This window comes from Symphodus melops (genome assembly GCF_947650265.1).
Source record: "Symphodus melops genome assembly, chromosome: 10".
Classification (NCBI taxonomy): domain Eukaryota; kingdom Metazoa; phylum Chordata; class Actinopteri; order Labriformes; family Labridae; genus Symphodus; species Symphodus melops.
In genome coordinates, this window is record NC_136700.1 from 16,085,171 (window position 1) to 16,157,259 (window position 72,089).

At 40.7% G+C, this 72,089-nt stretch overlaps 1 protein-coding gene and 1 long non-coding RNA gene across 4 annotated transcripts in view; both read right to left on the reverse strand.

Annotated features, from left to right (window-relative positions):
- Nucleotides 1-13,928: 13,928 nt before the first annotated feature.
- On the reverse strand, nucleotides 13,929-59,153 carry LOC306830830. Of its 3 annotated transcripts, none has more exons than XR_013780018.1 (4): nucleotides 59,068-59,140; nucleotides 56,888-56,943; nucleotides 56,167-56,294; nucleotides 13,929-15,667 (listed from the first exon to the last, which is right to left on the reverse strand). It is a non-coding gene; the product is annotated as an uncharacterized lncRNA (long non-coding RNA). The 3 variants fall into 3 exon arrangements; XR_013780019.1 differs by having other exon boundaries at nucleotides 56,167-56,304; XR_013780017.1 differs by lacking the exon at nucleotides 56,888-56,943 and having other exon boundaries at nucleotides 59,068-59,153.
- Nucleotides 59,154-61,991: 2,838 nt separating this feature from the next.
- zbbx (zinc finger, B-box domain containing) overlaps nucleotides 61,992-72,089 on the reverse strand; it is a 47,479-nt gene continuing 37,381 nt past the window's right edge. Inside the window, exons 19-22 of the mRNA XM_079353222.1 lie at nucleotides 68,864-69,028; nucleotides 66,614-66,772; nucleotides 66,455-66,527; nucleotides 61,992-62,177 (exon numbers count right to left, since the gene is read on the reverse strand). Coding sequence (XP_079209348.1) covers nucleotides 62,099-62,177; nucleotides 66,455-66,527; nucleotides 66,614-66,772; nucleotides 68,864-69,028 — 476 coding nt within the window. The 3' untranslated portion in view covers nucleotides 61,992-62,098. The remainder of the gene's footprint in view (nucleotides 62,178-66,454; nucleotides 66,528-66,613; nucleotides 66,773-68,863; nucleotides 69,029-72,089) is intronic.

Genomic DNA, 72,089 nt, shown 5'->3' on the forward strand with positions numbered 1-72,089 from the left:
ACGGGTGAAGGAGGTTGGCAGAGTAAAAGGGAAAATGGCTGACCAGAGCAGAGGAGGGGTGTGAGCGTGGCAGATGAGTGGCCAGGAATCCAGAGAGCAGGTTGAGGCAGATGTGTGAGCCAAGACTAGCACATGAAACTTTTTTTCAAAATCTTAGGAAGCCTGAGATGTCGTCTACCACAGTCACTGAAACAACAATCGGGCAATGAGAGGATGGAGAGCCAGGGTCTATATACTCCTGAGTTGATAAGCTGATGGAGATAGGTATACAGGTCTAAGCAGGTGGATGGCACAAGCAGCAATCAGGAGGGAGCCATGACATAAAAACCTATATTATACTTTTTTTTTTTTTTTATGTATGTATGTATCTTACATGTGCAAAGAACATGAGATCATCATGGGTGTTACTGGTAAAAAACAACAAATTATCCTTTTACACATACATCATGGTATAATGTCCTACTATTCATGGTGCATACTCAATCGATTTTCCCAACTTTCAAGTCATTTCTCCAACTGAAGTCTTAAACAAAAGTAAGTCTCTCCATACAGTACATTTCTTCAACGGTCCTGGTCCAGCGTGGGAGGGTCTGGTTGCAACCATTTCCTAGTTATAGCTTTCCTACTACATGCTAAGAGTATTCTCAATAGGTATCTATCATTCTGTCAGTCTGTTTCTGGTATTTTACTAAGATATAAAGTAACAAAAGAGAAATCTAAATCAACCCCAATTATTTTATTGATCGCTGATATTTGCATTTCAGATTCCCTCTCCCATACTCACAAGACCAACTTCTGATCGTCTTTCTTTGGTATGCATCTTGAAATTTAAAAATGCAATTTTATTACTTCTCCTGTTTGACCTGTATTTATTTTTTTATTTTTTTTACAATAGTCTCTGGCTTGCAGGTATCAATAGAACTCCGGCTTTGACCCATATTATACTTTGAGTATCAGTCGCAACCATCGACTGAAATGTCGAGCTGAACTTAAAGACAAGTCCTTCCTGACATGTGTAGTTTGAACATACTAATTTACTGATAAGGGCATTCTGATGTGGTATGAAGTTCAAACACGTCTTCATCTTTGATTACACAAAGACACAGCAGATGTTTCCTTGTTCCCGAAATGCCTTTCACAAATTGTTTCAATATACCTCTCTCTTTTTCCATTGTTATAATTCATGTTTCTACCCCTTTAGCCCTGGCTCTCTACATCAACAAATTGTCAATCCTGCTACTTACAACAACCTGACATTGCTTATACACTGTAATCCAAGCAGAGAAAATCTAGCTGCTTCCTCAAGCGTTTGTCCCACAGCGCTCCAAACTGTAGATACAGGCAGACACAGATAGTGGCAATCTGCTGAAAGCCTGGCTTCCCTCTCTACCTCTCTAATCCACAATCTGTCAATAATAGCTTGATGTCTGACAAGATGTGCTGGAGAGAAATAGGAAGCCCATTGAAATGTTACAAAGGTTTGATGTGCCATGTCAGGTACTCCCCTCCTTAAACATGACACCCTCTTCAAGCTCGGACTGCTGAGCGGAGAAATGCAATCTCTTATCTTGTCACTCTTATTGCAACAGGGATGGGGGGGGGGGGGGGGGGGAAAGAGGGAAAAAAAATTCAAAAAAAGGTATATCGTGAGAGGAGAACGATTGGAAGGGAAGGAGGATGGTAATAGCAGCTATGGAGAGATGGAGTAGAGTAGAAGCAGGAGTTTTTTAGTAACGTGTCAGTTGCCATAATCTCATTCTACACAGTTCAGAGTGAAAATCTGGAATACTGGAGCAGAGGGAGAGGGAAAGAGTGAGATATGATATGTGAAATAGAAGATGGAGAGGACGAGAGGTTTAAAAAAAAAGAAGGGAGGTGAAAATATTGAATGAAGGGTGAGATGGACTCAGACCCGGGAGGAAAGGAGAGAGAGAAAGCGAGAACTCCATAATACACAGATTTTTCTCTGTGGCCAACTTGTAGCGAGAGCTCCTCATCACAGGCGAGACCGAGCCTGCATCGTGTTAAAAAAAGATAACACAGCAAATTTAATCCCAAACTGTACTGCATCTCATAACTCATAATGTGCTTCCCATTCAGCCAGTATCTGAGCAGGGTCTGGCTGCCGCTGCTGCTGCTCCAGGTCTCGATCCAAAATGGGAAACTGACAAGAAAAGCAATATGTTTTAATGAGCCCAGGTACCTCAGAGAGAGACTAAATTTCTCCAAGTCCCAGGCTGAAAATATACACGAAGCCCTGCTAACAGCCCTCGCCTGACACTTGTATTACACCGAGGCCTCAGAATTAACATGCAAAGCAAAGACACACATGCACATACACGCACACGCCATTTCACTTCCTGCTCAGTATTTCTACTGTGGGAAGCTGAGCTAACTGCAGCGTGAACATAAAGCCCTTGGCAGGCAGCTTAGAGTGATGTAGGGCCTTGTAATGAATTTGATTTCATCCTGCCATTCCATGCAATAAACATACAGGCTTAAGACACACAGGGTTGTAAATTTTACCACGGCACTCTTTTCAGCTGGGAGCGTGAATATTGGTTAGTCAGTGGTGTGACATACAGACAGCAAGAAAGGATGGACAAGTGGATTGTATGGAGTGTGTTTATGTGTCAGATGGAGGACTAATTTGGTTTTGCTGCAGCATATGTCGATAAAGAACACATTTCACTTGATATCTATAAGGCAGTACATATTTAGTAACTGAATGTTGCTAACATTGGTAAGCAAAACAAAATATGTACATGTTCTGAAACTTATTTCACAAAGGGGTGAACGGCATTGAAAACAGAAAAAAAAGATGGTATTTGAGCTTGTAGTATAGCGCTTTTCTTCGTCTTCTAAATACTCAAAGCGCATTTACACCACATTTCCCATCTACCCATTCACACACTGAGGCTGCTATATAAAGTTACCATCAGGAGTAACTAATACCATTCATACACATTTATAGTATATGCCACCAATGAAGGAGTAGAAGCTTAAAGTTAAGTGTCTTGCCCAAGGACATCAACTCTACCAACTGAGCCACAGCCGCCCCGCAAAGGCATTTAATTTAATTTAATTTGATAAAAACAATTACAGCCATCATAACTCCGGAAACAGTGCCAGCCACGACATGGGTTTTTAAACAGGTCGTTGATGCGAGGATGATCTTAGCACATTTGCTTGGTGAGGCTCTCATAACGACATGTCTTCCTTATACGATGATTCATGACTTTGGAATGGATAAGAAGAGAGAAGAGTGATGAAGTGAAGTTGAAGAGATAGAATGTGTGAAGAAAATTTGAATAACCAGAGATGATTTTAACAGCAGAGGAATAGGAGGTATGTTATAATCTAAGGCAGGATAACATGAGCTATCAATTTACACAATAATCCAAGCTTGTCTTGGCATTCAAACTGTTAATGGTTTTCCAATCATATCCAAGCTGCTTAGTCAAATAAAAATAAATAGGTTTTTTTTCTTCATGCAGCATTTTAAAGCACCTGTGGAATATTGGCATCCATAAATAATTCACATGCAGCAGTTACACAAAGCCAGACTGTTATGACTCCAATTCAAAAGAACTGGCTATTAGTCCCACTGCTGTGCACACATTTCTGTCTATTGTGGTGAAACACCAGAACACAAAAGCTTAACCTAAATTGCCGCTGAGCTGTGGTCTTGTTTTACTATAGAGAATTTTAAATCACTTAACAGACCTATTATAGTCAGTGTTACATAAAAGGCCAGATGCTGCATTGTGTTTCTGAATCAGATAAGAGGAAACCTGAAGTTACCCGCACAAAAACAATGCATGATGCTGTTGTATGTTTGGGTCCAAAGTCATAATCAAAAGTCAGAATTTGCAAGTTTCCCATGCCAAACAGTACTTTTAAAACACACATTACGAGTAGTGTATGTATGTGCATTTACAGAACAAAAAACGTACACACAAAGTGAAGCCGCATTAGTTACGGCTATGGCATTTTATTTAAGATTTAAAAAAGTATCACTGTAAGCTTCTCTATTGCCTTGAACTATCTAGAACACTGAGTTCAATGAAGCGGGGGGTAATGTGAAGCGGGCTGTGTACAAGTTGTGTGTTTATCGTCTTGTAATTGTCAATAGGAAGAAATGTGTTCTCTCTGCATTGTGTGTTCTTCTGTGTTTCTCCTCTCTCTGTCATCTCTAATAAGTTTTAATGTGTCGCAGCTTAAGGGTCCTTTCTGTCTGCATTAAATGGCTGTCCTTTATGTCTCTTTATGCCTCGCTTTTGTGTCCTTTTAAACAAACACACTTAAACGCAATCCCAGACACAAGACAAACAAGGGTAGCAGGCACGGACCGCACAATCAAATCTGTACAAAAACATAAACAAATTGGCTATCACGTATCAGTATGCAAGCTCATTTGGGCACATTCCCCTGCACAAATGCACCAGCAAACACACACACAGACGCTTCTTCATCCCAAATAACAAATCACCCACCCAGACAGAGCAAGCTAAACCCAAAGGAACTTGACTATGTAATTTTGTCTGAATAGCAGCAAGCCTCAGTGGTATAATGGCCACAATTCGGCTGAAGGCTGTTTCATTTCAGTATCAAAGTGGCTGTAATGAAGGCTGAATGACACTGGGGAAGGGCACAATAGCTCAGATATTGCTTCTAATTAATGTAGCTGATGTTAGAAACATGAATTAGATCTTTCTGAGCGCAGCGATAGATGTAATTAAGTCGACTCTCTTTCTCCCCTTTCTTTTTTTGACCTTTCTCCTCTGCACATTTCGTTTTGTGTCATCTCTAATATTACAGTGTCATCCGTGCTCACCTTTCTCTCTACCTTTATACTCCAATATAACTATCTGTCCATCTTGTTTTGAGGATTTCAATTTGAACACACTCTCTCTCTTTAGTACACTCGGACGTTCTGCATGCCTCTTTAACGATGAGCCTAACTGTCCTCTCTCCCCCTCTCCCTCTCTCTCCCTCTCTCTCCCTCCTTGTTTTCTTCACAAAATAAAAGCTGATCTGGTCTGACACCAGCAGGATTACCTGAGCAGACGTGATTCTCTCACCTTTGTTCTCCACAGTGTCAGACACTCCACATTAACATTCAAAAGGATGTGCAGGGAGCCCTCTGATTGGTGAACTGGGGTTTGCATAAACCAATTGAAGGGCCAACACAAATTAATCAAGCCCAGCTGGACCAGAATCCAATTCAAAGAGTGATTGTGGTCAGGAGGTCTTCAGCATGGCTGCATGTGCAGAGTGTGAGTCTTTGTGTGCGCATTGATAGGAACATTAAAAAGAATCTATAGGTCTACTGTATGTAAAATACATAACTTCCCCCATGCCAATCACTCTTCTTTATCACAGGCAGGTAATTGATATTGAAAAAACGCTCAATACATTTTCTAGTAGTCTTTACTCTGAGCATGACAGAGAACTTGCATTGACAAAGGTAACAGGTGCTCCATTGCTCATTGAGAGTGGGTTTTAATGTCCAAGGACACTTGTACCTGTGGTTCAAACTTCAGTATCGACTCTACAAGTCACAGCATGCGTCACAACTGCACCAAATAATCACATTCAATCTATTGCTGCTCTTTTTTATGTTCACTAATTCTCACGTTTCTACTTATCATGCAATCAGTGAAATAAGTGTCTGCTCTAAATTAAACCGGGCTTAGGCAGATGGATACAAATAGTCCCAGTGTACTCTACAGCACTCATGGAATGCTTCCTATCGAATCAGATTGCTTGGTCAGAACTAACTTTTTCTGCAACAATCTTTTTTAGCTTTAAAGTTATATTTAAAGCTAAAAAGTTATAATTTAAAAAATGATTTTTATCTTTTATTAAATGTTGTTCAGATGTTCTCAACACTGCATCTGTATATCAGTTTTAACATACAGTACTAACTCCAAAGAAAATGAACATTTTACGAGGACTACTACAGATATTCTCGTGACCTGGTTGTTCATATATGCATCTCATAGTGGGAGACTATCTCTGTGAGACATTAAGGGAGTCTCCTAAGGTAAGACATGTAAAAAACAACATGGAAGTAGCAGAAGAAGCAACACGATGATATACAGTATGATGCTCTATTGAGAATATATGACTTCATACCAATGCTATGCAATATTAACAAAAGAGTCAAGAAGAACGTACTGGTAACAGAAAAGGTAATGCAACCATTTAATTACAAGCAGACAGAGATAGCAGTAGCATGCATACACTTTATGCACCATGTAGCCAGAAAGATATTTGAATCTCACTCCCCCCTCCCAATGACAGGAGCTGAATTCTCCGGAGAATACCTGCTCACCTCAGCTCACTAGGACTTACTGCAAAAAAAACCAAAAAACTGTGGGGCTGGCAGGAGAATATCTGGGTGAATTTTGAGTGAAAAATGGCTGTTGCGTTTACACATATAGCTCCTCTTATAAATAAAATCTTTCTCGACAAATGTATTTAAAGCACACAGCAGTTTTCTGTCCTATGCCACTGATGTTGGAGGTTGCTATGTGCAGCAAAATTAACTACTTAATACCATTCATACACATAACATTTGTCAAACAAAGCAGCCAGAGCCTATTGGGGTTAAGTGTCTGGCCCAAGGCATGGGGATCAAACTCTGGACACTTCTGTTTGAGAGTAGACCAACTCTACCAACTGAGCCACAGCAAGGCCCACCAGGACATGAGACAGAACTCAGCTTAAATTATCAATGTTCATGTAATAATTTTAAGATTTAAAAAGCTTTTGTAAAGATTTTTCAATAAGTTAACAACTTTTAGAAAATTATATGGTTATGTCATAATTCATACATTGCACATCAAACAACTGTTTCTTGTTGATTTCATCTCCTTTATTGACATGACCTTGCTGTATTAGGTTTGCAATCTTTTATTTCTCTTAATCGGATCATTTCCAGCCTCCATGTAAGTTCTCCAATCTGTGGTTATTGAAAACAGAATGTATTGTATCATAAGAGCAAACATTCATCTGAGTCTTTTGCATGATTAGTGGGATGAATGAACAGTATACATATTAGTTTGGTAATGAGAACTTTTCTCATCATAGACAAATGTAATGAAGTGAATATTAAACCCATAGAGGCAAAGAAGGAAGTGATTTTGTGTTTTGGATTCACACACTTCCCTATTTTAATTAGATCATTAATACAGTTTACACCTTTAATTACTTGTCTACTTCCATGGATGTTTGTTTCCAGGCACAGGATATGTCTGCAGGGCTAAAATAAAAAAAAAATCATATACTCCAGTGAAAAGCAATTCAATATTTTATGAAGCAATTGTTTGTGTTGCTGGTGATTTATGCATGAGCAGAGCTTGTTCTGAAATCACAGCCTGCTTAGTAAAAGAGCCCGTGGTTCCCAGGTGTCCACCATCTTCAGTTCCAATCTAAAAAAAGACGCCAGGTGAGGTCATTCTGATACAAATGATTGCCTTGATTAAAATGTTCAGTTTTTATTTTTTCACTTGGCCAGATCAAACACAATAACAACAACATTAACTTGTTTAAATCACATCATAAGATATGACAGTCTTACAGCCCAGAATGTAGACAATACAAATCAGTGAGTCATCACTAGACTATAAAGCTGATATAGTACTTGTAAATCACATTTACAATACTGTTTGTAGGACCAATCATTTCACCAAATACAGTATTTACCAAACAAGATAAACACATTTGTTTATAAAAGGTTAACCAGACAACTGTGTTAAAAAAAAAAGGTTTGTAGAAACTAATTTTAATTTTTAATGTAATATTTATACACAAATGACATCTGGTGTCTTTAAAGGCAGGAACAATTATTTGGTACTATGTTTTCTTTAAAGCTTCAGTTTTCCTTAATACTGCGGCTTCTTTCTGTCTGAAGTCTGTTTTTGCCCTGCAGGAAACACATGCACCCATTACTTGATGGGGGACAATGAGATTGGACTCGTGTTTTGGGGTCAGACACAAAATCATAATTTTAAGCTTTGTATTTTTCTGAAACAACTACCGTGCCTATGACCAAATTCAACATGTGAAAGGAAAATGTTAGCTTTTGTTATCATCACATTGCTTCTAAGTTAATACAAAATGATTAATGAAAATTTAAGCAAAGTAATAAGATTACCCTTAAAGAGACAGTGGGAACCCAAATCCAAGACAGCTTTTGTCATATCTAGGCTTAGTAAGCAGCTAAAAAGTATAATTTTTTTTTTTTTTTTTTTTTAAACCGGTATACTGTCAACTAAATGATTGTGATCTTTTTCACCATTGATGAGTTTTGAGTTTAAATTCAACATTCAAATCAATGCAAAAGTCATACCATGGCTGTTTGACTCCAAACAGCTCATGATTTTTTTTTTTTTATTCGTCGTTTTTTTTTTTTTAAATGTGACAAAACAAAAACACAATACAAAATATACTATGAAATCAAAAACAAAACTGTCAAGCAAACCAGTAGCATCCAGATTTAAGTCAAGTGATGTACAGGGGCAAGTTCGGGCCATGCTTTAACTTTGGCCAGCAAATTCTGAGTGTTAAGCGTGGATGTTTAACTCAGGGGTTAACAATACAGAGCTCATTTAGCATTTGAATCTTTGTGAACAAATACAGACGAGCAGCATGTGTCTGTGGGAGAAGGGTGGACTGAAGACAAGACTGAAATGTGATAAGAGTAGTCCTTAAGGATGAAAATGCAATGTTTGCCTCCTCAATAAAATGGGAGGGATTCATATGTTATGTTGGGAAGGCCTTTGCCTCTGATAATGGCTAATAAGAGCCAAACATTGTGTTTAGGGCTTCATTAAGATGGTTGTCACATGCACCATTGTTGTGTGAGGACAGGGGCTGCTGCCAATCAAAAAGATAGAGATGTCAATCAAACCCTGATATTCTATGCTGCTACAGTTTTAACAGTAAAATGTTCTTGCTTTTCAAATGGGCTTTCCAATAGTTAAACTTCATTAAACATAGATTTTAGTGATGCTTAATGAGCCTTTCAACTTTGATATCATAGTTGTCTTTTTACTTTTTCAAGCCACATTTCTAAAGTCTAAACTATAACCAGCTAAAACCGTTAACATCTATAGATCTAATCCAGATTTAAACACTGACAGCAGTGTTCCTGCAGTATTTCAGAATATTGTGATATATGATATATTCTTTAATTCAAATGCTAACTGCAAATGCAATGCAGAGATGATGAAACTGTGCTGTCAGACATCTGAAGGTGATATCAGACCCCATCCCACATTTGAGAAATGAAAGAAAAGAGGGGGCTATTGCATGAGGAAAACAGAGTGTGCCTAATGAATATGAAAGGGGAAGGAATGTAAATTAAGGCAGTGTTAAAGGGTACTTACTTTTGTATAATTTAAAAGAATGGAATACTATCAAAACAGCAGGGTAATTACATGTTTTTTTTTTGGTCTCATTTCCCCCCATTTTTGACAGATGAAGAGTATTGCCTGCCTCAAACCTTGAAGATCCAAGTTAAGACAAATTGAGTTAAGTTTTCCATAGGGGAAGGCCAATTTGTAATAAGTACAATGCAAATACGGGCAACTATATGTATAAATAGTTGCCCTTGGGAGGTGGCAGGCTGGTGTGGGCTTGCTTATAGCCGTACAGCTCAGCTGCCATGAGTTGGAGTTCACACCGGTGAACGTGAGGTTCGGGTCCCTACGCTTTCAGATTGGGGAGAGGTCTCTGACTGTATGGTGTCAGGACACCATAGGCCAGAGGTCAATGATAGACTTTGTGGTTGTGTTATCTGACCTCCGGAACTGTGTCTCGGACACTCCGGTGAAGAGAGAGGCTGAGCTGTCAACTGATCACCACCTTCTGTGCCACAGCTCGAGCTGTTGTGAAGACAACAACTGGGGCCTGGGAGGAGTTTGGCAAGGCCATGGAGGAGGACTTTCAGGGGGCCTTGAGGAAAATCTGGCAAACCATCCGTCACCTCAGTGCTATGCAGTGGGGAGCTGCTGACCTCAACTGGAGATGTAGTTGAGCGGTGGAAAGATAACTTTGAGGATCTCCTCAATCCCACCGTCACTTATTCCACTGAGGAAGCAGAGGCTGAGTTCTCAAAGGTAGACTCGTCCATCAGCCAAGCCGAAGTAACTGAGGTGCTCCGCAAGGTCAGTGGCAAGGCACCGGGGGTGGATGAGATTCGCCGGGAGTATATTAAGTCTCTGGCTGTGGAGGAGCTGTTTTGGTTGACACGTCTCTATTCCATCGCGTGGAGGTCGGGGACAGTGTCTTTGGACTGGCAGACTGGGGTGGTGGTCCCTCTTTTCAAGAAGGGGGATTGGAGGGTGTGTTCCAACTACCGGGGAATCACACTCCTCAGCCTCCCTGGGAAAGTCTATTCAAGGGTACTGGAGAGGAGGATCCGGCCGTTCGTCGAACGTCAGACCCAAGGGGAACAATGAGGTTTTTTTCATGGCCGCGGAACACTGGACCAGCTCCACACTCTCTATCAGGTACTCAAGGGTTCATGGTAGTTCGCCCTACCAGTCTACATGTATTTTGTGGATCTGGAAAAGGCGTTTGAATGTGACAGAGAGTATGGGTGGGTAAGAGTAAGCGAGGCTCTAGATTTACCGGTCAATCTTCATTCCTACCCTCACCTATGGTCATAAGCTTTGGGTCATGACCAAAAGAGCGAGATTCCGGATACAAGAAGCTGAAATGGGCTTCATTCATGACGAGCTCGGCCACCAGGGCGGAGCCCGGAGTGGAGCCACTACTTCTCCACATCAAAAAGAGTCAGCTGAGGTGGCTCAGGCATCTGTTCCGAATGCCCCCTGGACGCCTCCCTAGGAAGGTATTCTGGGCATGTTCCTCTGGGAGGAGGCCTCGGGGTAGACCAAGGACACGCTGGAGAGACTATGTCTCTCTGCTGGCCTGGGAACGTCTTGGGTCCCACCGGAAGAGCTGGAGAAAGTGCCTGGGGCAAGGTAAGTACTGCTGCTTTGACTGCTGCCCCGCGACCCAGCCCCGGATAAGCAGTAGAAAATGGATGGATGGACAACGCAAATACACCCAGTGTCAGCGAATTCTCCTCGTCTTCTTCCAAGGACTTTATTTATGTAGCCTTAAACAGCCTCAACAACTCATTTAATGTTTATACTGAACATGTAGTATGTTGTTCTCCCCAACTTTGAAGCAACGATGTATGTTGTCATGTTATGCAGTGTTAAACACAAAAAGAGTAAGCTATATAGGGTGTACATCCATTCACTCTATATCAGTGAATAAAGGGAGGTTAACTCAAAACAGTGGTGAACTCAGAAAAGTTGATGTCACATCCCAGACATACAGCAAAGAACTGGCTATCAGCACGGTGCCAAAGCAAAGAATTGTGGGATAGAAATGCTGGCCCTTAAGGGAGGTATGCTATGCTTATGGATAGAGAAAGAGATAAGAGAGAGGATAGAGGAGAGGGAGAGAGAGAGAAAGAGAGAGAGAGAGAGAAGGAGAAACAGGTGGACTAGCAGCAGAGTCGTCAGTAAAGTGACAGCAGACAGCTGTGAAGAACCAGATAAGAAAAAAAGTGAAGGTATGAGAATGGATGGAAACTGAGAGAGAGGAAGAATCAGACCGGGTATCATAAAGAAGGTGGAGACCGATGAGAATGTACAGTAAGAGACAGAAGAAGACAATCGGACAGTAAAGGTGATTGTGTATGATTGTGTGTACTAAAAGCTATCTTCATAAGTAAAGACAAAAGAAGACGGCACTTACTGCTCTCAGGGTCTATGTTGGGGACTCGCGTTAAGTTTAAGCAATTAAATCAAAGTTCAGAGGTGTTTTGAGAAGTACTTACGCACAGAGTTGGGATGTTTTGTTTTTGTTGATGGGTCATATTATAACAGGGGCATCAGTTTAAATCCCCCATTTGCGTAAAAAGAAAAAGCAAACATTTACAAAACATGTAGAATTGTTGTAGACTTGTAAAAAAGATACAGTTCATTTAGCATTCATTACTGTGCTATTACAATCTCAAACAAAAATCACGTTATCTATTTTATTTGGTGCACAATATTTGCATTCATTTAATTCCAACCTTTTTTCTTTAAGAAATTTTCATTTTTAAAGTCAGTAAAAAGAAAAAAAGAACTTTTACATTTGATTTGAACCAATATAATCTTCACCATGTTTCAATTTTATAATTACTCAAAACAATAACTCACTTTCTGTGAGCTTAATATAAAGAGGAACATTTTCTGTGTCTTCTCATGCAGGCAGAAGGCTAAGCTATCAGCAGTAAGAGAGGAGTGATGAAAGAAAGAATAGTGGAGAGATAAGCTAAGAGAGATCGAGGTTACCCTCTTGAAATTGTGTTTCCTCATTTCATGGTGTTGGCTCTCCCTCTGTCTATTAACTTTGAATACAAAGGTTTCCCTCATCAAGCTTTTCCAAATAGTCAAATATGAGATAATTCATTCTTAAAATCTATACCAAAACAGTTTCAACTAACTCACTATTTTTTCTTATTCAAAACAGTGAAGGGCATCGATGGAAGGCCCCCACGAGCACGTTTGCAAATCCCCTTTCATTTTTAACACTTTATGAATGACAGTGAAATTATTTGTTCACTCTTTTAAGAAACATTTGAAAAATCACTTGTGTATTTCTCCTGTCGATATTCTACATAAATGCAGTGAGAAACCTACGACGAGGCAGCGAGATAAGTCAGACAGAGCAACAGGTATGTGTATGAAGGAGCAGGTGTTTTTGAGAGCTAGAGAGGGGCGTGAGTAATAACCACACTGGTGGACAAACCTAGTTCATTTTCCTGGGGCAAGCTATACTCTTTAACGCAAAAATCCATGTGATCTATGACTAATGCATTTGTCATGGTTATATGTCCTGCTTACACACAGTGTAAAGATGAATCAGAGAAATTCTAGAGCGTGTATTTGTGTGTGGGTGTAAGCGTGTGTGCATGTGTGTGCATCTTGACAGCTGAAGCAGCTTCTGGCCTTTTGGCTGACCACTGCAATCTGACCTCAGTAGCAGTTAATCAAAGTCATATGTAAGCTACCATTTATCATGGCCAAGACACACACACACACACACACACACACACACACACACACACTCTCTCTCTTTGATGACATCATAAGTGTTATTTTGTATACAAGGCTTGGCAGTATTCGTTGCAGTGGCTAATCTGAACCCTCCATAAATACAGTTGTGATGAAGTGTGGGGTTTTTTTTTTAGAAAGAAAAAACACAATAGGTGAGAAATTTGTGTTGCTGCATGCTTAAATGTGTGTCTAATGTCCTTCCAGCATAGCATTTCTTAACACAGACTGAGCTTGCACATCAGCTGTGTGGTTGTTACATCCCATGCTTCTAGTGTCATCACATACTTGAGCATTGAGTAAGTTGTCAAAACGAGCAGGAAAAGAAAAACCCACTTACACACATATTTACTTGCTCTCTGTGTTCAGTGCTCAGATATATTTGTAGAGTGCCAGCCTTTTTTACCTTAAGGCACACTCTTTATATTGACTGGCCCTAATTTAGACAGAAACCCCCTGTGTCTTTTAAACAACTTGAGGTAAAAGAGAGTTTGAAGTGAAGAGAAAGAGACAAGTGAACAAGAAAGAACAAGCTGCAGAGAAATAAAGAGACCAGAAAGAAACAGCTAAAAAAGAAAAAGATCGGGAAGTTAATGACGCTATCATTTTTCTTAAACGTTATTATGGGATAGAATAATTAGCAGCTAAATATAGCAATATGAAGTGTTAAGTTTTTCAACTGCTTAACTGCGTTCGCAGAATTTCGAAGCATGAAAAAGGTCATGAGAGATACAAGAAATTAAACAATGAACCATTCAGAGTTTAATTCAATTAAATATGTTGACATTGTATTTGTTAATGTTATTACTAACTTTTTGGGGAAAAACCAGAGAAACAGCCCACCAGGAAAAATGGCCTTCATTGCATTTCTGCTCCTCATGCAATCTTCCGTGCTGTACAGCACAGAGAATGAAGCCACACAGTGCAGATATCACCTGAGGAAAACACATTTATACAGGACAATTTCTAGGACAAGACAAAGAGTTTCAATTTTTGAGTCGTAGAAAAAAAATCGAAAAGCATGATATGAAAACTGAATAGCTTTTAACGCTAGTGGTGCTACATCAACCTAGTAAGGCTGCTGCAAAGAAATTGACTAACAGTCTTATATTCAGCCCAGGCAGTGCTGGGCTGAACGCCCAGAGCAGTTTCCTATAGACTGTAAAACATTTACTGTCTTTACAGAGGGCTTTTCCCATTTTTATGTCTCATATTTTCCCCTACCCCCTCCTCTTCATTGTTTTACCCACCCTTTTCTCACTCCTTATGCATCCTCGACAAGAGCTTTCTGTCTTCACCATTTCCTTAGTTTCGCTATATAAATGTTTTGGATTTGTCTGCTTACAAATGTGTTCGATATTGCCTATCCCGATCTTTTCCTCTATCTTCTTCTCTGTCTCTTTCTCTCTCTCCCTCTCTCTCACTCTATCAGCGGGGGAAGAGGCTATACTCTTCTTAATCAAAGTGACTGCCCCAGAGCTAACCCGGAACACTACAAAGTCTCATCATCATCCATGGGAACTGATCAATAATTCAGCATGCTGCCCAATGCATCACCACGCAGGGATATTTCTACTGTGTCCTGTACAGTGGGAGAGCTCTCATACATGGGAAATGGAGCTATTCACTGAAGACCAATAATAAGGAGAAAATGGCAAATATGAGCCTATAATCCCCAGTTAGTGTGCAATAGTTCTAGCCCTCAGGCTTTAGGGCTTGCAGAAGTAGTGTACTTTGTAGAGCAGCATTTGAAATGCAGAATCAGTAATCGAGGGGATTTAAAAGAGCAATGGAACAATCACAAAGGTTCTCCCCCCTGGGGCTCTAAGGATAATATGAGGGCATATCAAAATGCTGTGAAGCAAATTCTTCCATTTCTTGTTTTCCTCACCTTTGTACCTGTTTTTATTCTTGCCAGTGAACGCCTCCTATCTCCAAAATACAATTTATGTTACACTTTTGTACAGGCTTTGCTCCCTTACAAAGCATTTAAGTGTTGATTATTCAACTTTGAACCTCCAGCCAGCCAATCAGGATGAGCCCACTTATCTCATATGGACACACCTAAAGGATGTGTTAATCCTAACCTTCATCCATTTTCCCTCACCAGAGAAACACAAACAGAGAGAGAGCTTTAACTTAGGACTTGATTGGACTCTACTTCTCTAGCAGCCGCTTTATGCCAACTCTATGGACGTACTGCCATTACCTCTATTGATAAGGAGGAAGACATGTTGATGGGCATGGACCTTTGAAACTTTTGAGCACTGTCGGCTTTGTCTTCTACTGTATACACTGTCTTGCTGTTGGATCTACGCTTTGTTTATGCAACCTTGACTTCTATCTTTTAAATGGAGCAACTTTTCAACCGTGTCAAGGCCTGCAGCAAAAACAGTGTTGAGCCCAAAGAGTCTCGGCAACTGAAAAAAAGCAATTGATACTCGACGGCTAAGAAGAACAGGGGTTGACATCATGGCCGGAGGGATGTTACCAAACGACATGAAGCATCCAGTCATGAAGAGTCAAATCTGGACCTCAAAAAAAAGAAAAAAAACAATAGTTCAGTTTGCCTTTAGCCTGGACACCAACTGTTGCTGTTTCTATCACCCAACAGCGAGTTAAAGCATTTTTTCCCATCCTCAGGCAATATCACCTAGGTATAAAATGGAAGAAAAGTTGGCTTGTAGCGTAGCGTAACATCAAGAATATGATAATGTTACCCGCTGCAAAGAGATACACCTGCCCATTGTATAAACCCAAAAGAGATATATTATTTTGTTGCAAACACAAAGGGATATTCAAAGGAAAGTCTAACACACCAGATAAATATTCAAAGCTACATCACTTGGTGGACATTATTCTTTGAAGATGAAGCTCTTTAACCTCGAATTGCCCTGTTTTTGAGTGTCCTAACATGTGGCACTTATGAAACATGGTCTTCTTTGTCAACCATTCAATAACTTCTTATTTTACACCATTTCAATGCAATTTCATAAAGTTCAATTAATCATTAGTCTTACTATATTTATTTTATGTCTTTAATTCTCAGGCGCCATTTGGATTACTGGAGTCACACTGCCCCCTACAGGTTAGGGACAAAGCTGCAAGTAACAGACTAAGGAAAGAAAAATACTTAAGAGTTGTGTATGATACAGAGGTATATTTTCAAGAGCATGGACTGTCCTTCAACTCTCTCTTTGCTTTGTCTCTGACTGCTTCCATTTCAAACACATGGCCGTGAGATCCATACACAGAGCGTGCACAGACACACACACGTCAGATTGCAACACACACTGTCAAGCTAAAAAATAAAAAAATAATAGAAAAAAGAAGACACAAACATACTTAGACTCTGAAGTCAGTTGGGACACATTGCTCTGATATGATAAATGGAAAATTTGTTCATCATCAACGTCACAAGCATAAAAATACACACCCTCACAGCTGGACAGTGAGGATAATGCCATGGGACCTAATTACGAACAGGAATGAAGGAGAGTTTGAATAGCAAAAGGGGGGTTAGGGAAGGGACAAAAGAGAAGTTGATTAAGTCAAGGAAGAGTATGAAGAAAGTGCTTCCAAAAGAAATGTCCAAAATTTTAGTAAATAGTAAAAACTTACAAAAATCAACTCCCCATTTCCAATGGTATGTCTGAACATGATGTTGGAAGTGTGAGTTTGTGTCTGTGCCCCTGTTGAATTGTGACTGTCTGAGCTCTCCACCCAAGAATTCAATGGGCAATGGGATGGTTTCTTATGAGATCATTTAAGTTTCCTAGTTAGGGTAATTCAAGCTATGACTTTAAACCCCATCAGGTTCAAGACCCCTGAGTTTGATTGACAAAAAACATATATAGACACTGTTCATAGGAATGAGTATTCCTGAAAAACTAAACATGCCATCAGTTCAAATCTCCCCAGAGACACGTGCCAAAGGTATGTGTGCTAATGAATATTACAGTCTGTTCGTCAAAGAAACAATAGCTAAAGGTCGAGATTCCTTTAAATAACTGTGACTGTTTCTACCACTGCCTATGGGTAGTAAAACTTACAAGTGTCTGTTCCCAAAATCGGGGAAATGCATGCAACTGATGCCTAAAGCCTTAGGTATTCGCTTATCATTGTTTTCCAAACATTTTCTTATGACACTCATTTCGACCTCGCGTGAATATCATATCAATAGTGTTTTGTTGTTTCTGGTCCTGCAATACAACCTTGTCTAGGTCATGTGACTATTGATCAAGTGTCAGCCTGTGTCCAAGTGGCACTTTACAGACCCCACTATTCAGCCCTTTTTAGCCAGAGCCAGTTGGATGCCATATCAGCAGCATCCACAGTGCTGATAGTTGTGACTTTCCTTATTGGTTCCATGATGTCTATGATCCATAGGCCTTAATGCACAAGTTAATGGTATTTTGTCCTTGTCTTTTAATGTTCATCCTTCATCATATCCTCTCAGGGCATAACTTACTTCCACTAGGATGAGCTGTCTTGTCAAATCAAAGTCCTTGCTGAGGCCATGTCTGGTCTCAGCAAGGACTTGTTTGTATGAGTTTGATTTTAGCAGCCTCTCAAGATCCACTCGTAGTACCTTGTCTTGTTTCTGCAAACGCAGACCAACGGAGCTCCCCTTGGGCTGCTCCCCCTCCTTTGAGTTCCTTGTGCAAGGCTGTTGATGATGCTCTTGTTAAAATCCTCAGCAATTGATTTTACAATGTGGGGATTTCTCCAGTTTCTATTGTCCATCATCCAGCACCATGAAACAGCTTCTTGGATTGTGTTAGGGTCGTTCTGTGTTGTCTTACATACAAGTGGCATGTGGGTGTATGCATTTCCCCAAATGGAACATGTTTGGAGGGCCCAATAGCATTGTCATACCAGGCTTGTGTTACACTCCTGAGTCTGCTGTAGGGCAAGCCCTAGGCCAGATTCCCACAAAGGATATTGTGCTTCTGGTGAGCTACTCTGTGCTTAACAGCCTTGTTCATACTACTTCCTCCAAGCCCTGTCCTCTCTGGTGTACCACTCAAATAATTTCAATTTATAGTGACTGTGAAGGTGTCCACAAGTGTTTCCTTATATCAGTCATGCCAAAGGGACACCTGCACTCTTTTTATTTTATGTTTTTCCCAGCACGTTCATTTCTGGCATAAGAAAGAGTCAGCAACATGATACAGCCAGTGATTTCAGGATGTAAAATTTGGAGGGGAATCCCTTGAGCTCATTGTGCTGCAATGGTCTTGGTTGAACAACACGCTACTTCCTTTATAACTAGAAGTGAAAAAACTGTGCGCTATAGTACAAATGTTTGAAACAGAATATGAGACATAATGGCTTAACCAAGTGCCAAATTACAAATCTAAAAGCATTTGATAACCATATCTTGCTTAATGTTCGTCCAACTGACACACAGAACAAACAACTTCACAGTAAAGTCACAGTCATAAAATCCAGATGTTTGCTACATTTCAACCAACTGTATTTCATGGCTTACATTGTCATGGAATAAGTGCAATGGGGTGCAAAACACCTGCACAAGTGTGCACATTTGTTTTGCACCCCTCTAGAGTGACAAAGAATTATGAAAAGTTTATTTTATCTCCTGTATTTTCAACAAACTCAAGCAATAAATCATTCTATGTTATAAACAACTCAACATTAGATAGAATCCACATTTCAAAACTGATTGTTACTGTAAGGCCTGGATTACAGTAATTAGATGATGCATGAACTGATTTGAATGAATTATTTTTATTTACTGAAATCACATTTGTATTTTCACTAATGTATTTAACTTCCAGCCTTGTAAGCTTTTAATAATTGTCATGACAGCATAATTAGAAACTAGGGACCAGGAGTGGTGCAACAGTTCTACTTTCTTCCTCTTACTGTCGGAGAAGTGCCCCACCAGAGTCTTGCACAGTCCTGTTGCTCTTAAACCTCTGTCATCTTTGAGAGCATTTCCTGAAACATGTATAACACGTAGTCTATCATTTATTTTGGAGGCTGTGTGTGAAAACCTGCCTCACCAAATGGCGTGAATAAATTTAAATTTAGTGCAAGGAAGAAGCCAGCCAGTGTTCCCAGATCTTGTGAGAGAAACAAGCAACCAGGTCTATGTCACAATTCAACATTTTCGTGCCTGTGTGTGTAAAACCCCTTTTTCTCGGTGGCAACCAAGAAAACAGGTTTGTAGACACTAGACAGGTCCTAGAAAAGGACAAACTAAATATCGCGTTCGTGTTTCACTTTATTGTGGAGGGCTGGGAGAGAATCAGTAAGAGTTCATACAGGGAGCGAGCAAAGTAAGCCCAAGTAAGCAACTACACTTTAGAAAACAAGGCCAAAAAAACTCAACCCGCAACTGATGATATTTGCAAGCACCAGAAAAACAAGCCCAAAGTGGCTTATAACAAGCGGACTTGGCAACACTGAAGCCAGCCAATACGAGTGATTGCTCTCCTCCTTTGCACTTCAGTTAATTAATTTAGAGTTCATTGACTTTGCCCATCTCATGTGCATAATCTGCACAGCACTTTTTTACCAAATTCAGACATTGCGGTCCAAAACATAGATCTCAACTGAATCCACCTGACCAATCTACTTCATGGAAAGCAGGGGTTCTGACATGGCTATTTTTCTTGCAACTACTGCGATTTTTTCAGCATCTGAGATACAGTATGCAGGCTTATTATTCCAAACCAACCAACTTAGGTGAGCTTGTATCCCACACCACCAGAGGCCCTGGCAATAGCTGATGCACACTCATACACTATAACAGCGAAAGAGAGAGAGAGGGACTCACTACCACAAACAAATAGACTGTAATGCTGTTACCGCAGGCTCAAATATTGCCAGCTCACACAGCTGATGAAATATTCTCTGTTTACTCTCCTCTAAATGACCTGCTCAATCCTGTGTGTGTGTGAGAGAAAGTGTGTGTGTGTGTGTGTGTGTGTGTGTGTGTGTGTGTGTGAGAGAGAGAGAGAGAGAGAGAGAGAGAGAGAGAGAGAGAGAGAGAGAGAAAGTGAATCCTTAAATAACAGAATGTAGTCAAGGCCGCTACCCACAGTAAATCAACATTTAGACTAACCCATATACAAACACAAACAAACTCACAGAGAGGAAACCAAAACATGGTTAATTTGATCTTCACTGCTATTGGCTGTTCCTGCTGTTAATATAAAACCAAGGACATACATTCTGACAACAAGGTTTGACAGACATTTGGTGTTTTTCCAGGATAATACATCAAGGACAGTGTCCCCTTTAAGTTGTTATTTTGCTAATCACAGCAGAGCCCTGTACTACAAAGCGGGTTTTACATCATGGTATCGTTCAGTTGCCTAGCTTCTCTAACCCTGACATAACAGATCTCGCTTAACAGTCCCACAAAACTGGTTATCAAACTGAAAAGCAAACATACAGTTTCTTTCAGTGTGTTCATTGGATGAAATATACACATGCAGATTGAACATACTTGAAAATGTCTTTAAGCTTTCCCAATGTTGTTTTTGTTATGCTTTATGATATGACAGCATAACTGAAAGCGAAGTTGCAAATGCTTAATTTGATATCTTATATGCAACAGAAGGTGTCAATGTTTTGCTTCGTCTCTTCTGTTAATGGTAACAGTAAAGCATTATCAACATCTTTCCCAATCATATAAAGTATACACATATACAGTATATACACACACACATATACATATATATATATATGTTATAAAACTCATATAGGAAAGTAAAGCTGTTACCTCTTCCTCCTTCTCACTTACCATCAGTTCAAAGTACTGCCCAATAAAGAGCTCTGATTGTTCAGTAAGCTGAGGTTTACACAGGTTGAGCTCTTATCCAGAACGTAACATGGCAATCCAACCCCGTAGGAAGTGAAGCACCTTCATAGTGCTCTATTACTCTGAAATTACCTCGCTAATCAGAAATACCTGGTTTGTAGTACAGGACCAAATTTCAACCCAGATGAGAAAAAAATCTAAAAGATGTTGACTTTGAACAACCCTAAAGGGTGAAATTCTACCGATGTGTTGTTTGGATCCTCTTTTGTTACATAATTAACTGCCAATCTTCTATAAAAACATTGAGAATGAAAGGGCTGTAGACGTGTAGAAGTAGTAGTGATTAATTCATCTATCGTGGCACAATGGAACCAATCAGATTATCCCCAAAACCAAGACAGCCAGCCATGCAGACAAGCTAAAACAGGCAATCAAAATGATTGAAGGGGCATGAATACATCAGGGAATCACTCTTAGATGCATATTTCAGAAAATGTCTCTCATGCTGGGACTGTTCCTTGTATCTCATTATTACCTTTTATTGAAGCTCTATATACATGAGAAATCTCTACTCTGGAGCTTGCTATATTAAAAAAATGAAACTTCTGATTGATAGTTTTATTAAGTGTTCCTTTTTCCTGATGTCTGACACAATCTCATTTATGAACTTGAATCAATTAAGAGTCCTAACCAAGTGAAGTAAGGCCAGACACGGCAAGAGTGATGTACTGGAATGATAATGACACTCTTGGCAGATTAAGACAAACCTAAAAAGGATGCTGATTAACAGTTGAATTCCCTGAAGATGCGAAAGTCCTAAAGAAAGTCTTTTCATGAATATCCCTTAACTTCAGCACTTGCTGAAATATGATGTTATTGTATTCAAACAAAGATTGATATATAGGACAAGCCTGCAGTCTTGAGCCATGTTTATGGATATGTTAAAAAAAACATACATTACTATGCTAAAATGCTCACAATACCAATGCTTAATCACTTGGAAGATGGTTTTACAATGTTTTACACTTTTAAATCTAGCATATTAGCAAATGCGGTCACAAAATTCAGCTGTCATGAATGTTGTTTGCCTTGCAGATATTTCCCATATAGACATCGTGCATGTTCCTGCAGTTGCTGAGGATCTAACCCTCGACCTTCCGATTAAGAGACGACAACTCTACCAACTGAGCCCAGTGTATGGGATGTAGTGAACGTAATGGAAATAAATACCAAAGATATTAGTCCTGTCTAAGTAGAGAATTGACCAGCAGAGGCCCTGTTTTGTCTTTGCAAATTTTTAGCACACATAAATCTTTAAAATTGAGTGCAAATTAACCTCACCTGTTTCTTTGTTTTTTCAGCTTTTCTGAGAACCATTTGTTGCCTCAGAGGAAAAGCTTAGCATAAAGCTGACTTTAGTAATTTAAAGCACAACTGTTTACAGTTGAAAACTAAGAAAAACTCAGTTTGTGAACATTTCTAATTTCCTTTCAAATTACCTGCTTTTCTTCTCCCTACTGTTTACATTATCTGATTGTGAATTGGAAATGATTACTTGAAAAGCTCGTAATACACAAACTTATTACCACATACCCAGGCTGTTGGAAATGTGTGAGTTTCCTGAATGGGATTCTTTAACCAACCCAGACATTGTGTCTGTAAACACAAAATTGGACTTTAATGATTCCAATTCCTCTGGGTTTTCTGTTTATGAGTGTCCTATCTTACTGAACAGATGTATTGTAAGGCCTCTGTGAAATAACAGAAGATGCTATAGTTTATCTGTGCTTCAAAACACAACAAAACCCAAGTTCAAAACAGCCACTGAGTCGGATGCTGATAGCAATCATGATGCAATACTCCAACCCGTTTATTTCCAGAACCATCAGAGTCTTCCCTGATGAGAAATGACTGACGCAGGAAGGCATTATCGATTGAAGCACTTCCTCCAGTTGCACGATCACTCATACAAACTCCATTTCACACACGTGTATATAGACTTACTCTCCTGCACACCCACTCTAGCTGTCTCCCAACCTGTGGAAATCAGTCAGCTAAGCCCATTGCTTTGACAGCAGACATATGGGCAACACACGCAAAGTGTGCTGGCTTATCAACCATTTAGCAGCCGATGACCTGTGGAGGGAATGGCCCTATCATGATAAAGTGTGCAAACCCTGCACATTCAATTACAGGTCAGAGGGCAGCGTGTACATCAGCAAGCAGCATACATCACTACTGCTATTGATTGCCCTGCAAGGAGTGGGTATGCTGTATGAGTGTGTATGAGTCTGTATTGTCTGTTTGGGAGTACTGTGTGGGTTGGGGTGTGCATGCTTATTCGAGGACATGAGGGGTTGTGCTGCTTTGGCTGGCACCATAATTCAACTTGAAAGGCACAAATGGTCTCTGCCCAAACTTAACCAAAGGAGAAGTGTGAGGGAAAGAGCCTAAATACAAGCAATGTGGCACAAATGGAAGTAGTGAAAAAGCCGATTACATTCTGAAGAGATGGCCACTGGCAGCTGTTGCAAGTGGCCTGCCTGATTTTTTTTATTTTTTTTTTTACTTCTATTGATTTTACAAGAGTCATTTTGCATCGATTCCATTAACTCAATTACAATGAACGTTTATAATGTTTTGTTTCTGTTGAACTGCAGTATTTATAATTTGTCTTCCATTTTGAAAAATGGAGGGTAGGATGAACCGTGAGATTGAGGGAAAGATTAGCTGCAGCATTGGCAGTAATGGAGATGTTGTAGTGGACTGGTGTAAAGTGGTTTGAGCCTGAATGCAACACTCTCGATTTGCTGGTCGATCTTTGTTCCAACCCTCACCTACAGTCAGGAACTATATGTAGTCACCCATAGAATAAGATCTGTGCAGTCTGATATAATCCACTGGTTTGCCAATCCTCAACAATGTAACCATAAATGGACAACAGGTCGGTATTGCATTGCTTTGTCCCTGTCCTGGAGTCAAGGCGAAGGAAGTTGCCATTATTAAAATCAAAAGTGATCACCATAGTCAAGTCTTCTTTTAATAGGGAAAACATTTACAATTTGAACATTAAGCTGTATTGACAAAAGCCTGATAAAGGACAGAAATTATAAACTCATTAGGAACATGTTTACTGATGTAATATATCCACTGGGAACTGAAGCCGTTACAGACAATCAAGTTGTTCTTCCTTGAATTTCCCTTTCGGAAACAAAGGATGTAATTATTACACAGTCGAGGACCCTTTTTAATTATTGTCTCAAGAATTTATCAGGTATTATACAATAAGCCCTGGACTTACTAAAATTATTACCGCTTTGTTAATGATTCCGCATATGTTAAAAAGAAGATAGCATCTTGCTCAATATAAACCTGCCCTTCTAATAACCAATAAGTGCACCCTTGGCTCATTTCTCCAATGCAGGATTTCTGTCCACCACCATCAGTTAGACATACAAATCAAAGCAACGTATAGATGATTGACTGATCTTCCTACATGCTCACCAATCTCCTGTCACCTATCAGTCCACCTCATATATGAAATATTTGATTGCGTTATTCAATAGAGGCTTCAGCTCATTTACTGGTTATTGATCCCTTTTTGTTATGAATGCTGGATCCTAATTGACTATCTGAAAGTAATAAAGATTTGATAACTTCCTAACGTCTGCTTCTCACTTTAGAGGTAATAAAACAGCTTCGCCTCAGAGTTTAGATTAGGGAACTGTTATGAACCTATAGTTCACAGAGTAAATATGATCTCAGGTGTTCAGCACAAAGCAAACAGTAGCTAAGAAAATTAAAGAAAAAGGCTGGTGGCTATTTGGTGAATTGATTTAGCATGTGATCTTGTTGCTTACTTGCTAAATTTGTCAGTGACATTAGCACTGAGCTCTACTCTTTTCTTTCTCTGCTGTAGTATTAACTTCTTTTCACATTATTTATAAGGCATGTGCCATTTACACACCACGGATTTCTGCAAATGATGGCTCAATAAGTATTTTTCTCTCTGTACAAGGGGCCTCTAGGGTGACATTTACATTACAGTTGGCATTTACACTTGCCAATGTAATGAAAAATGTGCAGAAGTAGAGCTTTGTTTGGCCATAGTCAAAAAAGAATCAATCCTTGGCAGTTTGGTGATTATGGGTGATCTCTATGAACCATTGGATTTTGAAGATAATATTTTGGGGTTTTTTATTGCATGACACAGGCATTATTGAAAAAGGAAATAAGAACTTTATCTCACAGCAGTAAAAATGTAATGCATGAAAATTTCAACGTATAAAATACACAACTATAAAGAAGAGGGTTGCGAGAGTGAAGCATGTTGTTGAAAAGCACTTAAAAGAGCAGATGTATGGATTTGTCCACGTGGCAGTGATCCCATCAGCATTTTTCCACATCGGCAAATCCCCTCTCCTGCTTCATAGCATGTGGATACATCACTTCTCGCGACACAAGGGTTTGGACAGTTTCCTGCATCATCAGGCCCTGTCCTGCCTCTCTCTCTCTCTCATTAAAAAGTACTTGTGCCCGGCATGTTAGCATAAATACATAAATTCATGGCATGCTAGATGAGTGCCTCTCAACATATTGCTTCTCTTCCGCACGCACACGCGCGCACACACAAATCTAAAAGGTTTATTCTGAGGCTTGCCTTCCAGGGGAAAACTCAGTGAAAGTTGTTCTCTCCATGTCAAGCCCTTCCAGCTCACTCCTTCTAAAAATCAGTTCCAAAACATCGGGTTGAGGAATTGCACATGAGGAGCTATGCCTTTTGGTAGAGCAGAACTAATCAATATGCCGATGAATGCCACGATGCACTGACAATAGAGATGAGGAGAATGTAAGGAAAGGATCTCTTGTATTGTCAAATGTTTTGAAGTAGATATGAAGCAGAGGCTGGAAAATGGAGAAAAAAAGAAGAAAGGAACAATGTGTTTGAGAGCTTGCAATGTGTTTGTGTGCATGCTTGTATACGTAAGATATTTGCAAAGCGGTAGCGCCTTTGCTCAGCAGCAGTGGAGCATGTATTGTAATCAATAAAGCACTTCAGCCAGAGAGCCAATCAATGGAGGCTGAGCTGTAATGGAATGCATGGTCAAGGGAGAAACCTACTAGATGGGTGAGTGGTGTATGAGAGAGAGAGTGCAAACATGAAAAGATATAAATGTAGGCCAAGAGAGACAACAAAATAAAAGAACTGAAAATATAGAAATGTGTCTTCATGGGGGCTTGGAAAAGGAAGTCAGTAAATGTAGGTGTGATGCAGAAAAAAAAACAGACATTTATCAGCATAGGCAAATCCCTGCATAATGGTGCTGCCTCAGTGAGCTTGTTCAACCCCCCTGTGAGGCTAACGAAAAGCAATACCGGGAAAATGACTCCAAAGAGAGGAAAATTAACAATAAAGAGAGATAACAACAGAGAAGAGACAAAAGACGAAAACAGCATGGGTAGCAAGTACAGTCTGATACGACTTGTATTTGCATACAAAACATGCATACTTCTGCATCCTCAGCTGGTACTTGGTTGCCTTTTTTTGTCTTTCTTCCTTGCTTTCTGACATGTGAATGCACCCAACAGCAGTATTGCGTGAGACTTTTACACTGAATTACTGCAGTTAATTTGGGGTCGTGTAAATTTCAATGGGACTTTAGAGGCAGGTTCACAGTTTACAACAATAATGTGGTAATGTCGTTTTATCACCAGAATGTTCCTTGTTTAAAAAGAAAATGTAACATCATGTAAAGACACTCATTGTGAATCCCAATGAGTTCACTTAGATGAATAGTTCACTGAATGTATTATACAAATGTGAGAGTGACACTACATACATGGATATGAAGGATATGTTGTAATCTTCTTTTTCAGGCTCATTAAATCATGTTTCTGGAAAATCCTCCTTAAGCACAAAATGTGCCGAGCGTCTTCACAAGCACTGCACCAGCTATGAACACGTTCAAACAAGCCTAGTTTGTGAACATCATTTTCCAAACTAGGACAGAGTTTACGCGCTACTAAAATCAAGTAAGTCGTTGTACCAGCTGAGAATCAGAATCTTTTTTTATTGCCAAGTACATTTACACATTCAAGGAATTTGTCTTGGTGTATTGGTGCATAATCAACATGGCTAAAATAGCAAGTGCTTCAAGAAAATAAAAAAAGAATACAAGAAGCAAACAAAGTCATGAACCAATTATTGGTATCTCAAATGGCAATCAGCTAAATGGCTTTTTTAAACATTTGTTTCAACATTTTCATCACTGTTTATCAGTTAACCAAAGTTATTACCTGCCATTAGACTGCTCAGAGACAACTAAACATGAGAGGAAACCTTAACATCAACGAACACTGCATCAAGACTAATGTTTTCTCTGATTGCGCCCATGAAGTTCAAAAGTCAATTCTGCAACACTATTAGTCGGGATGTTATATGTTCCTACTTAAGATGAACCTTACATAAGTCTCTCTGGTGCAACCAGAAAATGACACTGCTTAAGTTACATGTTAACTGGCTTTAATGTAGGGTATAGACTTAACGCCATGACTTAACACAGAACTTACAGATAGCTGGTGCAATTGGTCCAATTGCACAGATCAATGTTCATATATAATACAGAACTTTGCAGGTACAGATGGACAAACTATTTTGATTTTATTTAGTGCTTTGGTTTACAAGGCTGCACCTCTCTTCATCTTCCTATTCAGCAGCAGACTGTTTCTGGGCAGAGCTCTGATAAACTGTTGTCTTGGTTCCTGTCCAGCACCAAAATACTGTAAATACAACGCTTAAAGTGGATCCTTTGACAGCTAGCACCCTTCAGAGTTCAAAGAGCTGAAACAAGTGAATACTGGTTGTAACACAACTCAATTAAATATGTTGCCGTTAATGCATAGAAAACAGCTGATTTCTTAAAGTGACAAATTGCTATCACTTGACAGCTTGGCAGCTTGACAGCGTGGTCGGGAAAGGTAATGCGGCAGCTTGAAGAAAAGTATCTTATAAAACTTGTTTTAACAGTCAGTTTAGTTTCACAAAGATGCATTAGTATAATTGGTTGTAGGGGTGACTAGCAAAACAAATTTGTATTATTTTGTTGTCAAAAAAGAAATAAAAATAAACCTTTAAAGGGTGTTTTTTTTGGGTAAACTTTATCAGGAGTAAGCAGTCATGGCTGTAAGATAAAAGTAAGCAAAAAATGTCATTGAAGTGTCATATAGTTGTGCGCAATTATTCAATTATTTCTATTAAGTTTATTCATGTAGTAATTGTACCCAAAGCTTCAAAATAAAAAAAAAATAGAATACAATAGAGGATTCTTACTAGGCATTATAAACCATAAATAAAGACAACCAAAAAAAAAATATTAAAGAAACGTAAAAACAAAACAAAAAAACGGGGAGAGAGATCAAATGAAACATGACGTGTGAGGTAAAAAAGGAACGCTGAATGAGCAGCTGCAAATCAGTCGTGAACTACAAGCCCCTACAGTACTTGAGGAAATTGTTACCAGTTATGTTACACCCCGAGTGTTTGTGCCCTCATCCAAACAAGAATGAGACATCATGTAAGAGTCAACCCATCAGACATAACACAACAAAAAGAAATTAAAGGGCTCTTCCATAAAACAGTTTCTCAGACTGCATTAAAATACTTTGTTTGCTGATCAATGGTTTTGTGTGCCTGCATGTGTTTGTGTATTTTTTTGTGTGTGTTTAAGTGCTGGTTTAAAGGGGATTGATAATAATGTGTTTGTGAGTGTTTTTTGATGAGCTAAGAGATAAGAGGGAATCTCTCTCAGCTGCATACATATTAATAACAGCTGGGGTGTTTGGAGGAAATACTCTTACTCAACTATTACAGTGTGCATGCATGAGTGCACCGATACACATACACACAAACTTATATCCATACACAAACATACAAGGCTAAAGGCAACCATGAGTATTTCTTACTTCTCAATTTCTATGTTACACTCTCAAACAGGCATTCAAATGAACGTGCATAAATACTGCTAAGCAAGTATATCCCTCTCTCAAACTCACACACAGGCATGGACACACACACACACACACACTTGTATCTACTCTCTCTGGGTCTGATAAACTTGCTTATGACAGCTAATAACTCCCATATTCCCCCTGGTCTTAATTAGGGCCAGTTATTACAGTGTTTGATGCTCGCTCTCTCTCTCTCTCTCTCTCTCTCTCTCTCTCTCTCTCTCTCTTTTCTCTCGCTGTCTCTCGCTCATTATCTGTCTCTCCTATCTCTTGGTTTTTCCTTCTCTCGTTTTCACACTGTTGCACAGCTTGATTCCTGCATGTCGTTGAAAGTAAATTGTGGAAAGGACGGAGGGAGTAAGACTCTTAAAAACTCCTCTCTGCCTCTCTGCTGGAGGTCCTCTGCATCTCACACAACACGGACGCGTGCTTGCACACACACACCCCCACCCACACTACTGCTTCCTTTTATTTTGCATTTTAGGGGTCTGCTGTTTTTTTCTCCATGCAATGTATACTTTAAGTTATGTGCAGTTAAAAATGTGCAGTTCAAAGTTTTGAACAGTGACACAATGCAAATCCATGCAAATTTCATGGGCATTTTTATATCAAGATAATATTTTCAAATTATGACTTCACAGCCCCAGATATAAAAATAGAAAAATACAAATCCCACAAAGGATGTGATGAAAAAATGCTCAAATGGCTGTGGATTTAATGAGTGGTTTTCTTAGCAGTTGTAGTATAGCGATGTGTAGGTCCATTATTATTAATAACCATGGACATTCAGAAAGAGTTAAAGTAATGCAAGTAACACTTCATCTTGTTTAAGTATTGACAAAAATGGGGGATGTGGATATTAACTTTTTAATTTTCAATTAAATTACAAAAGATGGTCCTCTCTTAACCGGAAGCTTGGGAGTTCAATCCCCAGTTCCTGCAGCAACATGTCAGATGTGTTGGGCAAGACATTTAACCCCAGTTTGCTCCCACTGCTTCCTCTGCAGCATGTACATGTGTATGAATGAAATTAGTTAATACTGATTGACAGTCTCCATAGTAACCTCTGCCACCAGTGAATGAATGGGGAGGTGTCACCCTGCTGCATAAAAGTGTTCTGAGTAGTCAAAAGACTAGAAAAGCACAATACAATGCCAAGTCCAATAAACCATTAAAAAACAAATCAGTAATATACATAAAAAGCCTGAACGCTGGTTTTATTGGATGCTGGTTGTATTTTTAGCTCATTTTGAGTGTTATGCTGCTTATTTACAAGCTTAGAGATCATAAAAAAATAATATTTTCAAATGATTTCCATCTGGAGAAGTTTTTTATATGGGCTAGTATGTCAGGCCAACTCTTTACTCCACTCCTCGAGAGGCAACTTATTTCACCAAAACAATATTATTAAAACAGAAGAAATGCAGAAGGAAGAAAAGGGTGGAACATCTTTCAACAGAAGGAAAAAGAACCAAAGACAAGGGTTTCAATCAGTTGGATTTGATGTACAAGTAACCTCATGTATAATGCAGAAAAAAATCCATGGTCCCAACATGATGTCATGATCTGAGAGGGGAGCATGTAGTTAGACTCTAAACATCAAATATTCATCACACACACACGGAAGAAGTCTCTAGATGGACAGATGACTCAGATTTCCAATACATGAGAGGGAGAAAGTTTTACAAACAGCTATAAGGTAAAACTGTTAATAGTTTATTTTCTCCAAAATCACATTATTGTGTTTGTTGTGAGCTACTTTGTCTAATGTTCTGTAAAGCTATCTGTTCTTTTTATATCAAGTGCCTCTGTGACTAGTAACAAATCTGCCATTAAGTTTGGTAGAGAGGGCATCGCCAGTTAAGCAGATGGCACGGCTGAGAAACTAAACATGAAATACTCTGAAATAGGCCCATTATTGTGCCTTTTGACACCAGGGCTTTGACCTGATGGGACTAACCCCTTAACCATATTTTACAAGGAATATCACAAAAAAAAATTCCAGACTAAGAGAGGAAGTAAAAATGAACAAAAAGAACTGAAGAGTAAAGTTTGATTTTTGGAGTCTTACTTGTGGCTACTCCATGATGGACAATTCCGTCCCAGGTTTAAATTTTTAATAAGTCAGAATGGCTTCATAGTACATCCAGCTACCTTCATCCAAGAGTACAACCTGCCTGCCAACCCAGAGGAGATTTGTTTGTCAAAGTTGACTGGATAGCTGAGCTTTCCAAAGCTACGACTGGGAAACAAATGTTCACAGCTACCATGGCCATGATGTCCCTTATCCAGTTTGCCAATTCAGTGGTTTTAATTTCTGTGTTAAGTTGAAAGTGCCAATTAGTGTCCGGGGATATCATTAGTGCTTTTCCATTGTTGCAGGTTAAATTGAATGGGTTGTAATTGTGTGTCTTAAAGTCATTGGGGTTCTAAGCTATAATTCAGACTGATCATGGCACAGTAGGCTGCAGCCCACATTAAGGGTGACAGGAAATGTTCCGAGGGTGTGCACAAGGATAGCAGTTTTTGCAGCAGAGAGTTAATTGAATTTAGAGACTCTTCTGGATGTGATGTTCTCTCTCTCTCTCTGTATGTATGTATATATATATATATCTTTTTTTTCTTCAAAGTTCTCAGTCAAAAAGGTAATTAGGTAGGGTTGTAGTTTCAAGATGATTTGTCTATGTTTCATTCTCAAGCTCTATTTATTATATGACAGTAATCAATTGGTTGGAGAGAATGTCTGATATGAAAGAGGGGATGCTTTGTTAAGATTCTTGATGGACTGTGACCTTATCATGATGTACTGTATGTTAATCAACACACACATTTAATTCATAGCACTTACAGTCAGTGCTGGGCAACTGTGAGTTACCATAACTTTTACTGACAGCAGACACACACACACACACACACACACACACACACACACACACACACACACACACACACACACACACACACACACACCTCTTACAGTCTTAAGCTGGTGTGGCTCATTGACTTGCCATTAAGAGAAAGAGTGTTCATTAGTTAGGTTGTCGCTCCTAAAACTGTGCATGTGAGTGTCTGTATGTGGGTCTGTGCACATGCATGACTTTATTAAAGGATTGTTGTCTGAGGCATATGCATTTAATCATTCAACCGGTCTCCAGCGCAACACGCACCCATGAAGGCACATTTATTAGCAGGAGGGCTGCCTTTCCCAGACACTTGGAAACTCAGCGAAGCATTCATTGCTGTGGCAGGGTGTAGAAAATCAAAACATATTGGGTGAGATTCAAATGAACAGAATGGATTAATGCAAGCGGAACATTAAAGAGCAGAGTGTTAGCGAGAGACAATCAGGTCCGGTCAGGGACAAACAGGATCGGAAATGAATTCAGGCAGAAAGATCAGACATTTTCCAGGCTGGAACATTTTCAGCAGGAAGGACAAATAATGACAGCGATCATGTTCAGTGGCTTGAGCATAATGTAATGGTTAGGAGGTTTCAATATCAAGGGGTAAGTGTCTCGCTGGTTTCTGCTTTTAGAATGACAACTGCAGCCCTCAATTCATGATGTTTTACATGCAAGTAGATGGAAGTCTCAACTGCGTTATAGACATGAATTAGTTTAACTGGCGATGCCCTCTATACCAAACTTAATGGCTGATGTGTTTCAAGTCACAGAGGCACTTGATAAAAAAAGAACAGATAGTACAAAAGCAACAAATAAAATAACGTAAATGACACAATCAGCTATGATAATGAAAAGTATAACAATGATAATGAGTGTAATATTTAGCTATTTAGCAAATACTGTTAGCTATTTGTCCTTGATGTCCAACCCCAATGAGAATCAGTCAATCTTTTCCGAGAAGGTTTGTATAAAAACAGACAATCAGAGTACAGTTAAAACGCAAATGTAAACCATGACTGAAGCTACAGTATCTCCAATTTATATGGAACCTCAGACAAAAATCAAGATAGAGGATTTTCATGGAAGACAGAAGATTATAAAGATTTCTTTCCTAGACAATTTGATTATGGTCCCTGAAGTCAGAAGACCCAACAGGGACATCAGGTTACCCTACTGTACAACTTTGAAGGTTAAGTGTAGGAGGACTTTCAGGACAACATGAAGTGGATTATTGTTTTTGGCAAGAAAACTAAAATGTATGAAATACAGTTTATAAATACCAAAATATACTGGATTGGGGCTCTTTGGACACTTTTTTTCAGAAATATGGTAATAGCAACAACTCAGTACAACCAAACAAATCTTGCATTGCTTTAATGAGTCAGTCATCAAAAACCCTCGCACTCCTCAGCACAGCATGAGATGTCCAGTCAGAGATAGCAAACTTACTGAAAAGTTTAAAGATGTGAAAACTTTTGCATGAAGCTATGTTTGTTGGTGAATCAGTTCTTGGGACATCTAATCTTCTGATAATACAGCAGAAGCATGGAGTGACTTATTAAATCCCTGAATCTGTTCAAGCGAGCGGCTGTGACTGAGTGGAAGAGTTAGGTTCGATCACTAGCTCCTGCAGCCAAGTGTCGATGTGTCCTTGGCGAAGACACTAAACCCGAAGTTGTTCCTGCTGCTTTGTCGGAGGCATATGAATGTGTATGTGGATTAGTTAATAATGATGGAGACTTTAACCTCTTCCATAAGTGTGATTGTGGTGTGCATGGGTAGCTGTGACCTGCAGTGTAAACGCACTTTGAGAAGTAAGAAGACTAAAAAAACACTTATGGTAAAAGCCATAATGTAAATGGTAATTGCATTTACATTATGGCTTTTATTAACAAAACATAAAATCTGGATTTTAAACGTGCTTTTTATTCCCTGTGAATCCCTCACACTGTAAATCCAACATAGAATGGCACTCTGCTCCTAAAAATACATCAAGTTATTACTGAAACTGTAAGTAAACTAACCAGTGAGTAAGCCTTGATGTGATAGAATAGACAGCAAATGTGCTGTATTTCTTTACGGCTGTTAACATTAGCTAGTTAATCACAATTAAAACGTTTTTTTTTTTTCCAATTGCAATTAGTCGCATGCTATTTTGTATTTTCCATGCTATTTATTCACCATGTATAAGCCTCTTCATTGTCTCCCTTTAGTCATAGTGATTAAAAAGAACAATACTGCCGCATCTTGAATGTCCCATTTCACTTTGAAAAACTTCGACACAGCTTATTTAATGACTCAAAAATATCAACATTATGACATCACATTTTTAAACTATTTCAGTCTCTGTTAGCTGTTTTTATTTAACTTTTTATTTTAATTGTTTTTATCCGGCGCAAGTTATTTTTTCCCCAGTTAAGTTAATGAATTAACTTTGATTTCCCAAAATGTCCGTACTTTATTTCAAAATAAAAGCAGGGTTGAATTCAAACAAAGCACTCTCACTTTAACACAATACAATCATTTAAATTAAAAGCCTAACAACTTTTATCGTCCAAATGTGAAATAATGGAATTCCAAACATGCAACTAAAAGTGCAATTAACTATTAAAATGTCTGATTAATCAGGATTTTAAAAACTGTGCTGCTTGAAAGCCCAATTTGTTTTAAATACCTAAAATCATAAACAGGACCTTAGCAACATTAAACAGCTGCACATTTTTACAGTGTTAAGAATGAGAAGCCAGACAGTATGAATGGATAAAGCTTATAGATGATCAAGAGGGCATAAAGTTTGTCATCACCATTGTTAGTGAAATGTCTCCTGGCACGCTCATTAAAACTAGCTCAGTGTTTTAATACTGAAGCTTGGGGGAGGTCAAGAGGACAAAACTGTTCATGTGCCAGGATGACATTCGATAAGAAACCTTGAATCGTGGTTCTGAAACAATAGGCGCACTGTGGCAGCGACAGATGTTTCAGCATTAGTCGTCCAATGTGAGTATGAGCTACTGATGAGGATGATGATCAGGTCACATTCAAAATAATGGAGTGACGTTAATGCTGTAAGAGAAATACCTGCTCTGAGTCTATGCTGCACATGGGTCAGTGTGTCGTGATAAGATTGAATGTCTTTCACATTCATTAATTTAATTGTTGTGACTTTATGAAAGCAGCATTAAGTTATCTTGGGCCGTAGGGACAACAACTCTTTCAGGTTCACCTCGGGTAGCAACTTTTATACAGATTTCATATTGAAAGCATCTAAAAATGATTCCCCACATTCGTTTAGCAACTAAAATGAGTGACTCTATAGTGAATTCAATTAATGAGAATAAGGCAAACAACAGGGTGGTAAAGATAAAGTATAGAGATAAAAGCTTTGCCACTTTGCTAACATCAAAAGATCTAATCAGTGACGGGTTTTTTTAATTTGCTCTGTTATGAAATAAAGTAAAACTCCCACATCACATATTCACAACCACATAAACAGCAGATGAGATGTACTCGGATGTCTTCGGAGTGTACTTGTTCTACACATGTTGCACAATTAGTCTCTGAGTAATTAACACAGCAGTTTGACACTCAGCCACTTCAACATGTAAGTAATTAAAAACAGGCAGTCATTGTCCATGTACATTCCTACAAACAAAACTATTATAAAAAGGCACATCCACATGCACAGGGGGAAAGACAAGAATACAAAAAAAACCTTGGAAGTTATCAAAAGTAATAAAGCCTTGAACATAAAGCCTTGAACTTGAATCTACCGAATGAAAGGCCGGTTCAAACAAAGCACAGCATAACTCTCAAATGAGAACATGAAAGCAGCTCTCGTCTTCTTTAACAAGGCACATTCCTTTTTAGGATTGGACAGAAAACCATTGTCCACAGCTGATCTTAAAACAGAAAATTGCTTTATTAAGTCAAAGACTCTTTCTGTTTGACCATGACAGTGACATAGCTCTTTATACAGAGCAGATTGACCAGGTGAGGCCAGTCAGATCCCTTTTCCCTTCTAACCTTAAATCCACCTGGATAATCAAGGGAGGTGTTTGCTAGAGTAGAAGAGACAGGATAAATAAGGATTAAGGCAACAAAGACATGGATTGTGAACAAATCGTGATTAGGAAAAGGCTTTTGAATTATTTCGCACATCAAGATTAAGTGGTCCCATCTGGGCATTTAGGCAGCATTACAGCTACAACAATTACTGAACTTAAGAAGTGGTCATGCCTGATTTATACTGCATCTTAGAAAGCAAGCTACTCATTGTTGTGGCCTCATCCCTAAAACGTACACGCACATTAAGCACATCAACTTTGCTACCTGGTTACTTTGTTACTGTTTCTCACATTTCAGTTATTTATTCTGCTTCAAAAAACCAACATTTCAACACAGTGCGTTTTAGGAATGTTGAGTTTAGTTTAGTTAGTTTAATTGCACATTTTTAACATCAGATAATGGAGATATAAAAGAGGTTTCTTATAGTGTCAAACTAACATGCAATTTTAACCTACATCGCTCATAGTTTTATAATGTTGACGTGCAATCAACCACTGTAGACTCCCTGTCAGCTACCTGCCACAAAACAGCAGCAAGAATTGTGGACAAAATGGCACGTTTTTGCAGCTTACAAGTTGGAAATGTCCTGCAGTATTTGGTGGCTTGCCAAAATGTGAGGTAGAATTGGGCTAACAGATATCAAGCTACGCAAACATGACTCTGGATAAATGCTTGGCCTTGTGTAGAAAAGCAAATATGAACTTCATTTAATGATAATGTGTTACTGTTATGTTAACAGTGTGACTGTTTGGATTTGACAATGGCTTGTCTCAACATGAAGGTTTAAGCCTCAAGTACAAACACTAAGGAGGTAAATAAACCTGACAAACAAACAAGTAATTATTTCTCGTCTTATTAATGGGACTATGGACTGTTTACCTTTGGGTTACATGTTATACCTAATATTTGACCTCGAACTATAACGAAAGTATGCCTAAAAAGCCTTTGGGAAAATAGTTAAATTGTAAAATGATTTAATGATTGTTGTTTTGTCTTTGTCATTGTTATTTGTGTTTTTTTATTAAGTCATTAATTTTTGGTCTCAATTATTTTCTGCACTTAGCAGAAGATATTAGCTTATCAAGTGACGATCGTATAGCTAAGTTCAGCACAAATATGCACCGTTATTACTAGATTTATTCCCCAGTCAAAAAGCATTGGATTTGAGTTTCATTGTATTACACTAGCAGTTCTTGTTCACCAGCGCGAGTGCGCTTTTTTAATTTAAGAGGCATTATCAGTCCTCAGAGTTTCAAGCAGGAATGGAGACCCATTGTGGGAAGGAGAGCAATTCACACAGAGTAGGTGAATAGAAATGTGAATTTGATTACAAAATTTTATCAGAGCTCGACAAGTATCTTTTTCCATTGCAGACTTCAAAATGTGGGAAATTCTTGCAAGCATTTTCTTAACTGAAAGGGCAAAACCATGCAGTACAAGGCAAATTAACTTTGACCTGTGAAAAGTTCAACTTCGAGAAAAAGGTAGGAATTCATTGTTATTAAGAAAATGTCAATAGATTTAGAATGCTTGAAAAGGTGACCTGCAATGCCTATACAAATTTACTGTCAGCCGGTAGTGTGTTCACCTAACTCTAGAGATGGTTAAATGTGTCAAGAACTGATACTTAGTAGATCTCCCCCAGTCAGTTGGTAAATGCAACATAGTAAGCTAGTAATAACTTGTGAAGCTAATATAAGCGGTCCAGTCCAGTGTAAACGTGATTCATGGCGTGTTTCTCTGGAGGCAGTAGTTACTCTCTTGTATAAACTGTTCTGTCTACCTGCGTTCATCTTGAACATAGTGTTTCCGTTTAATGGTTCACTCTGCGATTGTTTGCCTAGGCTGCAGGTAATAAAACTTGACTGATGGTTAACTCTGTTATGTTAGAGTTTAAACTACTCCTATCTCTCATGTTCGTCTGGGTAAATAAAGTCCCCTCAGGTGTCTTAAAAGGCCTTGAAAACAGCAGTTATAAAGCCACTGTTAAAAAAGAATAATTTAGACAAATAAATAATGAACAGTTACAGGCCTAGATCCAATCTTCCTTTTTTTTAAATAAAATAAAAACATTTTACAATCGTTCAATAAGTTCTTAATATTGAGTGACTATTTCAATGTCTTCCAGTCATGTTTTAGACAAAATTACAGTCTTGAGACAGCCCTGGTAAAGGTGTTTAATGACATCCGTTTCAACACAGACAGCAGCTGAAACTCAGTTTTAGTTTTACTTGATCGTAGTGCTACGTTCAACACAACATATTGACCAAATTGACCACAACATATTACTCGATCGACTGCAAAACTTGGTTGGAGTTTCTAGCACAGCACTAAACTGAGTCCTACATAAAGAACAGAGACTTCTTCATGTCTTTGTGTAACTTCAGATTTGAACAGAAAAAAAAGTACTTGGTGAGTTCCCCAAGGTTCCATCCTTGGGCCTCTTCTGTTTAACGTCTACATGCTTCCTCTAGCTCAGATTACAATAAAACAAGACAATAACGACCCACAAATATATATTACAATGTTGCCAGGAGATCATGGTCCTATCAAAGCACTGGGTAAATGCAGAGAGCAAATCAATGGGTGGATGTGCAAAAATCTTCTCCAGTTGACAAAGACCAAACTGAGGTTGTTGTTTTTGGAGCAAAGGAGGATCGACCAAGACTCAGAATGCAGCTTGAGTCAGTCAAACTCATAACCACAGATAAAGCAAGAAATCTGGGCGTAGTGATTGACTCAGACCTACATTTTGAAAGCCACATCAAGACAATTACAAAATCAGCCAACTATCACCTGAAGAACATATCAAGAATCAGAGGACTTATGTCCCAGCAGGTCCTGAATAAACTTTTCATCTTCTGTCATCTTGATTGTGTCTGTCTAAAAAATCAGTCTGACAACTGCAGTTGATCCAGAATGCTGCTGCTAGAGTCCTCATCAGAGCCAAGAAAATGGATCACATCAGTCCAGTTCTAAGGTCTATACACTGGTTGCCACAGTCTGTTAGATTATAAAGCGCCTAATGCTTTACCAAAATACATTAGGGACCTTCTGATTAACTACAAATCTGCTCGGGTTGATGACTGCTCAGGTTGTCTGGTACAGGTCTGCTGTCTGTCCATAGAGTCAGAACCAAACATGGAGAAGGGGTGTCCCGATCCGATAATGATATTGGTCTGATATCAGCAAAAAATCGGATTTTATTGGGTTGCATCCAAAACCTCCGATAAAAGTGCTCCAATAAGCAGACCATTTAAAATACTTTAAAAAGTATAATTTCTTTTTTTTCTTTTTTTTTTTTTTAATTTAGGTTATTCTTCAGGGTCTTCTAATTTATTTTGTTCAATTGTAGAATACTGTAGATATTATGTTGAAAGTTAAAATGTATGTAACCAATTGGTCATTAATAAATGGGTCAGTTTTTTCTTATACCTACTGTTGCTGACTATTGTTCTCTGTTTGAGTAACATCACTTTTCTAACATTCCACACTTCAAAATAAGTAATAGAAGTATGTATGATTCATGCTGATATTGTATCGGATTGATATCGGTATTAGCCAATATCACAAGGCTGCAATATCACTATCGGACCGGAAGTGAAAGAGTTGGCATATCCCCAAGAAGCAGCATGTAGTTTCTATGCTCCTTATATCGAGAAGACACGCCCAGAAAATTGCAGGCCTGTTGAAACTCTCAGCTCTTTTAAATCCAGGTTAGAGGCTCACCTATTTACAGCTGCTTTTAATTAAAGCATTCGCCATTCACTCTGCACTGCAACCTTTAATGTCTTTGATATTTTTCAGTGATTTTTAAATTGTCTGTTTTAATGATTCTCTTCTTTCCTCTATCATGATGCTTTATGGTGTCTTATGTGAAGGACTTTGAATTGCCTTGTTGTTGAAATGTGTTCTATAAATAAACTTGCCATGCCTTAACTATTGAAGTTTAAAACATGACAAAGCATGTCGGGCAGAGCATGCTTATGTTCGCTACCACATAACTGCATACTTGAGCTCTCTGCTGTGCTCCGCTGCCACTCTGTTCAATGATCACGTTATTATAGGGGGCGCCTCAGTCCGTCTCCAGACTGTGTCAGTAGCGCCACTGCACCTGTATTATCAGCACTGGAGGCCCCCCTAGGGGTGTGTTTGTCTCCCCACTGCTCTTCTCCCTCGACACCAACAAGGACCCTTTTGTGAAACTCATGAAATTTGCAGATGACAACACCGGGCACTAGTCTCATACCAGGACGGTGAAGAGTCGGTTTACAGACGGGAGGTGGAACAGCTGGCCCTCTTATGCAGTCAGAACCATTTGGAGCTGAACCCACTCAAGACTGTGGAAATGACAGTGGACTTCAGGATGTGGGCAGGTAGCATAACTGCAGACCTCTCATACCCCAGACACAAACTTTTAAAACTCTTCCTCTGCAGCAAGCGATACAAATCACGGTACGCCAAAACAACCGTCATGAGAACAGTCTCTTCCCCCAAGCTGCCACTTTGACTTTTTAGCATTCATCAGACCTGTCGCTGTGAATTAACTCTGAAACAAAACACGCCCTGTGAATGTAGAAATATGTACATACATACTGTATATTATTCTTAAAGTGGGGATTTCTGTTAATGTGTTAAATGAATAAGGATAACACAACCAAACAGACGTGTGGATCATCTTAGATTTATTTAGCCATGGTCAAACAACACAACAAAATAAACATTACAGACAACTGCTTAAACACACTTGACCAAAATCTCACAATGATTGACCACATGCTTGACCAGAACCATGCAGTCACTGCCAAAGGATTCTCCTGTACAGTCTTCCTTCAATTCTGCTAGAAAGCTCTGCCCACAAATACTACCTCTGTATAAGGCATGAAGAACACATCACCTTGTCCATTCTTAGCAAAATGTCTCGTTACAGCAGACAGTTGGCTGTAAACCAAATATAGCTCTGCTTCTGTGAGATGCTTCTCTTACACATGTATGTACCACAGCTTCCCAAACCTCAAAGAACTACTCCTTGATGGTTGACAATTAAAAGATAAATCCACAAATTATCAAGATGAACGAATCCATAAAAATACACACTAACAACTATTTAATGTAAATTATTAATCTATGCACACCTTTAATGTAAATGCTGTAAAACTCTACTTCATGTAAATTAACCCATCTGTGATAGAACTGCATTTTTTATCACGTTTACTTCAGCATCTTTTGCACTACTCCCCACTGCACTATTATCCTGGTTTAGTCTTGTGCATATTAGTTTTGCTTATTTGGGTTTATATTGTGTTTATTGCTGATATTTAATGTTATGCCTGTACAAAGAGAGCACAGTTCATTCCTGAAGCTTACCCGACGAATCAAGCTGATTCTGATCCGACTGTATCTCGAAATACATTTGACATTGGTGTGACAGGATTCAGATCCTAGTATTCATAGTTTGCATGTGAAGTTCTTATAATGACCCACATTCTCCTGGAGTCTTTTTCTGTCTGATTGACACTAACAAAATATCATTACAATTGTGAAATTGAAGGAAATCCGTTTTCGCAGAGGAGAACTTTAATCCCTGAACTCCTGTCACATTTGATCACTCAGTCAATGTTCACAGAAATGATCCCCTTCTTGTCAAACAAATCTCTCTCTCGCTCTCTTTTTCTGGGGTCTTTGTGCACACTTATTTCCGTTATGTCAACATCCATCTCTCAGATATATTTGCCTAGCATTATTCTGTCATTAACATTGGCCAATATACCTTTTCCTTCTCTAATCAGCAAATGGATTGTCCAACTAATGTCCTTGAAAATTTAAATAAGGAATTCTGTTGACTTTAAGAAGAGAGGACACATCCAATGTGAAACCAATTTCTTTCCAAGCGAGCCAAAAAGAGATGATAAAATATCACTCTCATTTCCATCCCAGCGGCAGGACCTTTTCCCAGACTCATTTGTTTAGAGAGAGGCCCCTTTGCACCCAATGTATGCATATTAAACCACAAGTGCAAATAACACAGGAGTACTGGGAGACTATTTGCTTGGCAGTATGTTAAGAGGTGCATTTTACCCTTTGAGGGAACTTTGAGAAGGGCGATTGAGTTTTTTGGGATAGTTTTGTGTCTCCCAAAGCTACCAAATCCTTTTATGACACCTCAATTGTGAAGTTGAATCAAGTTTGCAAATTATGTACTGTAATCAACTTCAGTAACTCACATGACTTCCCTGCAGATAAACATACATGGCATCAATTATCTGCATATGCTGGGTGACTCACAACAAAGAAAAAAAAACTATTCATTTTCATCATGCACTCTGAATGAACCTCTCTTTGAGCCCTTTCCTCAGCATCACTCCTTTGAAAACACTAAATGGGCAAAGGAGACGACTGCAGGGACGAAGTAAGCCAAGAACTGTCGGGGAAAAAAAAAAGTGGCACAAGAGGGAACATGTTCACATTTTAACCCCACAAATATTTTCTTTCATCTCATTTTCAAAATAACAAAATACAGTTATGCTGATCCCCTTAAAAGCTTACATCATATTTTATCCCCTTGATTACCCAGTTGCCCCGTTTCCATGTAGTCTCATGGGAGGGCTGTTACAAAAGCCGATTTGATTGGTCACTGTGGCTGCTTCCTCTCTGTGTCGCTAATTAGCAGTCCCATAACTTCCCTCAGGTTTGTAGTGGAGTTGGTGGGACAACAGGCTTTCACACTGAACTGCACAAACACACACTCTCACACACACACACAGGGAAAAACACTGTATTTCCCTGTGTGGTGCGGGTGTATGTTGTGTGTGAAGCAGGACAACTGCACTGTTGTGCTTTCATCATGCAATTTTAACCCATCAGAACAGTCTCCTCTTCCTTTATTAATTTAAATATGGAATTTTCTTCCCTTTGTGTGTCATTATTCCTCCCTCTGCTTGTCTTGAGGATGTAATCAGAGAACCCCCCAAAAAACAGAGGGGAAAAAAGCAGGAAGCCAGTCAATTCCCTCTGCAAATAAAGCTAAACTCAATGCTGCAAAATAATAAATTATTGGAAAATAAAGGTCCCTCTCCACTGCATAGCTTTACTCTGATGTGTCTCTCTCATATAGCTGCTGCAGCTACAGCCTGCTTACATTTGTCTCATAACAAACCCTCTCTCCACAACTCAACTTCCTCTTACCATCACACTTCCATTTTTCTCCTATGTTATCTTTGTCTTCTTCATCCACATGAGGATATCCGTATAAATATTATCAGTGCACTTGTGGCTGAAAACTCTGTAAGTTACATTCAGCATTGCAAGATATTCAATTCAATTAAATAATATATAAAAAAAAACAAAAAACTATTTGTCCCCGGGGGGCAATTCAAAGATGTGATGAAGATATAGATGAAGATATAAAGTAAATACATTTAGTTCATTTCATTTATCAGTCGATATTAGGAATATACTGTATATTTTTTCCTATTGTTCAGATAATACAAGTTTAACTAATAAAATCAACTGATAGTAATGGTGTTCATTTACTTAGAAACAGGCCTTCTGACACAGTTGGTGGCGATATGCGAGGCACCACTGAACGCAGAGATGTTAACATGGTGTCACCATTTGCGCCTTGTCTGAGCAGAATAACACAATTGCAATTTGTGACACATGTGCTGCAAGGATTCAGACCAGTTTCAACATGCACTGAACTTCTCATAATAAGTCACCCAAACAGACGTCATTGCAACTGAGACGTGTTAAAGTAATCAGAAGCAGCAGTACCTACTAGCAGGGGGCCAATTGAAAACTGCAGCAAACAAAGACAAAAGCATAAAAACAAATCATGGGTTTTGTCATTACAAACAACTCAAAGCATCACTAGCTCTTAACAGCAGCTCACTGCCCAATACTATTCCCTTGACAGACATGATCCTATACTTCATGAAAACATGAATGTATCCACGTTGTTTACAGAGAAATATTTTTAAGTATACATTAACACAGGAGATAGTCAGCAACATGCTTATACAACATTTACTACATTCATCTTTTTTTCAGATATATTTTGGTGCCATTTTTGCTGGATACCACAGCAGATGAGAGACCGAACATGTTGAGGGGGGGAGAGTGGGGGACTACATGCAAAATAGGGCTGAGGGCAGATTCAAACCCATAGTCACTACAACAAGGACTATAGCCTCTGTGCGCCGGTGGCCTAGTGGCACCTCAATAACTTACTTGTAAAAATTCAACTATATCAAATATATTCCACTTTATCAGAATCACTTTAACAGTTTTCAGTCTTTATGCTGAACTCAACTAACATCTGGTCAGCCACGTTTACCACAGAGACACAACGGCATGTTTAAATCCTTTAAATTAACGCAAGACTTTAAAGAAGCATATTTCTAAACATTGACTCTACCTTTAATATTTGTACGCTTTAGGATTACAAACTCTTGTTTCATCAAATTTCATTAAATAGAGTTGTTTAAAAGTAGTGCAAAAAGAAAGGTTTTAGTTCTTAAAGCAGCACACTCACTCAAATATGGAAGATATTTATTAGGTAAAACAAACTTAAATAGCATTTATAAGTTTCAGTTTGATATAGGGTTCGATATCTTTAGAATGTAAACCCACCTCCAATATTAAAGGCTGAGCTCAATCTAAAAAGCAATCTTTTTTTTCCCCCTCTGACGCAATCACTTGGGTCATACCCGCCTTTAAACCAGAGTTTTTAAGGATCGTATAAATGTAAACTCTGAGAGGTGTAATCGTTAGGTATGGCAGGAGTCATTCTCCAAATCAATAAGGACTAAGGGCAGCACCTAAAACCTGTTTTCTATGGGTGACGCTTTTTTTTTTTTGTGTTGGGGCAGGTCAGGTGAGGGGCGACACTGTGTGAGTGAGAGATGGGTATATCATGAAGTTATTGGAATATTATTGAGGATGAGCCACAGCACAAAATATAACAAAAAAAAGCATATTAAGATTATGTGTGTAAACTATTTTCAATGAGCACAACTGAATGTTCACAGGTTGTTCCAGCATATGGATGGGGAGAACCTCAAAATGGTGAAAAAGAGCAAGTTCCAGAGAGGCTGACAGACAGACGTTAAGAGATATAGAGCAGGTTAAGGGGATAATAATAAAGACATGAAGTAAAGTGAGGGAGCAAAAAAAGCATGAAGGTGACGAGAGGGATGTTTATTTTCCCCATGATCATGAAGCCGTCTGTCTCTCATTTAGCCCAAGGTTCTGATTAAGTCGTTTGTGTTTAAAGAGGAGGAAGCCTCTAATTCCCCTCCTTTCATCTAATTTAATTATGTGCTGACATTCTCCCATTCTTCCTTGGAAGGATAAAAGCAGCTTAAGCTTTTATGTAGGGCTTTAATGACAGCGGCGAGGACACTTTACTCGCTGATTGCTTAGCCTTAAGTGTGTTTAGCATTAAAACTGCGCTGCGCCACATACAGTCACATGCACGCTTTCGAAGGCACTTATTGTACACCACGCTGTGATGACCCACACTGGCACAAAAGGTGATTGCGTTTGACTCTGAATGAAAAAAATCGTTCTCATGAAGTTTCTATTTCGACCACTTCATTGGAATTCACTAAAGATGCTGCATGTTGTTCTTGTTTACATTTAGTTCTTTCCTGCCTTTAGGTGCATACTAACTGTGGTGTTTTGAATTTGTGGGTACAGCATGTAACTGGTTAGCATGGTTGGCTAACCAATAAAACAATTCAACGCTTAGTTTACATGTTTCCAGATGAATTTCCTCCTGCAGTCTAAAAAAATTATGATGTGTAATGTAATCTGAGCTAATATGCTGGGTTTTCACATTCTGATTGTGTTTATGGATTCCTAACTGCTGTCAAAGTAGAGAGAGACAAACTTGTTGAAAATAATTGTGCTATTAGATCAACCTTAGTCCTACTATGTTAAGGTGGAGAAGTATATTGTTGCTTTAGTTTAAGGTATAGGTTAGGTTTCAGATGGTCATAGTTAGCAAAAAGACTCATGCTGTGACAGGAGGACACAAACTCTGGTCTCCAAACACAAAGGCCACTTTAGACGACATACCCATCCACCACCCTGTCATCAGCCTCATTTATGTCCACCATGCTACGCTCAGTGTAAATGACTTTACTCAGCAATGTTGGCGTTAGACACATAAGTTGACGTCATGAACTAATATCAAGAGTCACTGATCTGAGTAGCAGACACATGCATGATAATAAGGAACATGTTTATAATGACTGTTATAGGCGGACTCACAGCTCGTGTATTACTTTGAAGGACATGGAAATGTACAGTTTGCTGAAAGTAGCATGACAATATGGAGAGAATGATGAAAAATATGGCAAAGAGAAGCATAAGGAAATGGGTTTTAAATACTGTTTATAAGAACATTGATAAATATATTAAACCATACATATTTAAATTAAATATGCTAAAACATTAATGCAACAATGTAAGTAAATGGACTTGTTACATTTATGGACTTGAGCTTCTGTAGCTCTTTTTTTTTGTCTTCTTAATGCTCAAAAGCTCTTTAATCTAATGCCAGTGATGTTGAATGTTGTCTTTTCTGAAGCATGGGTGAAGAGTCTCAGACTTTCACTTTGTGGGACAAATAAAGTGAATCTTGAAATAATAGCTAGTCCTAGGCATATACATCCCTGATAGTTCTCATTTATAGATTAATGAGTACACGTGCAGATGATATAAGACTTATTATTTCACTTGAGTTTCTCTAAAGTTGGAAAAGAAAGGTAAAGTGGATTGCTTTCATATATGGAAAGAAAAAAAATCTCAAGGAAGTTCTGGGGATAATCAAAACAGAATTTACACAAACAGTTCTGCAAAGTATAGCAAACACTGCATTTTTCACAAAAGAAAACATTCCCTCAGACACATTCCCACTGAGCTTTGTTAACACTCTGGGCATGTCCACAACTCACAAACATAATCATCCCATCCCCATCAAAAAGTAAGATACAAGACATTCATCAAACTACTGTAGAACATCGGATTAACAGTCCCCAGCAAGAAATGTCTTGTAAGAATCAGATCTATAAACAGTGCTACAACGGGCGGGGCCTGCTCGCCAAATCAGCAGAAATATCTTTAATTAGGATGAGAGGTTTTGTTTTTTTCACACAGACGAACAAACAAGCCATTAATCAAGTCATCGGTAGTCTCATACACACACATTTTTAACGAGGTGCGTCTGTGTGAGGATGAAGACAGAGGGTGAGAGCAGCAGTCCAAAAGACACAGTGTACCAGAATCATTGATAAAGACGATTAGTAAGAGAACACATTGAAGTGGCGTGGAACAAGAGATTGATAACGAGACAGACGGGAAGAGGCCAAGAGTTAGAATGATGAAGATAACACAGTGAGAGGAAGGGAGGGGAAATTATTGAGCTAAAGTAGAGCAAAAGCAGAATCCCTATCCGTGTTAATGGAATATTTATTTTCTATAATAAACTTTCTTCTCTGACCGTCTCACACTAAAACAATTAATCAACACACATCACAGTGCCTCAGCTTTCCAGTTTAGACTAGTGAATGTCTTCACTAGAATAAGGCCATAGCAAAACAAACTGTATCTTATGCTCACCCTCCTTTAATAAATGTACAACAAATACAACGCCTTCATGTTTTAAAAAGAAACCAGCCTAATTTGTAACAGCCTAAAATTGAATGAACTGAATGAAACCAGGTGATTTAATGGAGCATTACAAGCAGCTAACGATAGCAGGTAAATAAGAGGACAATAAATAAGAAGACTCCATAATCAATAATCAGACCCACAGTACTCGGAACGTTAGTTACGTACTGTAACTCCAGATTCTATGAGTATAGGCGCAGCCCTCTAAGGCTATCGCTATTGGGTTTATCCCTCGCGCGCATGCGCAGCACTGAAGAGTTGTAGTCCACGCCCACCCACGATGTGGGCCCCTCCCACGGTCAACCTGCCGGTATATAACCGGAAGGGACCGTGTGTTCTGTTCCCCAATAAAGAGCTTTTCTTCAGCCGTTACGGAGTCAGTGGGGCCCACCGCTTAGAGGGCTGCGCCTATACTCATAGAATCTGGAGTTACAGTACGTAACTAACGTTCTATTTCGTATAGGCTTCGCCCTCTAAGGCTATCGCTATTGGGTTAGAGGCGAAGCAGGATGTAGTCAATGCCACACTGGGTCCGGAAGGTACCACAAGCACAACAACACCCCGAACAACCATTTTCCGCCTGACAGCATCAGGGGAAAAAATGGAACATCCCACTCTTACGCAGACAGAGTGCTGAGCACTGAGTGAGACATTGAGAAAACGGGAAGCATCCCGTAGATAAAAACGCACAAACGAGCACGGAGAGGACCACGAAGCTGCCGTGCAGATGTCGTCCACCGTCACGCCCCCGTGCAGGGCAGCCGAGGAAGCAACTCCCCTGGTGGAGTGCGCCTCAATGCCCACCGGAGGCTCAGCTCCTGAGGCGATATAAGCCTGTGTGATGGCGTCACACAGCCAGTGTGACAGCCGCTGTGTTGACAGGGGCTGTCCCACAGAATGTGCCCTGTAGTGTACAAACAGCTGCTGGAACAGCGTATGGCAGCTGTGCGCGCAACATAGCATGCCAGAGCGCGCACTGGGCACAGCAGGTGAGAGGTCGCCTGCTCCCCAGATGTGTGGGGAGGGGGAAAAAAAACCCCTCCAGCGTGATCACTCGCGACTTGAACTCGCTAGTGATGACTTTTGGCATGAACGCCGGGTTTGGCCGTAATACAGCCGAACTACCGTCCTCCTGGATCCTGAGGCAGGACGGAGCCACAGAGAGAGCTGACAGCTCACTGACACGTTTTGCTGACGTCAGAGCTAAGAGCAAAACCGTTTTAGCCGACAGAAAACGTAGGGGAATCTGATCCAAAGGCTCAAACGGCGCCACAATCAGTGCGCGCAGCACCAGTGCCAATCCCATTGCGGGGCCAGGCTGCGCACCACCGGCCGAAGCCTCTGTACCCCTTTTAAACACCGCTTCACCAGCGGGTGGCCAACACCGAACGGTCACCAAAACCTTCGTGGTATGATGAAACTGCAGCCGTGTATGTTTTGATAGTGCTAAATGCCAGATTTCGGTCCACTAAGAACTGGAGGAAAGAAAGCACTTGAGGCAGAGGACACGCAGTAGCGGAGAGTTCTCTCTCTCCGCACCAGCGTTGAAACGCAGCCCACTTTGCGGCGTAAGATGCCGTTGTGGAGGCAGCCCGAGCGCCTTGAATAGTGCGCACCACATCCTGAGCCAGCCCCATACTTACCAGATGTGTCCGTTCAGCGGCCAAGCCCAGAGACGCTGGCCGATGATCGGGTGGCTCGTGAGCACGCCCCCTGCCTGCGAGAGGGCATCCCCCCTCCAAGGGATTTCCCAGGGCTCGCCTGACGTCATCTGACGTAACACGGGAACCACATCGCATGCTCGCGCAGCGGGGCGATCAGGATGGCGCACAGCTTCTCCTTCCTCACTCTGTCCAGGAAGCTCGAAATCAACGGGACAGGGGGAAAAGCATAAATGAACGTCCTCGGCCATAGCCGGTGCGAAAAGGCGTCCACCCCGAGAGGAGGGTCGTCCTTTGCGCTCAGGGAGAACCAAAGGGGGCACTGTGCATTTTCGCGTGCTGCAGAGGGATGCGTCTGTGAAAAAACTTTTTCTCTGTATTTTTCTTTTCTTTTGTGATGCGTGACGTAGCCCTTCCCAGGGCCAAGTCCAATACAATGGATAAAGGAACGCGGAGCAGACGTCTCCGCTGCAGCCGGGGATCGATGCGTTAACAAAGAAACACCGCTGCAGACGTCTCATGTGGGGCAGGCCCAGAGGAATAACGACATGGGCCGCCGCCATCATGCCCAGCAGTCGCATGACAGTGAGATCTGTCACCGTGCTGTGTGGCTTCACTCGGCTTAATAGTCCTCTCAGCGCCTCCAACCCTCTGCTGAGGGAGCCGCGCTGACATGTCGGCCGAGTCCAACATCACCCCCAGGTACATTATGGACCGGGATGGGATGGGGGAGCTTTTCGCCCAGTTCACTATGAACCCTAAGCTCGATAGATGAGACACGAGCGCCCTCATCTGGAGGGCTGCTTCCTCTCTGGAGCGAGCCAGTAATAACAGGTCGTCCAGATAAAATAACACTCTCATCCCTGCCCGGTGAAGCGGAGCCAGAGCTGCTTCTACACACTTGGAGAAAGTGCGCGGAGCCAGGGAATAACCGAACGGCAGACGGTTGTATTGGTACGATGTCCCCTCGAACGCGAAGCACAGGTACTGCCTGTGTTTCGGGAGGATGAAGACATGGATGTATGCGTCCTTTAGGTCTATTTCTATGTCGTAGCCCTTCCCAAGGGAATCCCCGCTGACGTCACGCAGGGACTCCCCCAGTGGGCCAATCCAATCCAGCGGATAAAGGAACGCGGAGCAGACGTTTTTCCGCTGCAGCCGGGGATCGATGCGTTAACAAAGAAACACCGCTGCAGACGTCTCATGTGGGGCAGGCCCAGAGGAATAACGACATGGGCCGCCGCCATCATGCCCAGCAGCCGCATGACAGTGAGAGCTGTCACCGTGCTGCATGGCTTCACTCGGCTTAATAATCCTCTCAGCGCCTCCATCCTCTGCTGGGAGAGCCGCGCTGACATGTCGGCCGAGTCCAACATCACCCCCAGGTACATTATGGACCGGGATGGGATGGAGGAGCTTTTCGCCCAGTTCACGATGAACCCCAAGCTCGACAGATGAGACACGAGTGCCCTCGTCTGGAGAGCTACTTCTTCTCTGGAGCGAGCCAGTAACAACAGGTCGTCCAGACAAGATAACACTCTCATCCCTGCCCGGTGAAGCGGAGCCAGAGCTGCTTCTATGCACTTGGAGAAAGTGCGTGGGGCCAGGAAATAACCGGACGCGAAGCGCAGGAGCTGCCTGTGTTTCGGGAGGATGGGGACATGGAAGTAGGCGTCCTTTAGGTCGATGGACGTGAACCAGTCGTCCTGGTGAACACACTCCATATGTTGATTGTCAACATATGAAAATGGTCTGACCACAATCGATTTATCAGAAAAAGACAGGTCGAGGATGGGCCTTATCCCGCCTGTCTTCTTCCGCACGAGAGAAGTAGCGGGGTAATAACCCCGGCTCTCCTCCTCTCGCTCCCCTCTGGAGATGGCACCCTTCGTCAAGAGCTCCTGCAGCTCTGACCGAAGAGCCAGGCGTCCCTCCCCGGATGGCATGATCGTCTCCACTACCCCATTGAATCGTGGAGGGGGAGACGCAAACTGCAGGGTGTAACCCCGTTGAAGCAGTCTGTCCAGCCAGCTGTCCAGGGAACATACGTGCCGCCACACGGAGTAATGCTCCGAGAGCGGGCGTACATGTAGAGGAGGCTCCGCCCCCTGTCCATCAGCCACGTCAGCGCCCCGACCACTGCATGAGGAGCGAGCTCCCGTGCAGCCCGCAGAGGCTCACACACAGGATGGAGACGGGAGAGAAAAGTCCACACGACGCGCCGAGCCAGCGCTCGTGGGCTCATGATGGCCCCCCCCCCCCCACCTGTCCGCCGGAGAACTCACTGAGTGAGGAACACTCCGGTGAAAAGAGGACTGAGGAGATAGCAGGTGTCTCGCGGCCGACGTCGCAGTTGGCTCATACAGCCCCGCTGGGTTTCCTTAGCACAAAAAAACGAGCTGGCTGTACGCTCATTGTGGGACTGGACCGCCAGTCTCGACATGGAATGAGCCAACAGGGACAATTTTATTAGCCGCAGCAGAGGCCTGGTAGGCACACTGGTGCGACCTGTCCGTCAGGCGCTCTGTTAACAGATCCCGGCTCGAAGGAGGGACAGGACGCCGTCCCGAACCCCCGGCCCGGACCCCGAAACGGCCGTCAGGTTAGCCTCCAAAGGCGGCACCGGAGGGAACCCACGGTCCGCCACCCCCCCCACTTTTGTGATGGAAGTGTAGGTGGAGACCGGAGCCCTCAAGAGCCTCGGATCCGCCGCTGCCCCCTCCTGATAGGGGATCAAAACCGGGAACCGCGGCCACACCGGGTCTCGCCGGACCGGCCGGAGAAGCGGAAAATCCCCCGCCATCTCATCGATCGGCTCCACCTCACGTGCCACCGGCACAGTGAGGCCCCGTCGGGCTGCAGCCGTTCTAATGATTCCCGGCAGCTCCTGAAGCAGACCCCCCACCACCGGCGGGGGCCGAGAGCGGCTCCCAGCCCCCACCACCGGCGGGGGCCGAGAGCCGCCCGCAGCCTGATTCCCAGGGAAGCCTGGGCAATCTAACTCGGCTCTCTGAACGATCCGAGCGGCTCCCGGTCCCCACCGACGGCGGGGGCCGGGAGCCGCTCGCAGCCCGATTCCCAGGGAAGCCTGGGCAATCTGACTCGGCGACGGTGTCAGGTGCATCCTCCAGCCCTAGCGACAGGGAGAGGGGAGGGATGGGAACCCTGACACTGACCCACGGATGGAGTACGGTGAATCCGCAGACTCCTCTCCATGGTCCAACATGTCCATCACCCGTTCCGTTGTGCATTCCCCCACCTGCCACACCGGCTCTGCAGCTACAGCGAAGGCTTCCGCTCTCCGCTGCAGGTCATCACGGGGAAGGCGTAGGCAGCTGCTACCCATTGCCCGTGAAGTTAAAGCCAGGCTGGCATGCTCTGGCCCAAGGCAGGCCTCACAGAGACGGTGGGAATCAGCCGGCATGATGTACCCGGTCTGACACTCTGGACACACACGGATGGAAGAGGTAGACATGGTTAATTTATGTTTCTCTTACAGGTGCTTGTTGCATACTTACTCGCTGAAGAAAAGAGGGAACAGAACACACGGTCCCTTCCGGTTATATACCGGCAGGTTGACCGTGGGAGGGGCCCACATCGTGGGTGGGCGTGGACTACAACTCTTCAGTGCTGCGCATGCGCGCGAGGGATAAACCCAATAGCGATAGCCTTAGAGGGCGAAGCCTATACGAAATAGAACGTCATGAGCCATTCAACTGGGCCGATACATTGATTGGTTAAACAATGATCCAATCAAATCAATGGAAAATCAAAACATTCAAAAACCTGTTGTCGTCTTTAAAATACGCCTTTATTTTGAAATCCGTATTGACACCTGTTTGACAGTTTCAGCCCAGCAGTGTGTCATTCGAGTAGTATCTGATACAGACCGTGCAGGTAAACAGAGAGAGAGAGGTTTTAATGTTAATTGAAAACCGTCCAATGCAGCTGGTTGCTGCATTCGATTATTTTTGCTATGCTATTCATCTCGCCTCTTCACATGAGGCTCACCTGCTGTGATAAAGTAATCGCTTGTGAGACTTGTTCAAACCGATAGGCGTGTCGTTTTGGGGATGTACAGAGAACTCCCATTACACATTTCTTACACATTAACTGTTCTATTTTTTTACCCTCCCTCTACTTCATATTTAAATCCAATCATGTGACTCACCCGAACCTTTTGTGGTTTGAAGACTGCAAAAAGTCCTCCTGAAAAGTGCATATTCTCATAACTGAACGAACGATACCACAGAGCACAGAGAGGGACTCGAAGCCTAATGGGACCTGAACGAGAGATGCCTAACGAGGAGCTCAAACAGGTGTTTCTCATTAGAGCCGGGAAAAAAACCCCGAATGTCGACCAAACAGAGAGAGGGGGGAGAGCAGAAAGGGAAGAGTGAAGGGGAGAGGAGAGATGCAAAGGATGAGCTGATATATTCCCGTGTTATTCATTAGTGTCTTACAGGCTGCTGATATTAATGATTCACTGTCCATAGGACTCCCCATTCCCGCTACACATACACGTGCAAAAAAAACAAAAAAACAAGCTCATGTTAGCAGGAACATTATAAACCTTTATATCTCCCTCCCCTCTCTTCCACTCTCTGGCCTTCTGTGCTCTTTCAGCTGAAAAACAGATTTGTCAGTTAATCTTGACTGCCTTTGCTTTAAGGTGGTGTTTTTGGCAAAATGTCTTCCTTTCATTTTTTTTTATTTCTTTCATGGTCCACTATTCAATCCAGTGTTTTTCCAGCCATCTGTTATCCACTGCAGGTGTGGGTTAAAGATAGCACAGACTGGAATAGATTAAACTGCATACAAAAGGGTTACCTTTTAAGTGTCTTGAAAGCTGTGAGCAACTCAAAGCACATGCGGATGCACATCTATGCACATTCCTTTAAATCCTTCTTGGTACATAATTTTTTTCTCCCAAGACATTTTACATGGAGCCATTACTTGTCTCGATTAACCAGCTAGGCTGATCCCTCACCTCGGGAACTGCTCTGAATTAACCTTCAACATTACAAACTTGGCTTCCTTTCCTCTACCCCTTTCACCTACTTCACCTGTATCACCTGCTTCATCCCAACCAGCCCATTTCTCTCACCCCTCATCGGCAGCCCTTCAGTGCACATGAATGCCTCCGCTCCATTAACCGTTAACTGGCCTGCACCAAAGCCCATGTGCGAAGAGGAGGAGGCGGAGGCGGGGGACTCTCATTAAACACTTTGAGACCCGACAGAATCAATTACAGTGATGTATCGATTTGTCAGCAGGTCCCGGTGGCTTCGCCAGAGTACCGGGACCTGCCGCCGAACAGGAGGGAGTAGGGGACAAATGAAAGGATTAAAGGAGAAAGGAACGAAAGGGGAGGGAAGATGAAAGCACAGCGATGTCGGAAGAAGAGAAGGCGAAGAAGGGCGTGAAGGAGAAAGAAGGGAGGACTTGGAGGGTGGAGTGAGGAGGAGAAATGGCTAAGGGAGCAATGATGGAGTAGGTGTAGGAGGGAAAAGCGCAACCTTTTGAAACGAAAATGACAGCAGCAAGGAGGACACAAATGTAGACGTAAAAAGGAAGGAAAGGGGGGAAATCCTTTTCTTATCAAACTCGATGGCGTTTTCCCTCAAAGTGCCGCCCCATTTCTTTCATGTCCTCTGCTCCCCTTTCTTGAATTCCCATCCTCCAACTCCTCAACCTCTCTGTTCTTTGTACTTTCTCACATCATCTCCCTCTCTCCTCCCCTCTATTACGACTTTCTCTGTCCAGGGCATACTTGTGCTGCCATCTCCAGTGTTTGAGAGTTATTTCAGTTGAGGCGGGGCTATAACCTTGAAAGTTACACTCAATCACAGCTAAGTTAAAGCGAGTTGGGCTACAAGATGCGAGGTCGCCTGACGGACATAATACCGTATGCCGGTTAAAGAATGATTCGTGCTAAAAAAAGCTACGAAAAATATGAAATCCTTTGGGCTCTAGTATAACAAGAGGTATCACTGATAATTATTCTATGCATGTACATATCTAAACTTTGAAATAACTGAGCTGATTGTTTAAACAGACCAGAAGAAAATCCCCCATTATTTTCTTTCGTTATTTGCCAAACTCCTCCCTCCACTGTGTAACAATGTGTGTCTTTTTCTATTCAGAGCTTGGGTTCAAAAGAGTGGATGCAAACAGCAGCAGTTGAAAACTAAAAAGCAAGAAGGCTTTCAAAGGGATTCAAAGATGATGGACAACACATGCTCCTGTTCCTGTAATGAGGCAGCAGGTATCCAAGAGAAAACATACGAGGTGCTTGAATAACATGCCTCAAACATGGCGATCACAGAGAAAAGGAATGCTATTGATATAATACTTTAGGAATGATTTTACGGTCAAAATCCAAAGATAATGGAGTGTGGATTCCCCCCGGGTGTGTTGTCAGGTTCAAATGGAATCATGTTGTAGGCAAACATGCCAAGTACATCCCCGGACATTGACTAGAACACTTCTACAAGGAGGAGATAAAGATGCTTTTCATACAGTGGCAACGATGTGAGAAATGCAAGTGATCAGGGTGTTTAAATATGTGAATATTGTCTCTCTGAATTAACAATCCTTTTTCTGAAAAAAAAAAAAAAAAAAAAAAAAAAAGCTGCTTTAATTGGCCCCTGCATTTTCATTTGTGTAAACATCAAGGAGGAAAAACTTTCACTTTATGAATATGGTTTGCATTAAAGCCCCCACTTAATTGAGGAATTAAACAGTTATATTTACGAAGATTGGTTAATCCAATCTGGTTAATCCAAGCCAATCTGATCTGCTTTAATTTAACTATGTAACTTCAAAAAACACAAAACAGACAGCTTTGAGAAGTCACTGTGAAAAGGTTCACCGCTAACAGTCATCAGTTTACACACTACATAAATTCGACTGTCACAACATACCTGCAATTGTCACTTTGGTCTAGTTGGATCTTGCAGGTGTTCATCCTCCTCTATACTGGAAATGCTATCTTGAAATGGTATTTCAGCCACAGATTGAGTCTTCTCAGGTTCCCCTGATGGAGTTCAGCCTTCCAGAAACTGTCAATCAAACACAAAAAACCATTCAGCCGGCTGAGTGGACAAGCAGCATTGCATTCAACCAGTCATTGTTTTCTTTTATATGATGAAAAACACTGAACATTTTAATAAGAAACAAACAAAAAGTGTCCAGAAACAAAACGTGATGAAAGTAGTAATAATTAGTCACTATGCATGGGAATAATTTTAAAAACCGAACGTTATCTGAACTCATATCAGACTGAGTTTTATCATCATTATTTTGAGCTGTTTGAAGCCAGCAGTCATGATTAACTATCAGTCCTCCCCGTCTATCAGCAATATAGCTGTTCATGTTAATATCTGACTAATCAGTCAAATTTTACTTTGCTGTTCCTCCTGTCACACACGTTTACCATTATCACAGGCATTGTAACCATTAATCGGTTTTTGTTTGTTGTTTTTGTCCATCCACCTGTCACTCTGCAAAACCAACACAGTCTTAATATATGAATGTTTAAAAGGAGTCGGATTGTTCGAGAGGTTTTTGCCAGAACCCTCTTAGCTCGACGCTGTCATCGAGGGGTTACATAAGAACTTTTAAAAAGACGGTGTAGCAACTTACTGAAGCTTTTTTGGTGATGAACTCTTTCTGCAACATCCAGAGGTGTTTCTATCCCACTGAAAAGATATTCAGTGACTATCAGGATCCAATCATCCAGAAGATTAATGTAATCTATGTTGATTTATGTAAACATTTTTAGTTAACAGTTTAATGTATCACAGGGCTACCGCCATCTTGTTTTGGTCTGCTGACCAACTGGAGGCTGTGGGGTGCATCTGAATTGCAAAGTTCCTACTCAGTCTGTCAGAAGGCAGCACACAGTAGTCAATAACCACTATCTGTGCTGTATACTGTTAGTACCTGCTATTCAGCATGCACGCACAGCAGGCAGAAATTAGTTTGCACTTTGTTTGATTCATTCAGTATGGAAGTGACGTCATTTGCATTACCCAAACCGGTCACATCAATCTGTTATTTTTTTTGGGTGTGTGTGTGTGGGGGGGGGGGGGGGGGGGGGGGGGGGGGGGGGTTGTTTAGCGCTTTATTCAAGAAGAGCAATGCACAAACAGTCAGGTAAACAACAACAATACCACAATGTAAATCAAAAAAGACCAAATAATAAAATAACATACAGTAGGCTGCAGGAAAAAAAAGTAACATACGGCATATAAACTAACATAGGCCTAAAGCTATAAAGACACACTGTACATAACTATGGAAATCATTATTTAAATAGAGGAGGAGAGGTTTTATAATAATGCAGACATTTGTTGTTAATTAAAAAAAGGGATTTTAGAACTTTAACTCCAGATTAAAAATGTATTAAATTAATCCATGCTGGTTTGTTTTGATTTGGAGGTGCACATGAAGTGATATTTTACGGTAAATTTCGCACAGCATTGTGGGTGGTAAAATACAATTAATCTCCTCAAAGCATGCATTCGATCCACACTGCAGAAAACCCTGAAGTTAGTATCCATACTGAAATGTTCAGTCTACTGAGGTGGACCCAAAAAAATCTTACTTAACGACCACAAGAGTTCAGTCTACTGAAAAGTCTGGACTGCATACTGCACTGTGGCTATTCGGAAAGGGCCTCTATCTGCCATCAAGTGACAAGTAAGGGCCAATCAGAAGTACTGAAGTACAGCCTTAACAGATGTCACAGCCTGCTCTTAAAAATGCATTCATGTGTTATTAAAAAGATCAGAAAAATGAATTTCCAAGTTGTAAAATGCACATGCTGAACGAACACCTGCTCAAGTCTGGACACCAACTCTGACACTCGAAAAAGAATATTGTGACCGAATTCCCGACTAGTCGTCAGAATCGTCATCACATGAGGAGCAAAATATGTTTTGTTAATGCTAACTTATTTTTTTATTGATTCACATTTTACACATTAACTTTTTGCTCAAATATAAGTTGTAGAAGTTATATTCCACAGATCTTCTTCCTAGCATCAACACTGTTTTGTATGGTTGTTACAACACTAACTTCCCAAACTGAAATCACACGGACACAGTAAAGTCGGAAAAACAACTTCCCAACTCAGAAACTTTGTCGCGTAACTGAAATCTTCAACTAGGCACCAGACAGACCCTTAAGTCTGTCAATCTATTCTCCCAGATCGAATAGACTGGAATAGTGATGCATTTTTATAGGCCAACCGGGAAGTAGCTACGCTGGTGGTCCCGAGGAGAATTCAAATTTTTCATTGGATTCTTATTCTTGGTTAAGTTGATCAAATCACAATACGAAAGTCAAGTACATTTGAATTACTGTATATATTCAACGTAAATTTATGACAAAAACGTACAATTCATTTCTTTGCAAACATTTAAATCAAATCATCTTTTATCAAAAATGTCCTTAACCTTTGACTTCATAACTCTACTTCACTCAATCCAAAATTCAGTGCAAGGTCCAAAAGATAAAAACATTAATTAAGGAAAGGGGCGTGTGTGGGTGTGTTGTGGTGTGGAAAGGGAAGGAGAGTTTGGAGTCTGAGAACAGGGGAAGACTGGAGGTGTGGGGGGGGGGGGGGAGATCACCTGTCCAGGGGCTTTGGGGCAGAGAGGTTCTGGCAGGTTTGTCTCTCCTGACATCAGTAACATGGAGTGTACCCATGCAGATGGGATCATGCAGATCACATCAGAAGCAAAAACGGTTGTTGTTTTTTTGGCTCCAGAGTGAAAAAAAGACAAAAACAAGCTGCCTACTGTGGAGTTGATTGTTACCAGTCCAAAACATTGAAGGTGGACATATGCTCCTTCTTCTCCCGTCAACTTCTTTGTATCTGTGTCTCTGTCCTTTTACTCCTCTCCACACTCTCACCATTCCCAGGTGCAATCAATCCTAATTTGTCCTTGCCAGGCCACGCCCACTTCCTCACAGCACTCCCGAGCATTGCATGAATGCAGCATCAGCACAGAAATAAGATAGAACTGTTTTGAAAGTAGAGCTGTGCTACTTCTACAAAAAGCATCACAGCACAGAAATGCAAAAGATAGAACTGTTTTCAATGGATTCATCCAATTCCGCATATTTTAGTATCATTAGATTTGTGCTGTTTAAAAAACAAAACAAAACAGCTATATATATGTTTATATTGTCCTTTGAATCGAAAATGTATTTTGGGTCATTACAGACTCTCAGTTCTTACAGTAATTGCAAAACTAACAGTGATATCTACTGTTCTTATTTCACTTCACCTGTTCAGCAGGACTTATATGAACACATTTAGGAGGACACGTCATAGTCTGTGTTGTTTTTAATTGAAAACACTTTTTTGCATTTTTTGGGGGATAGATATTCTCCAGATTGTCCTGATTACTTGAGAGTGAGATTAAACATGCTTTTTTTGAAGAAGAAGACTGAAGAAGACCAGGCAAAAAAAAGACCTTAGACCTCAGGGGTTTAATATGTTTTCCTTGCACCACTGGTGCTAAATGGACTGGCTTTGTGAGTGATAAAACAGAGTATGTTTAGACATGTTCTTGACAATGTTTAGATAAGATTGGTTATGAATTGGTTCAGTACAAATAAAGATTGACTGATTGAACTTACGTACACATCATTTTTAATAACTTTAGTGTTCGGTTTGAAAGAATCCTAAAAAGTTCCTTTTCTGAAGAAACAAAAAGAGAGCTTAAAACTTCATCTAAGCACATCCAGGCAGCAATAAAGCTTTCTCCAAAGCAAACTTTGATATACCATTCAGAAAGAGGTATACATTTTTCAAGACGGAGTTACAAGCTGCGTATTATCCTAGCAAAGAAACCACCGAAGAGAACAGTAAAACAACTGAGGATTCCCTTAAAATGTCATAAAAATCATAAAGAAACGGAAACATAAAAACCCTTTTGATGAATATGACCTTACTTTCATTTTTTTCAATGCCATTTGTTTTTTTATGGACTGAAGCTGTCTCATATGGCAGCTTGTAGCTCACAGTGACCTGCGAGACACAGTGAACAGGGAATGAGTTTTCCTCTGTGAACAATGTGACATGCAGCCGGAGGCAGGGCACAATGTCTCCTCCTGTAAGTTGTTGGGAAGAAAATTCCAAAAACACACGAAACCCCAAGTAAAGCAAAAGTCAAAGCAGTGCTCTGGGAGATGACATGAAAATGTATATATTTTATCAAAATTCACTTTCAGAAAATATGATCAAAACACAGCATATTTGTTTGTCTGCTTTTTTTTTATTTATTTTTTTTACACAACCCAGTATGAACTCCAGTTCCCTACAAGGGTCAGTTAATATAGTGGAGTTAAATGTCAGCTCCTCCAGTTTCACTGTCTTTCTGACAGCATCAACATCACAGACGACTAGAAAATCCAACAAAGGTCAGCTTTCTTTTTTTCCCGTTCTCCTTCTCTTTGTGCGTGCATGTGTGTGCAACGGAGTGATAGAACGAATGAGAGCTGGGAGGCGGAATAAAAGAGTGCAGATCTCAGAGTTGTTTAAGTCCAGCCTCGCGGCTCAATATCTATCAGATTTATGTCTCGGCTATTTTCCTCTCCTTAAACAGTAAGTGATAAACTCAGTGAAGGACACAATAACAAAGATCTACCTTTTGCACCCTCCTCTCTCTGTCTTTCTCTCCCTGTGCCCGTGCTATCAATCAGTCTTGCGGTGATTGCGGCTGGATTACGGGGCTTTTGCTGTCCGCTTCTAGCGATTAACGTCAAACCAAATAAAATAGCCGTATATCCCCCCCGCAGTGGCTGGAGTAAAGTGCAGGGCCAAATGCACCTACACTCATACTCACACGTAATTACATGCAGAGCGCCAAATAAACCTTCATTTTAAATTCAATCAGAAAGTTGCTGTCTCTCACATCCATTCCACCCCTGACTTTCTGTGTGTGTTTGCTTGTGTAATCGAGGTGTGATTTTCTCCTGTGTCCTTGTTTAAGGCTCGCATGCACGTCATCTTAAGTAATGGATGGCGAGCTGTGAACTTAGCTGAAAAGAGTGGTGGCCATGATGGATTTGGACTACCCGCAGTGAGTTATGCAAAACAGCAGGGCAGTCACACACCGACACGTACACATTCACCACAGAGACGACGAAGCAGTTCCAGTGCTTGGTGTTTATCTTCCTTCACTCCTGCACACACACAGACAGATGGCAGCAGCGACCATTGGCACAGTTCCGTATTCCCTCCCTTACTAACATAATTTATCACCTGCAGCAGACTCCTGTGTGTGTCTCTGCGTGTGGGTGTGTTTGTGCATGTGTTTTAATCCCAATCTGATCCAGTGCCACCCTATCCTCATTAAGAAATGAAGGGCTCACAACGTAGAGAAAATGTTGGGCGTTCATCTCCTGTTGAGGTAAAATCTGGAACGCAGCCAACTGGCCCTCACCTGTCAGGAAGCGCACACACACACACACACACACACACACACTGACAAACAAATGGTATTGAAATAGATCTCTGCCGAGTTTTGTAGCTAAATCACTGTTCATCATTCTTTCATCTCTTCTCCTGTTGTCACCACATCTCATCCTTTGTAATATCCTTAGATCATTTCACCAACAGGTGTGTTTCTTAAAAACCTTCATAAACACAAAGCACAGAAGCGTGGAAACACACAAAGACACAAATCATTACTCAAAACAAAAACAACTTTTGATCAATATTCAGTCATGTTTTCAAAAGGGCTTTTATTTCAATCAAATTGAATTATTCACTTTTTTTTCTTTTTATGCTGCGTCTGTACACTCAAGTGTGTCTATGTGAACGCTTGTGCGAATATCTCAGGGTAGTGAGAGGACACTTTGTCGGCCTCTCTGCGTCGCCGCCTCCTCATCCTTTTGTTCCTCGCTGACTCTGCCTCTGCAAGACAAAATCCATCAATCAAAGGCAGAACTTACTGCAAGCATTCAAACAGCAGCTTGTGAATAGAGCACAGCTGTAAAGCACATTTTAAGACACTCTCAGGTGCAGATGTTGTGCTTTTTAGTCACAGAAGCATCTGTATTATGATATATTAGAACGGTCATTTGAAATTCCAAGGAAACTGGAAGTTAATCAAGAAACTCTGAGTGTCCCATACTATTTACAGTTAGTGTAAGAGGTCCAAACAGGCTCTGTCAATTAGATCTAAAATGATGCTGAGACATAAGTTATTGTATATCAGTGGATCAATAATCATGATGTTTGTCTGTTGTTGTTGTTTTTTTTTCTGAGATTAGACGAGTTGAATTCTGAGATCAACTGATCAGGGCCGCGTTTCTGAAAGACCGTTTGACAAACTCGAAGCTGAACTCTTTGACTTCCCCTCTGTTTGGAAACTCCTGAGTCTCTGAGTTTCTGGTTCCAGATCAGCTGGTTTGACTTTGTTTAATCAACTCTGAGTTAGTTCACTTGATGTTCAGCCAATATTAATGGAGACCCGATATTAAGATTCATCACGTCAACAGGTGACAAAAACAGATACTTTTACTTTAACCCTCTTGAAATATAACTCGGCCTGCATCTTCGTGCGGACATATGGTGAATATGAACAGGTTTTAATGGGCCACGGGAAAAGAAGTCATACTGCTGCAGCGCAAAGGAGAGAGAGATGTGGGGTAGGAGAAAACAGCTGCTCGCGTCAGAGTGAAACAAAGTCTACTCATTTAATATGGAATCAGGATTAACATATCGCAAGTCCAAAACCTACAATTTATTTTCATTAAGATGAGAACCAGCAGAAAAAAAAACAACTTAAAAAATCTCAAAGCAAAGAACAGGCTCATTTTATTTTTATCATATTTGACAAATTGAAAAATCAAAATTTGACTATTTGAATCTGCATTCTCTTTATCCCCAACATAAAGCTGTATTCACACACAGGCTAAAAGTCCGCTCACCTTTCTCCTGTTTTGTTTATTAATTAGCCCTAATTAAATGAACATCTAGGCTCTTATTCCCTGCAGAGTAATGTAGCCCCTTCATCTCGAGGCTCTTCGACTATAAAACATGTCATGTTAAACAAAATAGTTCAATTATAAGCCAGAGTGGAGCCTACCTAACATTATAGTGTTAAAACAAACTGGATTCATTCAGACAAACGGTGAATCTTCACCAACGCGACGTGATACAGACTGAATGAAAGAATGAGGAAATGAAACTGTGTTTCTGGCTCTGAAGGAGGAGACAGAGGAGCTCAGGTAACCTAACCTAACCTGCTTCTGATCAGGTTAGGTTCACTGACTCAGTTACCATAGTAACTGACTCTAAACTAAAGTTACCTCTCTCTCTGGAACGGAAAACCTAGACTTTCTCTCATTTCAAGGTTAACTGACTCAGAGTTTGCACTAAACCTTCTTACTGAAACGGACCCCAGACATTTAAGGTCTACTTTGCATGCAGTCGTTGTTTGTATCATGGCCTTCAGCTATTGTAAATAATCCAATTCCTGCCAATCCAGGAATTTACAATGTTTTACAAAATGCAATGGTGTAGCAATCTTCATAGATTGATGTTTAGCCTGAGTATAACCACTAACAAGACAGCAGAGGCTGATATTCAGGAACAATTACAGTGAACAATTTATGATATTTATCATGATCAGACTGAAGTCTGGGAGGGGCGGAGTTTTGAATCTATGCTCTTAAAGGGACCAATGAGGGAACCTCTCTTGGTTACGGGGATTTTGAATGACTAAATATGAATGACTTCTTCAAAATGTCTGTCAACTTCTGATGTATTGATCGAAATGTAACTCTTACAAGAAGCAAGAAGATGAAACAATTTAACTCCATCTTTATTACTAACTGTAAACTTGTTTCCAGCCTAATCTCTGATTAGGCAGTTAACGAAAAATGAAAGAAGTACAACTACGTCAAACCAGTGAGACCTAGTGCATCGATGTATCAAAACGTGTGTGTGTGTGTGTGTGTACTGTACATGTGCATATGATTACATGTGTGGGCGTGCGTGTCTTTGCATGTTTGAGGATGTAAAAAGCTGTTTTGGGAGCCCTCTGTGTTGTATGTGTTAATCCAGTTATTACACATTTCAGTGTGATCTTCACAGTGCTCAGCTCAGCACCAGGCCTCTAGTGCAGATTATTCCCGGTACACACACAAACACAACACACACACATACAATACATCAACAGAACACAAAAACACACACCCATACACTCAATTTAAGAAATACAAGAAAAACTTGATCTTTGTCTCTATAGTGGCCCATTAAGGCCTGCTATGCAACATGCTGTCAGAGCTAAAGTCGTTCTGCTGGCTAACGATCCATTTCACACCCCATGTTTGCAACAGAGGACCAAAAAAAGAGAGATTACCCCCCGTCGTGACCACTGCCATGGTGGAAGGGAGAAAGCAATGGATTACATGCAGATAATGGTGAAAGGACATAGATAAGGGTAGAAAAACAAGAAGCTACATGGCTACACAGGGGAAATATCCAATTTCATAATATTATGTAGCAATGGATATATAAACAGTTCACACTATACACCTTTTAAGTTCTAGAGGGTATCCAATTGTTCGAAATGTGAAGACACAGATACATTACCATGAACATAAACACTGGATATGGGATGGGATCAAAAACAAAACCTTAAAAGACATGTTAGAGGCTGAAACAATCACGGCCCATCTCCTTTTGAAGACGCATTGATCTGGATTATTCCGTTTACATTTGTGTTTAGTTTTCCCATTATAACCACTAGGGCTGCCAAAATTCTGGGAATTTTCACATTTGGAAACTTTCCATGCGAATAAACGGGAATAAACAGGAATTTACAAAATTGTAGGTTGGCCCTTAACGAGGAACTTAAATATAGTTGGGCTTTTGTATTCAAGCATAAGCTTGACTAAAACAACCAGATTTTATGCAAGCACACTTGAATATGCTATTCCTCAATCACACGCACACAGCACACTGCTTACTGCAGGGCCATTGAAGCCACGCTCCCTTCAAGCACTGTACTGTACATTACTCCCTTAAATGCACAGATGATCTCTAGAACCCTGGACCACACTTTGAGCCCATCACAGGATGATTGAAGCCACACATTTTAGCCTGTGTGCTACATAAAGGGGAGTAAGTTGTGATGATGTTATGGGGTAACATATTTTAAAAATGTGATGTAAATCTGTTGACAATTGTTTTATTTTTTTTAATTGTATTATTTTACATGGATGTCTGTATAGAACAAAAAACAACGTTTATATTCATGTATCGATATGATACAGTTCCATAAAATTACCCTCAATTTCCAACTTAACTTCTCAAGGAAAAGTTTCTGGAAATGTACCAGAAATTTACCATAACCTTTAACAAGTTCAAACCACACAAACAGAAAGAAAAGGCTGAATTATAAATGCTGTCATTTTTTACCACTTCAGTGGAATTTTGTTCTATGCACAAAAATATTGACCAAACATATACTCTCCTTTCTCATACTGAGGGGGGTTTTGTTTGACTAGTGTCACATATAGTGTTAGAAACCATGGTAACGTGTATTTGACATAGTATGTGGCCTTTAAATGCATTTCTTCACACTCGTCGACTTACGCTGTTGCAAAAACTGTCATGTAATCATGTAAAACAGGTTTGAGGTCTTTGTTAATTTGCAATAAAAATACTAAATTTCATTGCAAGAAATTTAACAAGGAGCCATTATGCCGAGCATCACTGTGACCTGACAGCGTGCTGCATGTCTCCGACTGGAACAGATGGACCTGATACCCGCTGCCTTCAGATGGCTATAAAGAGCCGCCCAAGTAAAGAAAGGTCGTCGCTACAGGCTCCTAACTGTCATTGATTCCTGAGCTGGAGGGAAGCACTCATTAATCTTTATTTGGCTTCATCGGTAATAATGCTGCAGAGGCAAACTTTTGTTTTTGTGATTACATGTCAACTGGCAAACAAGAGAAGTTCAGAGAAGAGCTCATATAAGGGATAGTTTTCAGCAACAGTACGATGCTATGTCAAGCAGTCAACCTGTTGTGATGTTTAATGCAGATGTTCACTTTTTCTGAACCCTGCATGGACTTCAGTTTACCCTTGACGATGAAGTTATGTACACAACGTGTGACTTTAGCGACCTCAGTTATCATGCAAGAGTGTGTAAAATCTGTTGTGTCCATGTTACCCACCGTGTGAAACCATGCTCTCCACGCTGTCCTTGACTTCCGTCTTTTTCAGATCCAAATACTGAGTTCTGCTTTCCTGTTTTCAAGGTAGATATACAGAGAACGTTAATGCTCATTACTAGTCAAACGTCATGATAAACAGCTATTTGAATGTGTACATACCTTCAGTCATGAGTCTGAGTTCCTGCTCCAGATCACGTAGTGTCTTCTGAGTTGTGTCAGTATCTAGGTCAGGGTCCTCACAGCCAGTCTTGTCCACACAACAGATCTCCAGGATCTCCGTTGCTGCCTGGGAAAGCACTGGACCTAAAACTGAGGGATCTGAAAGGGTAGAACAAAAAAAAAAAAAAAAAAGAGTGAGGAGAGAGAGGCACTGGGTCGCTTAGTGTGGAGTCGTTTGAAAAGTTAGACCTTGACCCTGAATGTGAAAGAAAGAGGAACGGAAAGCGTGAGTGCAAGACAGAGATAAGAGGAGATGTGTAGGAAGGCCGGGAAAAGTAAAAGTCGGAAGGGGAGGGGTGTGTAGCACAGAGTGAGAGACAGGAGTGAAGCGATCACAACAGTCAGTGGAATGAGTGGTGTCTCATCCCACTCCTCTGCGAGCCACATCAAATTGAATCAGATTGAACATCCATCCCCACCTGCTCACTGCAAATTACACTGAGGCCCCCATTGAGAAGCTATGATGGTGTGTGTGTGTGTGTGTGTGTGTGTGTGTGTAGGACACTGATTCCTCATGCTGGTTGCTGCCTAACCAGCTCAAGTGTTAAGTCTCTCATTCTTTCAAACTGCCATTGTCTCCCTTCCCCTTCGTCCCTCCTTCTCTGTCTTTCAACCTGCACTTAGCGCTTCACAAGCACCTGCACTGTCAAACCAAACAGTGTTTGAGAAATGATGCCAGCATACAGTGCTGCTAACACGTGTGTTCACACGTACACATCTTACCTCAATTTCAGAGTTGTGTGACATATATTTAGATTGAAGTTGCTGATAAAAGCTGATATGTTGCACCTTGCCATCCTGCATTTAAAACACATTTAGTCTAAAATGTAAGTCAGATTGAAACCTTATCTTTCTAAATGACCTCCTTTAAGAGTTTCCTACCATGTTTATTATGTAATATGTGACACTTCTCCAACATGTGGCATATTGAAATGTATAAAGAAAACAGTTTAAAACAGTTAACCCAAGAAAGAAGAAAGGAGCGTCCCTACTCAGAAAGATATGCAGGCTCGCGGAGCTGTTGCGAGACATTCATTCATTTCGCGAGGGAGCCAAAACGCAGATGTTTCGGCAGGGAAGGCCTCCTCGGAGTGTTATCAGACAGCACACTGGAGCGACATACTGACAAGACTCCACCAAGAGGCACACGGAGTGAGCCAACGTGCCGAAACGTCTGTGCTTAGGTCCTCTTGTGAAACAGTGACAAAAAAAAAAAAAAAAAAGTAGAGCACTCACGATTCTATAATTAAATATGTGGAGACGGTTTGAGCTCCAGAGTGCTGTTACAAGTGTGCACCTCCTTTCAAAGTGTTCGTCTTAAGTCTGAGTATTCAACTTAATTGCACCTTGAAACAACATGCCTCAAGCGTCACGCTTTAGCTTTCGGGGGTTAAATTATGCATAAAGACTGAAGCTCATCTGGAAAAAAACAAACCAAAAAAACCCATAAAGGCAATCAAATTGAATGACTGCATTGCTTCAGTGAAAAAAAACAACAGCGTGGAAGGATGGATTCATTTAAAGTTAGACAAAGGTATTTACAGTATAATGAAAAATGATTGATGAGCAGAGAAGGTATTAGGATACAAATGAAAAAAAACTATCTTCCCGTCCTTCAAGTGCCTGTGGGTGTGTGTGTGTGTGTGTGTGTGTGTGTGTGTGCGCGTGCGCGCATACAGTATGTGAATGCAAGCGCACGTGCACGCGTGTATCAGCATAAACAGATTACTGCAGTGTTTCCAGCAGCGAAGCGAGGGACGCGATGACAGGACATCTTCCTGGAACAATTCCAAACCCTGCATGTGCATGTGTGTTCATGTCTGTGTGCTTGTCTTACGCTCGAGTGTGATACAGTATAATCTCTTTAAGAAACCTGCAAACTCAGTGCCAGAGCAGAGCGGCTCTGTGCAGAAATGAGGTTCTGCACGTATGAGAGTAAAGCAGTGACAAGTAGAGTTTGGAGAGCCTGATAGGATTCACACAGACAAAATACACAAGGGTGCATCCATGCAGCACACACTCTCTCACACACACACACACACACACACACACACACACACACACACACACACACACACACACACACACACACACACACACACACACACACACACACACACACACACACACACACACACACACACACACACACACACACACACACACACACACACACACACACACAGTTACCAGATGTTCCTGGTTCAGTTGCAGATATTTCTCCTCTCCTGGTGGGTGTGGCTGAATGAAATTTAATTTCACTTGGCTGCGTGTGGTTGCCCTTCATCAACCTAATAGCCAGGTGTTTCTCAGTGTGAGAAGTGAGGCTGCCGCTTGGCCCAAAATCTTCTGACTCTAAAAGAACAAAAAAAAAAGTAAGAATGGAGGCTCAACCAAAAAAAAATGACTTAAAAACATTTGTACAAGTAGTACTACTGTAGGTTCTACAGACTGTTAAAGGTGTCAATTTCCTGCACTTCGATTTCCCTACATTTCCCTTAAACCTATTCGGGATATCTGGATATAAGAGAAATGAAATCTGAAGACACAGATTATGCAATGTCATGCAACTGTCAGCCGGATGTATAGCAAGAGAATAACAATAGCAATGCATTCGCTTTGCTATCTCACTACATCAGAGTTTCACTTTGTATGGAAAACATGCATGAAATAACTTTGGAGTTGTGGCAGTCGAGCAACTCTAGAGATGATCCAGATGTGCCGTTCCAGCTGAAAATGTTTCATTTTATGGCTGTTAAAGTTAAACTACATGATTGTTACAGATGAGTGACACTATTTAGTTTATAGTAGTCGGTCTGTCTTTAAAGTCGTCCACTTGGCGTAGCTAACTGCAGACATTTTGGAAAAAAAATGACAACACACCTTTAGATGGAAAAGCAATATAAAGAAACCCATTATTGCCTCTCTGTACAAAATAAGAGAACCTAGTAAATTAGATTTGATACAGTAATCCATTTTTCTATTCAGCCGCAGCATTTGTACCAGACCAGTATTGCTTACAAGCCTGTTCAGCCAATCCTGACAGCTGCAATGCAATTACTGCAGTTTTCTTCATTCTCTCCAGTGGTTAGTTAATCAATTAATACTATCGACTAGATGGAAAATCTACTAACTCGTCTAAATCAGCTGCAAATGAAAAGAGGAAAAGGGGAGCGGGATCAGACAACAAGCCTCTAAATGAAAACAGCGAGCTTGTAAAAAAAAAAAAAAGACTTTGAAATGCACACAGACATATTCTTTCAGTCTTTCTTTCTGTTTCTTCATCCTCAGCTGCTCGTCTCTGATTTCTTGCTGCTTGTCTATCTTATCAGTTTTGATTCTTTTCAGCCCATCTTAGTGCATAGCTGTACTGCTCTCCCTCTCTCTCTCTCTCTCTCTCTGTCTCTCTCTCTCTCTCTCTGTCTATGGAGATTTTGTGATTGTGCTGCCTGTCCGTCAATCCATCTGTCTCGCTCGCTCTCGCTCTCTCTCTGTTCAAATGGATGCACACGAGACAGAATCTGCACACTAACAACCTCATTTCCAGAATGACCAGGTGACGGGGAGTAAGAGCAGAGGGGGAAAAACAGGGGCAAAGGTGGAGCGGGAGACATATAAAACCTGTTGGATCTCAGCCCTGCTGTGAAAAAATAAATAAAAAATGAGGAGACAGATGGAGGGATGGAGGGACATAAATGAGTGCGGAGTGTTGTCAAGGTGATTTTCCCCCTCTCTAACCTTTCCCTCTCATTAACTTTGGAGCTTTAACGACAGCGGTGGAGACAGAGCCGGGCGGCTGGCTTCACAGTGTGAGGAGGCTGGTGGTGCCCTTGTGGTAGTTTCTCACTGTCAGCCTCTTTCACTTGATGCCGGTTTGACAATAAAGTGAAGAAAAGCTGGGCTTTGTAACTTCATAAAGATTTGTGGGATTATTGTGAGACACATACAAACTTAAGCAGCCAATTACTGTTGATGAAACATTTTCAAAATTAAAGCTCGTTTGAAAAGCAATTAAACTGCTTTGGCTGCCAGGTGTAATGAGCACCAAAATAATTGTTTGCTTCAGACTTGACCTTAGATCATTTGAGCTGCCTTTATTTTAAGTCAGTAAATTACAATTTAAGTTAAACATATTTTTTAAATAGTGCTCATAATAAGCTAGAGGTAAAAGATTAAAAACATTTGATTTTCTGTATTACTTCATGGTTTATACTGTCACCTACTGGACATTGTGGGTTTGTACGTTTTATGTTTAGTTGATGATTAAACTGTTGAGATATATACAAAAAAGATATAGTCTCACGTGCTTTGCTAGCTAACGCAGATTGTAGGAGGTAGCAGTTTTCTCTCTGCTTTGATGGCATGTAGCTTAGGGTTTATTTAGCAGTATGTTTATGCTGTTTTGTGTTTATATGTAGATAGCAATGCTTAGACTTTGTAAACATGTATATGATCTGGACTATCATATTGTTATTCTCTTTGTAATATTGCAGTTCTCCCTTAAAACAAACAAGAAGGAACTCAAGTAAAATCAATGAATGACAAGCCTTGTGTTATTCTTGCTGGACTTTTGTTTGAGTGTTATCTGGCTGTCGAACCCTGTACATCAGAACGTGTTGCAAGGGCAGTACATCATTACTGGGACTAAACTTCAGTCTATGAAGGACGAGGCAGGACTTCTACCAGTGTTGTGGAACATTCTGAGCACCTCACAGACAGAGCCTGTTTACAAATCATTAGCCTTAAAACACCCATGCACAGTTATTGTCAAAACTTTTAAAACTATCTTATTACAGCACTATTTGTCTGGTGTAGTTCAAAGAGAAATACAGTAAGTGATAAAAGAAATAAAGAAAGACGGGGAAAAAAAAAAAATCAAACCATCCTCTGATTTTTTCTTGTGGGCATATGGCTATGATCAGTAATAATGAAAGTAGAAAGTAAAATAAAACAAACCCAAAAGAAGGAAGTGCAGTAGAACATTCCCAACAAAGTTTTACTGCACTGGCTTTGTGATGTTCTTTTTTTCCTCTACATTATCTGGGCAGTAATGACGCCACATTTTTTAGGGGTATAAGTATAGAGACAGTATTGCACTGCCTTTCATTCTTCTTTCATTACTCTTCTGAAAGGACTCAAGTAAACTTTGTGTTATCTACACTTTTAATCTGAAAAAGGAAGAAGAAAAAGCTCTTTTGTGTTAGACTGTGCCTTTGTGATGAAATACGTTCCTGTGTTTACCTAGATGAAGGGACTAAATATAAGTTTAAACAAGAAGTGTGCAAAACGATGACATACGTGCACGTGTAGACACACATGCACACACACAGACTCAATAAAAAAGGCAGCTCAGGAAAGCTCCCGCAGGACTCACGAGTAGTAAGCTATCGGTGTTGTCCCCCATCACTCGTTTTGC